At 46.0% G+C, this 72,089-nt stretch overlaps 2 protein-coding genes and 2 long non-coding RNA genes across 12 annotated transcripts; 2 read left to right on the top strand and 2 right to left on the bottom strand.

Moving 5' to 3' along the window:
* Positions 1–16,626: 16,626 nt before the first annotated feature.
* On the bottom strand, positions 16,627–34,339 carry LOC127314723 (uncharacterized). Of its 6 annotated transcripts, none has more exons than XR_007859829.2 (18): positions 33,843–34,339; positions 32,938–33,281; positions 31,920–31,992; positions 31,768–31,843; positions 31,354–31,575; positions 30,562–30,668; positions 29,798–30,021; positions 29,023–29,124; positions 28,732–28,941; positions 26,050–26,358; positions 25,642–25,814; positions 25,057–25,140; positions 23,746–24,011; positions 20,058–20,156; positions 19,598–19,849; positions 18,958–19,052; positions 18,094–18,366; positions 16,627–17,272 (listed from the first exon to the last, which is right to left on the bottom strand). It is a non-coding gene; the product is annotated as an uncharacterized lncRNA (long non-coding RNA). The 6 variants fall into 6 exon arrangements; XR_011745409.1 differs by having other exon boundaries at positions 19,615–19,849; XR_011745407.1 differs by having other exon boundaries at positions 18,958–19,849; positions 31,354–31,578.
* A 619-nt stretch (positions 34,340–34,958) lies between these two features.
* On the top strand, positions 34,959–38,189 carry LOC139833402 (endochitinase-like). Its single transcript, XM_071823680.1, has 3 exons — positions 34,959–35,105; positions 35,513–35,599; positions 37,131–38,189. The coding sequence occupies exons 1-3, from the start codon at positions 34,959–34,961 to the stop codon at positions 37,992–37,994; spliced, it is 1,098 nt and encodes a 365-aa protein (XP_071679781.1). The 3' UTR covers positions 37,995–38,189.
* A 526-nt stretch (positions 38,190–38,715) lies between these two features.
* Positions 38,716–54,060, bottom strand: LOC139831079 (uncharacterized). Of its 4 annotated transcripts, none has more exons than XR_011745414.1 (15): positions 53,564–54,060; positions 52,659–53,002; positions 51,642–51,714; positions 51,491–51,566; positions 51,077–51,301; positions 50,285–50,391; positions 49,521–49,744; positions 48,746–48,847; positions 48,455–48,664; positions 45,772–46,080; positions 45,365–45,537; positions 44,780–44,863; positions 43,470–43,735; positions 39,783–39,881; positions 38,717–39,574 (listed from the first exon to the last, which is right to left on the bottom strand). It is a non-coding gene; the product is annotated as an uncharacterized lncRNA (long non-coding RNA). The 4 variants fall into 4 exon arrangements; XR_011745412.1 differs by having other exon boundaries at positions 51,077–51,298; XR_011745416.1 differs by lacking the exon at positions 48,455–48,664 and having other exon boundaries at positions 38,716–39,574; positions 51,077–51,298.
* Positions 54,061–54,532: 472 nt separating this feature from the next.
* On the top strand, positions 54,533–57,924 carry LOC139833400 (endochitinase-like). Its single transcript, XM_071823679.1, has 3 exons — positions 54,533–54,871; positions 55,248–55,334; positions 56,866–57,924. The coding sequence occupies exons 1-3, from the start codon at positions 54,533–54,535 to the stop codon at positions 57,727–57,729; spliced, it is 1,290 nt and encodes a 429-aa protein (XP_071679780.1). The 3' UTR covers positions 57,730–57,924.
* The last annotated feature ends 14,165 nt before the right edge of the window (positions 57,925–72,089 follow it).

The raw sequence follows: 72,089 nt of genomic DNA, 5'->3' as shown, positions 1-72,089 counted from the left end.
GAAACCCTTCTTCCATAGCTAGGCGAGCTGATTTGCTGGGCTCACCAGCCTCGGCATCAAGACCGGCTTCTACATCGATGTGCTGGGTTTTGCTGCAGATCAATGGTGATCTTGGACGGAATGAGCGTGATACGTTGGGCGAGAGGCGAGGTAGTAGTGCAAGGATTGTGCTCTGGGGTCTCACGAGTCACGAATCCTTAAAAAAGACATTGGTGGTAAAAACTCGCCGTTTTCTGCATGTTGGACTGAATTGGCTGTTGGTCCTAGGCTCACAAGTCGTTTTCTACTGTCAAGTTCAGGAGTGGGACACTACCTGTTTGCTCGGGACCAGCTAACCATTCTATTGTGAAATGTTAGATACAGAATTAATACCAACATTTTGCAGTCGATACGTTTAGTGGTCCTGCACTCTTGGACCAATGATAGCCCGATTTCCACCAGGATCATATGCCGCTCGGTTCATCTAGCCATTTTCCGTACCTGTAGTACTTTTCCTGTCATCGATATCACCAGTGTGATATGCATCGCTGTAGCCGATCAGGTGTGCACCTTCTGGCGCAGAGTAAAACGAACAGCTGGTGTTGATCGTCCCCGCAATGTAGCGGAGCAGGTGCTTCACGGCACTCAGGTGCTCCGTGGTGGGCGCTTCCATGAAGCGGCTCACCATGCCAACGGCGAAGCTGATGTCCGGCCTCGTGTGCACGAGGTAACGCAGACTGCCGACAATGCTGCGGTACAGCGTGACGTCGACCGGAGGATTCGTGCTCCTCTTCGAGAGCTTCAGCCTTGGCTCCATCGGCACATGAGCTGTGTTGCAGTCAGCCATGCCCGCCTTTTCGAGCACCTTCGCCGCGAAGGCGCTCTGCTTCAGCGTGATGTGGCCAGGAGCCTGACATACCTCGATGCCCAGGTACAGAGTGAGCAAGCCCAGGTCGCTCATCTTGAACTGGCTGCACATCTGCTGCTTGAAGCTTGAGATTGCAGTGGTGCTCCCTCCTGTGACGACAAGATCGTCAACGTAGACGCCGAGCAGGAGCTGTGAGTCACCCTCTCCACGAGTGTACACGGCATGCTCCGAAGCACTCCGCACGAAACCGAGTGACACCAACACGGCATGGAGCCTGGTGTTCCATGCGCGTGGGGCCTGACGGAGACCGTAGAGTGCCTTGTGGAGGCGCATCACCTTGCTCGAGTTGTTGCCGTCGACGAATCCTGGCAGCTGAGTCACATACACTTCCTCCCCCAAATCACCGTTGAGGAATGTTGTCTTCACGTCCATGTGGTGGACCTCCCACTTGAATTGGGCAGCGACGGCGATCAAGAGCCTAACAGAGTCCAGTCGCGCAACGGGGGCAAAGACTTCATCGAAGTCAATCCCTGGCTGCTGGACGTATCCCTTCGCGACGAGCCTGGCCTTGTGCTTGAGGATGTGACCGTCGGCGTCGCGCTTGAACTTGAAGATCCACTTCAATCCGATGGGCTTGTGACCCGGCGGCAGATCAGCAAGCGACCATGTCTGGTTCTCCTCGATTGACTGCAGCTCATCGACCATGGCGAACCGCCAATCTTCGTCTCCTTCGGCCTCGGCGAGCGTTGCTGGCTCGCCTGTGGGAGTGAGGAGGAGGCGCTCCGCTCGCCCTGGATTCTCCTCATCTGGATTGAGGAAGTCTCGAATGTTGCGGTAGTGAGCGAGGCTTGGGTCAACGCCGGCATCCAGATTCTCGATGCCTCCACCTGCTGGTGGAGAGACGAAACGCACGGGCTGGCTCGATGGCGCAGAGATGGGCCAACCCACCAATGGCGGCCCAGTCGGAGCCGATGTTGCCTGTGGTGACGGCGAAGGAGAGCTTGATGCAGGTGCTGCTTCAGCTGGTTTCTCCGGCGGTGCTGCCGTTGGTTGCGACATCGTCCAACTCTCCACAGCGAGAGTGGTGGCGTCGTCATTGTGCTCGCCCCAATCCCAGCTCGCAGCCTCATCGAAGATGACGTCGCGGGAGACATGAAGGTACTTCTTCTCCGGGTCATACAGGCGATACGCCTTGCTTCCTTCCTCATACCCAAGCATCACCATCGGGCGGTTGCGGTCATCGAGCTTCTTCAAGCCTGGTTTCATCTCCTTCGCGTATGCCTTGCAGCCGAACACACGAAGAAAGTGAACGCTAGGTTTTCTGCCATACCAGGCTTCAAATGGTGTCTTCCCTTCCAGGCTCCGTGTCAAGGATCTGTTCAGGACGAACACCGTTGTTGCCGCCGCTTCTCCCCATAACTTAGCTGGGATGGATTTTGCCTTGAGCATGCTCCGGATGGCGCCGACGATCGTCTGGTTCCGCCGTTCCACTACCCCATTTTGTTGTGGAGAATAGGGGCAGTGAGGTGACGCTGGACGCCATGCTCAGCGCACCAATCGGCGAACTCGCCGCCCCGATCAGTGCGGAGCACGCACAGAGGACGCTGCGTCTCCTTTTCCGTCTTGGCCTGGAAACACCGAATTTCCGTAGCTGCCTCATCCTTTGACCTGAGCAGGTACAACCACATGTACCGGCTGCTATCGTCAACGAGCAAGAGGAAGTACTTCTTCCCTCCCGGTGTCGCTGGCGAGATTGGACCGCAGAGGTCACCGTGCACGAGCTCAAGTGGCTTCGTGGCGCGGTACTTGGTTGCTGCGGGAAATGTGGAGCGCCGGTGCTTCCCCGCGATGCAGGCTTCGCAAAGTTGTTCGGCGTGGCTGATGGTGGGGAGACCGCGCACCACTCCCTTCCTCGACATCTTCTCGAGGCAATCAAAGCTCTGACGGACGAAGCGTGAGTGCCAGCGCCACGCGTCGTCATTAGCGTGCGCCGCCAGACACACTGGCTGCACGATTTGGAGTTGCGCCACGTAGAGTCTGTTCGTCGTCCTTGGCACCTTGGCGATCAGGACCTGATAACCCACAAGTATAGGGGATCGCGGCAGTCTTCGAGGGAAGTAAAACCCAAATTTATTGATTCGACACAAGGGGAGGTAAAGAATACTTATAAGCCTTAACAACTGAGTTGTCAATTCAGCTGCACCTGGAAAAGCACTAGTAACAGGGGTGATGTGAAAGCAGCAGTAATATGAGAGCAATAGTAACAGTAACACAGCAGCAGTAGCACAGGAACAATGACACCGGAAAATAGTTGATACTACTTCCAATGACATATAGAACGAGTATATGATGATGAGAGATGGACCGGGGTTCCCAGCGATCTACACTAGTGGTAACTCTCCAATAAGTGACAAGTGTTGGGTGAACAAATTACAGTTGGGCAATTGATAGGATTGATAAAGCATTAAGACAGAACATCAATTCATTAATTATGTAGGCATGTTTTCCATATATAGTCATACGTGCTCGCAATGAGAAACTTGTACAACATCTTTTGTCCTACCAGCCGGTGGCAGCCGGGCCTCAAGGGAATCTACTGGATATTAAGGTACTCCTTTTAATAGAGTACCGGAGCAAAGCATTAACACTCCGTGAAAACATGTGATCCTCACATCACCGCCATCCCCTCCGGTTGTCCCGATTTCTGTCACTTCGGGGCCTTTGGTTCCGGACAGCGACATGTGCATACAACTTGTAGATACAATCTAAGCAATAATTATAGAGCTTAAATCTAAGATCATGCCACTCGGGCCCTAGTGACAAGCATTAAGCATAACAAGATTGCAGCAACAATAACTTCACAAACTTTATAGATAGACTAATCATAATGTATCATCCATCGGATCCCAACAAACACAACACCGATTACATCAGATGGATCTCAATCATGTAAGGCAGCTCATGAGATCATTGTATTGAAGTACATGGGATAGAGAGTACCAACTAGCTACTGCTAGAACCCGTAGTCCATGGGGGAACTACTCACGGAGCATGATGGAGGCGGTGGCATCGATGGAGATGGCTTCCGGGGGCACTTCCCCATCCCGGCAGGGTGCCGGAACAGAGACTTCTGTCCCCTGAATTGGAGTTTCGCGATGGCGGCGGCGCCCCTGGAGTCTTTCTGGAGTTTCGTCAATTGGTATCGAGGTTTTAGGTCGCGAGGGGTTAAATAGGCGAAGAGGCGGCGCAAGGGGGCGCCTGGGCCCCCCTCACACTAGGCCGGCGCGGCCAGGCCTGGGGCCGCGCCGCCATGTTGTGTGGTGGCCCCCTGGCCCCTCTCCGACTCTCCTTCGGTGTTCTGGATGCTTCCGGGAAAAATAAGATGTTTGGAGTTGATTTCGTCCAATTCCGAGAATATTGCCCGAACAGCCTTTCTGGAACCAAAAACAGCAGAAAACAGGAACTGGCACTGTGGCATCTTGTTAATAGGTTAGTTCCAGAAAATGCATGAAATCATCATAAAGTGCGAGCAAAACATGTAAGTATTATCATAAAACAAACATGGAACATCAGAAATTATGGATACGTTGGAGACGTATCAGCATCCCCAAGCTTAGTTCCTACTCGTCCTCGAGTAGGTAAACGATAAAAAGAATAATTTTTGTAGTGACATGCTACTTACATAACCTTGATCATACTATTATAAAGCATATGAGATGAATGAAGTGACTCAAGGCAATGATTTATAGTTGCTAGCAAATAGATAACATATAGCAAAACTTTTCATGAAGAGTACTTTCAAGACAAGCATCAAAAGTCTTGCATAAGAGTTAACTCATAAAGCAATAAATTCAAAGTAAAGGCATCGAAGCAACACAAAGGAAGATATAAGTTTCAGCGGTTGCTTTCAACTTTCAACATGTATATCTCATGAATAATTGTCAACATAAAGTAATATGATGAATGCAAATAAGCAAGTATGTAAGAATCAATGCACAGTTGACACAGGTGTTTGCTTCTAAGATGGAAGGAAGTAGGTAAACTGACTCAACATAAAGTAAAAGAAAGGCCCTTCGCAGAGGGAAGCATTGATTGCTATATTTGTGCTAGAGCTTTGGTTTTGAAAACATAAAGAGAGCATAAAAGTAAAGTTTTGAGATGTGTTTGTGGTTGTCAACGAATGGTAGTGGGCACTCTAACCCCCTTGCCAGACAAACCTTCAAAGAGTGGCTCCCATTTTATTTTATTTTTGGGTGGCACTCCTTCCAACCTTTCTTTCACAAACCATGGCTAACCGAATCCTCGGGTGCCTGCCAACAATCTCATACCATGAAGGAGTGCCCTTTTATTTTAGTTTTATTATGATGACACTCCTCCCCACCTTTGCTTTCTCAAGCCATGGCTAACCGAATCCTTCGGGTGCCGTCCAACAGTCACATACCATGGAGGAGTGTCTATTTTGGTTAATTAATTTGGGACTGGGAATCCCATTGCCAGCTCTTTTTGCAAAATTATTGGATAAGAGGATGAAGCCACTAGTCCATTGGTGAAAGTTGCCCAACAAGATTGAAAGATAAACACCACATACTTCCTCATGAGCTATAAAACATTGACACAAATCAGAGGTAATAAATTTTGAATTGTTTAAAGGTAGCACTCAAGCAATTTACTTTGGAATGGCGGAGAAATACCATGTAGTAGGTAGGTATGGTGGACACAAATGGCATAGTGGTTGGCTCAAGGATTTTGGATGCATGAGAAGTATTCCCTCTCGATACAAGGCTTAGGCTAGCAAGGCTATTTGAAGCAAACACAAGTACGAACCGGTACAGCAAAACTTACATAAGAACATATTGCAAGCATTATAATACTCTACACTGTCTTCCTTGTTGCTCAAACACTTTTACCAGAAAATGTCTAGACCTTAAGAGAGACCAATCATGCAAACCAATTTCAACAAGCTCTACGGTAGTTCTCCACTAATAGGTTTAAACTACATGGTGCAAGAACTTAATCATGATCTACTTGAGAGCTCAAAACAATTGCCACGTGTCAAATTATCCAAGACAATATGAGGCATTTTCTGTTTCCAACCAAATAACCATAAGTATTGTAGCTTCCAACTTTTATCATTGAACATTAAAAGTAAAACGAAGAACAAGTGTTCATATGAAAAAGCGGAGCGTGTCTCTCTCCCAAACAAGGATTGCTAGGATCCGATCTTATTCAAACACAAACAAAAATAAAACATACAGACGCTCCAAGTAAAGCACATATGATCTGACCGAATAAAAATATAGTTTCAATAGAAGAAACCTGATAAGTTGATGAAGAAGGGGATGCCTTGGGCATCCCCAAGCTTAGACGCTTGAGTCTTCTTGAAATATGCAGGGATGAACCACGGGGGCATCCCCAAGCTTAGACTTTTCACTCTTCTTGATCATATATCATCCTCCTCTCTTGACCCTTGAAAACTTCCTTCACACCAAACTTCTCATAAACTTCATTAGAGGGGTTAGTACTCAAAAAATTTGAATCCACCTTTAGTCCTGTAGTGACACATTGCAAGAACTCAATAAAACATTAGCTACAGCTCTCCACGTCTAGAAAGCCTCACTTAAAGTCCGCAAGAGACAATGCAAAAAACAGAGACAGAATCTGCCAAAACAGAACAGCCAGTAAAGACGAATTTTAAAGAGGTACTTCCGTTACTCAAATCAGAAAACTCAAAACTAATGAAAGTTGCGTACATATCTGAGGAACACGCACGTAAATTGGCAGATTTTTCTGAGTTACCTACAGAGAAAACAGCCCAGATTCGTGACAGATAGAAATCTGTTTCTGCGCAGAAATCCAAATCTAGTATCAACCTTCGATTAGTGGCTTCACTTGGCACGACAATGCAATAAAATAAAGATAAGGAGAGGTTGATACAGTAGTAACAACTTCCAAGACACAACAAAATAGTAGCAAAATAAACACATGGGTTATCTCCCAAGAAGTTCTTTCTTTATAGCCATTAAGATGGGCTCAGCAGTTTTAATGATGCACTCGCAAGAAATAAGAGTTGAAGCAAAAGAGAGCATCAAAAAGCAAATTCAAAACACATTTAAGTCTAACCCACTCCCTATGCATAGGAATCTTGTACACAAATAAATTCATGAAGAACAAAGTGACAAGCATAAGAAGGTAAAACAAGAGTAATCTCAAAATTTTCAGCGTATAGATATGTGTTTTAGTACCATGCAAATTTCTACAACCATATTTTCCTCTCTCATAATAATTTTCAGTAGCTTCATGAACAAACTCAACAATATAACTATCACATAAAGCATGTTTCTCATGATCCATAAACACATAATTTTTATCAAGCTCAAAAATAGTGGGATCCAAACTTTCAAACCCACTTTTATCAACAATATAACATAATGATTGATCAATCTCAAAAGATATGGGACTCATAGATAAAGTCAAGAATTCTCCAATCCCATTTTCATTAGTAGTACAATTAATATTATCAAGTAACATAGGACCATCATCTAGAGATTTATCATAAACATTTGCTAAACAAAACTCTTTAGTACCATGCATTTCGACATCAGGCACAAACAAAGCATTATCATAAGATTTATCAAAGTAGCATGGATTATCATAGATAACAGTAGCATAATTATTCTCACAAGTATTACTCATAGGTACTATTTCAAGAGAATCCACAAGAACATAACATTCAACCTCTTTCGGTAAGCATGGAGGACAATCAAATAGTGTAAGAGATAAAGAGTTACTCTCATTAGAAGGTTGGCATGGGTAGCTAATCCATTCTTCCTCCTTTTGTTCATCGCTCTCCTCTTCTTTTTCATCCAATGAGCTTTCAGGTTCATCAATTTCCTCCTCTTTTTCATCCAATGAGCTTTCAGATTCATCAATTTCTTCTTCCACAGGTTCCTGCAAATTGTGAGTGCATTCTTGTGCATTAATGAGTCTCTCTTTATAATAAATGATATAAGGATTATCAGTGTAACTTTCATTGCAAAAATTAAGGATATAAGAGACATAATCTTTAAGGTCCTTACAAACAACACAAGTTTCATAATTTTTAGACATGAAGGATTCTATCTCAGAGGCTCCCATAAATATGACAAATTGTTCTACCTCTTCGAACCCAAGATGAATATAGTTATTCCAATTATAGTTCTTAATTAAAACTTCCTCACTAAAGCCACATTGAAATTTTAGATGTTTAGTGTCCTCTTTAGAGCAACAATTTATATCATGGCGTTTAAGCAAAATTTTAGCAATTGTATTCAATTTTTCTATCATAGCACTCATTACTTTACCAGTTCTTGATTCTCTATAATTATTATAATATTCTATAAGCTCCAAGTAGGTTATGGGTTCTCCCATAACAGCAGTTTTTAATTTTTAGGTTTTTCAAATTTTTATGGATTTTTGGGTATATAAGAAAAGTAAAACAAGACAAAAAGAAACTAAGCAAAGTAATACTAGACAGAAATAAACTAAGCACAAATAAACTAGACAAAAGTAAACTAAGCAAAACAAAAAAAAAAACAGAGAGAGAGGTAGAGTGTACTCCCCAGGTGAACTTATGAGTAGAGCTATGCCTCCCCGGCAACGGCGCCAGAAAACAGTCTTGATAACCCACAAGTATAGGGGATCGAGGCAGTCTTCGAGGGAAGTAAAACCCAAATTTATTGATTCGACACAAGGGGAGGTAAAGAATACTTATAAGCCTTAACAACTGAGTTGTCAATTCAGCTACACCTGGAAAAGCACTAGTAACAGGGGTGATGTGAAAGCAGCAGTAATATGAGAGCAATAGTAACAGTAACACAGCAGCAGTAGCACAGGAACAATGGCACCGGAAAATAGTTGATACTACTTCCAATGACATATAGAACGAGTATATGATGATGAGAGATGGACCGGGGTTCCCAGCGATCTACACTAGTGGTAACTCTCCAATAAGTGACAAGTGTTGGGTGAACAAATTACAGTTGGGCAATTGATAGGATTGATAAAGCATTAAGACAGAACATCAATTCATTAATTATGTAGGCATGTTTTCCATATATAGTCATACGTGCTCGCAATGAGAAACTTGTACAACATCTTTTGTCCTACCAGCCGGTGGCAGCCGGGCCTCAAGGCAATCTACTGGATATTAAGGTACTCCTTTTAATAGAGTGCCGGAGCAAAGCATTAACACTACGTGAAAACATGTGATCCTCACATCACCGCCATCCCCTCCGGTTGTCCCGATTTCTGTCACTTCGGGGCCTTTTGTTCCGGACAGCGAAATGTGCATACAACTTGTAGATACAATCTAAGCAATAATTATAGAGCTTAAATCTAAGATCATGCCACTCGGGCCCTAGTGACAAGCATTAAGCATAACAAGATTGCAGCAACAATAACTTCACAAACTTTATAGATAGACTAATCATAATGTATCATCCATCGGATCCCAACAAACACAACACCGATTACATCAGATGGATCTCAATCATGTAAGGCAGCTCATGAGATCATTGTATTGAAGTACATGGGATAGAGAGTACCAACTAGCTACTGCTAGAACCCGTAGTCCATGGGGGAACTACTCACGGAGCATGATGGAGGCGGTGGCGTCGATGGAGATGGCTTCCGGGGGCACTTCCCCGTCCCGGCAGGGTGCCGGAACAGAGACTTCTGTCCCCCGAATTGGAGTTTCACGATGGCGGCGGCGCCCCTGGAGTCTTTCTGGAGTTTCATCAATTGGTATCGAGGTTTTAGGTCGCGAGGGGTTAAATAGGCGAAGAGGCGGCGCAAGGGGGCGCCTGGGCCCCCCTCACACTAGGCCGGCGCGGCCAGGCCTGGGGCCGCGCCGCCATGTTGTGTGGTGGCCCCCTGGCGCCTCTGCGACTCTCCTTCGGTGTTCTGGATGCTTCCGGGAAAAATAAGATGTTTGGCGTTGATTTCGTCCAATTCCGAGAATATTGCCCGAACAGCCTTTCTGGAACCAAAAACAACAGAAAACAGGAACTGGCACTGTGGCATCTTGTTAATAGGTTAGTTCCGGAAAATGCATGAAATCATCATAAAGTGCGAGCAAAACATGTAAGTATTGTCATAAAACAAGCATGGAACATCAGAAATTATGGATACGTTGGAGACGTATCAGGACCTTGGCACGATCGCGAACCGCCATGTAGCCGTTCTCGATGTGGGTGGGGTACCCGAGCTCGTCTAGCTGCCCAATGCTGACGATGTTCGACTTGAGCCGTGGGATCCAGTACACACTGGCCAGCTCGTGATGTCGCTCGTCATTGATGATGAAGAGGACGGTTCCGCGGCCGCAGATGTCGACGACCGATCCATCGCCGAAGCGCACCTTGCCGGAGACGGTCCTGTCCATCTCGGCGAAGACACTGTCGTCGCCGGTCATGTGGTTCGACGCTCCCGTGTCAAGGTACCATGCTGCGTCAGTGTCGTGCGCCGTGCGCCTGAACACGACGCAGGCGCGCTCCTCGTTGAGATACACCTGCTCCCCCGTAGGCAGTGCAGGTGGATCAGTCGATGTCGAGGAGGCCTGCACCAGCGGTGCAGGAGATGCGAGCTCGACGACGGTGGCCATGTGCAGCTCCGGGGCTGCTTTTCCGCCATTCTCGTCCTGGATCAGGTGCGCCGCTGCAGCAGCTTCGTCACGCTGCTTCTTGCGGCAGTCGCGCTTCTAGTGCCCCTTCTTGCCACAATAGTGGCAGTTTACGCGGTCAGCGTTGCCACTGGAGCCTTGCGATAGCGAGGACTTGGGTGGTGGCTTGCCACCCTTTTGTCCACCGCCATCATTCCCGCCAGAGTCGCCGCCCCGCTGCTTCCTCCTTCTGTCCTCCCACTGCTTCTCTGTTAGCAGCAGGTTGCCACCGGAGGCAGTGGTGCCCTGCTCAGGGTTCAGGCGATCCTCGATGACCCGAAGGTGTCAGACAACCTCCTCCACGGTGAGTGTGGCCGGGTTCATCATCGTCTCCACCGAGAAAGTGATCTGCACAAACTGATTTGGGACGACGGAGAGGAATTTCCTTACTATCCTCTCATCAGCGCACGTATCCCCGAGGGAGCGCATGGTGGCGGCGAGGTTCATGATGCGCAACCCAAACTCGTCGATGCGCTCGCCATTCTTGAAGGCGATCGTCTCGAATTCTGTCCGGAGCCGCCGCACGCGTGAATCGCGCACACGATCGTTGCCCTGGTGCTGCACCTTGATCACCTCCCACGCCGCCTTGGCGCTCCCCTTCCCGATCAGCATCGGATGCATCTCGGGTGGAGTGGATCGGAGCAGTGCCGCCAAGGCCTGCTTGCCCTCTCGCCGAGAGACAGCGGCGTCCTCGGTCGTGTCCCAGAGCGATGCCGCCTGCAGGTTCACCTCTATCACCATGACCCAGTTGGTGTAGTCTCCGCGCTTGAGCATCGGGAAGACGAGGCTCGTACCGCCGCCTCCGCCGCTAGTCATCTCGCGGATCACCTTCCGCTGTACCACGACCTCGCCCCCGCCGTGTCGCACCCTGCTCCGTCCCCGACTTGGCGATCGTCGTCGCTCGTTTGCCGGAGGAGGGGTTGTGGACGCACGCCGCTGCTGGAGAGGTGGTGGTGCTGACATCTCCCAGGTTGCTCTGATACCAAATGACAGCTCTACTACTTAGAGTTGTTGATACTCACACATATAGTGGACACACACAGACTCAAATAGAACTGAATGACACAAGCAGTTTTGGTGCAGCAAAAGAAGCTGCGTTTTCTTCACTTACTTGGTTACTGCTTGGTGTGGAACTGATACAATGTGGGGGGATATTTATACTACTAGTGAGCTACACAAACCAGCTCACGTACTACAGTTCTGGTGTGAACACTTGACTAGTGGAAGCTGAGAATTTCAGGCCAACTTATCCCTGCAGTTTTCAGGTTTATCTTCTGCAGCTTATCACCTTGCAGCCTGGTCAGGTCATCTCCTGCAACTCTGATTTGCCTCTTGCCCACTTGCCCTATGATACGTCTCCAACGTATCGATAATTTCTTATGTTCCATGCTACTTTATTGATGATATACACATGATTTATACACACTTTATGTCATATTTATGCATTTTCCGGCACTAACCTATTAACAAGATGCCGAAGAGCCGATTCTTTGTTTTCTGCTGTTTTTGGTTTCAGAAATCCTAGTAAGGAAATATTCTCGGAATTGGACGAAATCAACGCCCAGGGTCTTATTTTTCCACGAAGCTTCCAGAAGACCGAAAGGGAAACGAAGTGGGGCGACGAGGCGACGCCACAGCAGGGTGGCGCGGCACAGGCCCTAGCCGCGCGGCCCTGGCGTGTGGGCCCCTCGCGTCGCCCCTAAACCTACCCTTCCGCCTATAAGAAGCCTTCGTCGATAATAACTCCAGTACCGAGAGCCACGATACGGAAAACCTTCCAGAGACGCCGCCGCCAATCTCATCTCGGGGGATTCAGGAGATCGCCTCCGGCACCCTGCCGGAGAGGAGAATCATTTTCCGGAGGACTCTTCACCGCCATGGTCGCCTCCGGAGTGATGTGTGAGTATTTTACCCCTGTACTATGGGTCCATTGCAGTAGCTAGATGGTTGTCTTCTCCTCATGTGCTATCATTGTTGGATCTTGTGAGCTGCCTAACATGATCAAGATCATCTATTTGTAATGCTACATGTTGCGTTTGTTGGGATCCGATGAATATGGAATACTATGTTATGTTGATTATCAATCTATCATCTATGTGTTGTTTATGATCTTGCATGCTCTCCGTTATTAGTAGAGGCTCTGGCCAAGTCGTTACTTGTAACTCCAAGAGGGAGTATTTATGCTCGATAGTGGGTTCATGCCTCCATTAAATGCAGGACGATGTGAGAAAGTTCTAAGGTTGTGGATGTGCTGTTGCCACTAGGGATAAAACATCAATGCTTTGTCTAAGGATATTTGTGTTGATTACATTACGCACCATACTTAATGCAATTGTCTGTTGTTTGCAACTTAATACTGGAAGGGGTGCGGACGCTAACCCGAAGGTGGACTTTTTTGGCATAGATGCATGCTGGATAGCGGTCTATGTACTTTGTCGTAATGCCCAATTGAATTTCACACTACTCATCATAATATGTATGTGCATTGTCATGCCATCTTTATTTCTCAATTGCCCAACTGTAATTTGTTCACCCAACATGCTATTTCTTATGGGAGAGACACCACTAGTGAATTGTGGATCCCGGTCCATTCTTTACATCGAATACAATCTACTGCAAATACTCGTTCTTACCATTTTCTGCAAACATCATCATCCACACTATACATCTAATCCTTTGTTACAGCAAGCCGGTGAGATTGACAACCTCACTGTCACGTTGGGGCAAAGTAATTTGGTTGTGTTGTGCAGGTTCCGTGTTGGCGCCGGAATCCCTGGTGTTGCGCCGTACTACACTCCGCCACCATCAACCTTCAACGTGCTTCTTGGCTCCTACTGGTTCGATAAACCTTGGTTTCTTACTGAGGGAAACTTACTGCTGTACGCATCACACCTTCCACTTGGCGTTCCCAACGGTCGCGTGCTGTACGCGTGTCAAGCTAAATTTCTGGCGCCGTTGCCGGGGACGTGAAGGAAAATTACACCACAGAGATTTCTAACTCCCACGTCAACTGCACGCCAGCAAATAAATTTCTGGCGCCGTTGCCGGGGAGATCAAGACACGCTGCAAGGGGAGTCTCCACTTCCAATCTCTTTACTTTGTTTTTGTCTTGCTTTACTTTACTTTATTTACTTCTTTGTTTGCTGCATTATATTAAAATACAAAAAAAATTAGTTACTTGTTTTACTTTATTTACTATCTTGTTTGCGTTCTCCATATTAAAAACACAAAAAAATTAGTTACTTGCATCTACTTTACTTATTTCATCATGTTTCCTCCTAAGTTTACTCTAAAAGATATACCGGTAGGACAAGGGTCTATCATTGGAAGAGATAATATAGAAGAATTTTTCACCCATGTTAGCATGGATGAAGATTTTGAAGTTATACCATTGGCAAAAGCTGTCCCTACTTATGAAAGTGCCTATGCCTGTTTGGTGCACATGTTGGAAACTAGATTTGTTGATCTCAATCCCATAATACAACATATGTTTCTTACACTTTCTGATATGGAGATGGGAGAAAAGAGAGATTTTGTTTTAAAAGTCCTTGTTAGAGAATTTGAAGATGTAGCTAAAGAAGCTAGAAAAGTTTTTATTAAGCATAAGAGACTTGGTTTGTTCACTGATTTTAAAAGAACACTTGAAAAGATGGACATGGATAGAATAAGGTACACTAATAATGTTAATGATGGTGGGAAGATTAAAGCACCGATACCTAGTAAGCTCCTAGGAATGCATGAAGCTCTAGAAAATAACTATGCTTGGCTTGTCCCTGAAAATTTGTTTGATGAGAATAGCAAGCCTAAGACTAATGAAAAGGGAGCCTCTGAAACTTACATATACAAGATACAATGCATAGTTGAGAAAACTCCAAACCCCGCTGTTGACACATCATCTCTTGATAATACTTGATACACACTTTCTGCGCCTAGCTGAAAGGCGTTAAAGAAAAGCGCTTATGGGAGACAACCCATGATTTTAGTACAACACTTTTGTTTTATATTTGAGTTTTGGAAGTTGTTACTACTGTAGCAACCTCTCCTTATCTTTATTTTATTGCATTGTTGTGCCAAGTAAAGTCTTTGATAGTAAGGTTCATACTAGATTTGGATTATGCGTGACGCATTTCTTGTCATCACGAATTTGAGAAGTATTCTCTGTAGGTAACTCAGAAAAATCTGCCAATTAACGTGAGTAATCCTCAGATATGTACGCAACTTTCATTCAATTTGAGCATTTTCAAATTGCCTGTTTTGCTATGCTTGATGGATTTCTTTATTCCATTAACTTTCAGTAGCCTTGGGCAATGTCCAGAAGTGTTAAGAATGATTATGTCACCTCTGAACATGTGAATTTTTATTATGCACTAACCCTCTAATGAGTTGTTTTGAGTTTGGTGTGGAGGAAGTTTTCAAGGATCAAGAGAGGAGGATGATACAATATGATCAAGGAAAGTGAAAGATCTAAGATTGGGGATGCCCCGGTGGTTCATCCCTGCATATATCAAGAAGACTCAAGCATCTAAGCTTGGGGATGCCCAAGGCATCCCCTTCTTCATCGACAACATTATCAGGTTCCTCTAGTGAAACTATATTTTTATTCCGTCACATCTTATGTGCTTTACTTGGAGCGTCTGTATGCTTTTATTTTGTTTTGTTTGAATAAAATTGGATCCTAGCATTCATTGTGTGGGAGAGATACACGCTCCGTGATGTCTACGTTCCCCCTCCTTTCCTGTAGACAGTGTTGGGCCTCCAAGAGCAGAGGTTTGTAGAACAGCAGCAAGTTTTCCCTTAAGTGGATACCCAAGGTTTATCGAACTCAGGGAGGAAGAGGTCAAAGATATCCCTCTCATGCAACCCTGCAACCACAAAGCAAGAAGTCTCTTGTGTCCCCAACACACCTAATAGGTGCACTAGTTCGGCGAAGAGATAGTGAAATACAGGTGGTATGAATATATATGAGCAAAGAGCAACGGTGCGTAAAAGTGCTTGGCGCGTAGTTGATGGTGGTGGTATTGCAGCAGTAGTAACACAGTAAAACAGTAAACAAGCAGTAGTAACTCAGCAGTATTTAGGAACAAGGCCTAGGGATTACACTTTCACTAGTGGACACTCTCAATATTGATCACATAACAGAATAGATAAATGCATACTCTACACTTTTGTTGGATGATGAACACATTGCGTAGGATTACACGAACCCTCAATGCCGGAGTTAACAAGCTCCACAATAATGCTCATATTTAAGTAACCTTTAGTGTAAGATAGATCAACAGACTAAACCGAGTACTAGCATAGCATGCACACTGTCACCTTCATGCATATGTAGGAGGAATAGATCACATCAATAATATCATAGCAATAGTTAACTCCATAATCTACAAGAGATCATGATCATAGCATAAACCAAGTACTAACACGGTGCACACACTGTCACCTTTACACACGTGCAGGAGGAATAGAACTACTTTAATAACACATCACTAGAGTAGCACATAGATAGTAGTGATACAAAACTCAGATGAATCTCAATCATGTAAAGCAGCTCATGAGATCATTGTATTGAGGTACATAGGAGAGAGATTAACCACATAGCTACCGGTACAGCCCCGAGCCTCGATGGAGAACTACTCCCTCCTCATGGGAGCAGCAGCGGTGATGAAGATGGCGGTAGAGATGGCAGCGGTGTCGATGGAGAAGCCTTCCGGGGGCACTTCCCCGCTCCGGCAGGGTGCCGGAACAGAGATCCTGTCCCCCAGATCTTGGCTTCGCGATGGCGGCGGCTCTGAAAGGTTTTCGTGGGTTTCGTCAATTGGTGTAGGGTTTTCGATCCGGGGGCTTCTTATAGGCGAAGAGGCGGCGCAGAAGGTCGAAGGGGGCCCACACCCTAGGGGGCGCGCCCCTAGGCCGCGCCGGGGTGTGGTGTGGTGGCCCCGCCTCCCTTCTCTGCGGTTCTCGTATGTTCTGGATGCTTCCGGTAAAATAGGAACACAGGCGTTGATTTCGTCCGATTCCGAGAATATTTCGTTACTAGGATTTCTGAAACCAAAAAAGCAGAAACAAGAATCGGCACTTCGGCATCTTGTTAATAGGTTAGTTCCAGAAAATGCACGAATATGACATAAAGTGTGCATAAAACATGTAGATAACATCAATAATGTGGCATGGAACATAAGAAATTATCGATACGTCGGAGACGTATCACTCCGCTGTTGCATATGAACATATATGTTCTTAGCTTTATTCTTAATGTTCATGGCGAAGGTTGAAACTGCTTCGTTAATTGTTATATGGTTGGAAACAGAAATTCTACATGTGGTAATTGGTATAATGTCTTGAATAATTTGATACTTGGCAATTGTTGTGCTCATATAGATCATGTTTAAGCTCTTGCATCATATACTTTGCACCTATTAATGAAAAACTACATAGAGCTTGTTAAAATTTGGTTTGCATGATTGGTCTCTCTAAGGTCTAGATATTTTCTAGTAAGGGTTTGAACAACAAGGAAGACATTGTAGAGTCTTATAATGCTTGCAATATGTACAATATCATGAACTAATATGAGAGAGGAGGCACGTAGAACTCACCAGGAAGGAGGTGAATCCAGCGCCACCACAGTTGCGGCATGGCCAGCACGGGTGCCATGGCACCAACCAAAGGAAGAAAAGGAGGCCGAGAGGGCTAACCATGGCCTACGACTGCACTACAGGAGGCCCTGGTCGACCCTGCAGTCACCCATCTTTGCCACCATCAGGATCAGGATGCATGACAATTAATCACATAAAGTTCAAAGAGTAATTGTTTCAAAAACAAATATATACTTGCAGAACAAGAAGGAACTGTTGAGCCCAAGAACACAGTGACTTGAATATAAGAAACTATAAATTTAGCACAAAGACATTTCCAGGCAGTTGAAAAAGAAGAGTATCACTAGGACTAGCATGAATCAAATAACAATAGTACTAAATAGCACTACGTGCCCAGCTTGTAAACCTTAAATAGCACTAAATCACGCGTATGGTCATAAGAGATGGCCAATATACTGGTAAGAATTGCAGAAAAGTGTCGCTTACGGATTCACGAAAGAAAATGGAGGCAGTCTTCTAAAAGAGCAACAAAGTTTCAACCATGAGCAACAGGCCAGTACCTAGGACCAATAGGCTACATTTTTCATAAACATGCAGATGAGTTAAGACCTGCTGTAAATTTTGATGGTTATTTTTACCAACAAAAAATGCCAAGATCAGCACCTTGTATGGGCACAATTTATATCCATTGCTCCCACCAGCCATCGAATGATATAGATCAAACAAAGATCAATACAACACAATACCGACACAGTAGTTGAGGTTGATGGTATTGGCAACATAATAACAGCAACTTCATGCCATCAACACAAAATCTTCAATTGCCAGAAATACTACAGCAGGGCCTCTAATAACCAGGCCCAGATGTCAAGTTCTTAAATAATAAACTAGGTGACCAGAACATAAGTACAGACGTGGTATCACAGACCAAATGGGAGCCCGAGGTCGAAGGGGTATACCAGTAACTCACTGGAGATGTTGTAGCCGAGTACGAGCGTTCCGGTTACGCCATGGTGAACTCTCCGAGGAGGTAGTCAAAGCCGGGGCCCAGCCAAGCCAACAACCTCGCATGAGGCGCAGGCGGCCATAGCCAGCCCAGCAGCAGCACAAGCATGCATATACACATCAGGAGCAGCATCATTCTCGTCCCAAAATGGAAGTGTCAGAGCATGGGAAGAAGCTCTCACACATGCTCTTTGGGTTTGGGAGGGTCACTTATGCCACCACAATAGCTGTCACAAGACAAATAAGCAAGAATGAGTTAGTAGTCACATGGATGAGCATATTCTTTGTACACACTGGATCAATAGACAAAAAAGGAGCTATAACACCCAGGGAAAATGCCGTTACAGGTAACAGAAGGAATTCCATGAGAACATGAATAACTAGACAGCATGTAATAGAGGCTATCAAGGGGCGATTTATGCAGCTACCAAGCATTAGACCCCACATGAGTAATTATCTATCATAAGAAGTACAAGTATATGATCAACTGAAGTTACTAAATCTCGATACAGATGCTACCGAACATTCATAACTCCACATGGACTGTGCATCATCATCTTCATGACTCGTAACAGAAACAGAGTGAGCGTCCATTTAGTAATAGAATTTAGACCGTGCAAGTGGTGAGTTATGTGATGCAACAACAGCAACATGCACACGTATGGGGTCTATGGGAGTGCTGAAGTTTAGACATTTGCAGTCTTAATTTATGTGATGCAACCGAAAATAATGCAAGTGATCAAGATATATAATGCAATCACAGAAATAATTAAGATGTAGCAGAAGCAAGCTCAATTCACTAGCTTGAGTTGTCACACCTTGCAAAGCTTCCACAGAGGACAACATATCTTCCAATAGCTAATGTGGGTGGGTATCTTGAGAGCAAACCGATGATGCCATCAACCATGCAAACCTGCCAATAAACATATATCTGGTCACTTAGTTTGTTCAAGTATGTCATCCTGTAAAAAAGATCACATCATGAACCGCATGTACACATACACCTTGTGTATGCCTTGAGCAATCGTACAAGACATGCAAAGTACAATAGCTATGAGAATTAAATTGACGGGACATTGATTTTTATGTATCCACATAGAGAATTGACTAGAATATTTCAAAGATATCTCAAACTATCCCAACTTCAGAAACTACAGAACTCGATGCAAGCAATGTAAGACAAACCCCACTGAATTATAGACACAATATTTCATTGAATTTCAGAAGGAATTCAGCCATAAACCATCTTTTTTTTACCTATTCACATCAGTTTCACAAATATATAAACACTAAAAACAAATCAAGACCAGATCTAGGACATTTTCATTTCCAGAAAAACAACATGTCTGTATCGAAATACAAAAAACTTATCAGTGCCAAGAAGAAAAAAAATAGGTACTCAGCAAGAATGGTCTGCTGCCTTGCACTCAATTAATTTGCGTTCAAGAAGGGGAGAACCAGAAACTCGTGTAAACCATGGCGTCGACGAAGAAGCAACCGCTTCAACGGTTGCACGGCGGTGAACTTGCCGTCATCGCACGGTAGCGAGGCGGAAGTAGTCCAAGTTGCGGGCTGACCAGCGGATATGGCCAGCTCCAGGTGGACGCCAGCAGCAGCAGCCCAGGCATGCAACCACCAGCAGGAGCTCGGGTAGACCCACACTGTGCAGCTGGGCGACAACCACCGGTGGTGTAGTCCTTGTTCGACTTCCTGTACCCGAATCAACCCAAATCATTGCACTTTCATGACATCTTTTGAATCATGATAAAAAAACGCACAACCAAATCCTAGCCATATTACCAACACAAAATCAAACCAGTAAGTAATAGGCTCAATGGCAGGAGCACAGAAAAACCATTGCTTGGTGGCCGTTGTATCAAAGAGCAAGTAGAGGAAAAAGAATAAATCAATAATTTACCTAATCTGAGAGTCCACCAAAAATGGAAGTATGAGAGCATGGGAAGGTCTCAACAAAGTACAGGCATGCTCGCTACTGTGCTTGCAAAGATTTGTTCATCTACAAGAAGAAATGGCATCAGTATCAAGTACTTGCAATGTTCAAGCAGAATTCAAACCACAGAAGGATAGATATATAGAAGCAAATCCTAAAATATATCCAGCAGCATATTTCTATAAGCAGGAGGTACATATGATACAAAGAAATGAAAATTTTGAAATAACAAGCTAACATGTATACTGCCATACTGGAGATATATATGATACAAAGAAGAAATGAAAATTCATTAAATCATGTTATTGGTGCCTTTTTTCGCAAACTTTTTCTTGTGTTTAACAATCTCTGTTGTGCATGCTTGGCGTTAACTACATCAGCGAGTATTGAGATGAGTTGGTTCTATCCAAAGAAGAAAGCAAAAGATACATGAGGTCTAAGAAAGAGCTCACAACAATTAAGGACAGCTCTGTTTAAGAGTGAACAAGATGTAGAGAGCATTGGCATATTAAACAATCAGAACTCGGAAGGTGCCTAACAACAAGTATATCACAAGATTTTCCCTTTCCTATTTGTGTATACCATAAGTAGAAGTGCATTTTAACTTGCACATATGTGATACAAATAAAACCCAAAATGGACCCTGCAAATATGCAGCTACCATGTTTTGAAACCTGACAAGTAACAAGAGAAAAAAGACTCAGCCATTCAGGTTAGTGAGCAGGCCATGATTTAATCGACGCCGGCAGCAGGTACGACACGTGCATGCACAGGCTACTTTCTGCGTCGATAAAAAAAGAACAGAGGTAGTAGTATTGAGTAACACTAAAAACTAGGGTAATAAAGTGGCACGCCCTTAAGTGAAATAGTTTTTCATTGGGCACATCGATCGATAGGCTGCACTCGCTGGACTTGGATTTCCTGGGCGCTCACCCGGAGGATCTATCCGAGCTAGAGAGAGCATTCACTGAGGACGAGGTCTGGGAGGTGGTGCGGCGACTGCCAGCTGGCAAGGCGCCAGGACCGGACGGCTTCACGGCTGAGTTCCTGCAGAAATGCTGGAGCGTAGTCAAGGGGGATTTCATGGCTGCCTTCGATAAGTTGTACACGATGTGTGGGCGCGGGTTCCAAGGTCTTAACCAGGCCCTCCTAACCCTGCTGCCTAAGCGCCCTGATGCGGCAGCTTTGGGTGATTACCGGCCGATCAGCCTTATCCACATCTTCGCCAAGTTGGTGGCGAAAACGTTGGCTACCCGCCTTGCCCCCCGGATGGAATCTCTTGTGGATCGCAACCAGTGCGCGTTCATTCGCAGACGTTGCATTCATGACAACTTTATGTTGGTGCAGCAGACCGCTAGATTCCTCCATCGGGGAAAGCAGCCGAGAGTGATGCTCAAGCTGGATATAGCTCACGCCTTCGACTCTGTCTCGTGGGGTTTCCTTTTGGAGATCCTGCGCAAACTCGGGTTCGGCCCTAGGTTTCGCGAAATCGTGTCCATCCTGCTCTCCACGGCGAGTACTAGGGTGTTGCTCAATGGCGAGCCAGGTCCCCCTATCTGGCATCGGAGGGGCCTGAGACAGGGAGATCCCCTGTCGCCATCGCTGTTTGTTCTGGTGATGAACTCGCTCAACAGGCTTTTGGCGAAGGCTATTGAGCTGGGGGTCCTGAGGCGTCTGGCAAGACGAGACTTGATGACTTCGGTCTCCTTCTACGCGGACGATGTGGTGATCTTCTGCCACCCAGATGAGACGGAGCTACGAGCTGTTCGTGGTATCCTAGAGCTCTTTGGGACGGCCTCTGGGTTGCATACCAACTTCGCCAAATGTTCGGTATCCCCGATCGGGTGCTCGGATGAGGAGGCTGTTGGCGCTGCTGAGCGCATGGGTTGCCAACTAGCGTCGTTTCCGGTGAAGTACCTCGGCATACCATTGTCTATCAGGAGGTTGACGGCTGCCTCTTTCCAACCTCTGGTAGACCGGCTTGCTGACAAACTCCCCACTTGGAGGGCGGCTATGATGCCGAGGGCGGGGCGCCTGACGCTTGTTCGTTCGGTCCTCGCTGCGATCCCGCTGCACCAGCTCATGGTGTTGGGGGTCAACAAAACCGCCCTGAAGCAGGTCAACAAAACCTTGAGGGGCTTCCTCACGGGCCGGCAGAGCCGATGCCAATGACGGGCATTGCCATGTCAATTGGGCACGGGTCTGTCGACCTCTGAGGCTTGGGGGCCTCGGGATTCCGGACCTGGCTCGCACTGCTACCAGCCTTAGGGTTAGGTGGATCTGGAGGATGCATACTGATCCCCTGCGACCCTGGCGCGGGCTGGACATGAACTTCTCGAAGGCGGAGTTGGATGCCTTCGCGGTCTCCACCACCATGGTGACCGGGAACGGGGAATCCGCCCTCTTCTGGGAGGACAGATGGTTGGACGGCAAAGCCATGAAGGAGTTGGAGCCTGAGGTATATGCGCTGGTACCAAAGCGCCGGAGAAAGGCGACCGCGCCTGGATCGCCGACATTGTGGGGGCACCAAGCGCCCTGGCACTATGGCGGTATGTGCGAGTGTGGTGCCGACTCGGGGATACCCAGCTCTCGGCGGATCCGGATAGGATGGTTTGGCGATGGACGCCGGATGGCCGATACTCCTCCAGTTCTTGCTATGCCGCCCTCTTCCAAGGGGCGATAACCGCAGCTTCGGAAGCTGAACCGGAAATCCCGGGCGCCGCCAAGGGTGAAATTCTTCTTGTGGTTGGCTTGCCTTGACGGATGTTGGACGGGGAGAGGTCGCTGGCGGGGGTTACCGCATACCCCCAACTGCCCGCTCTGGTCGCAGACCATGCGCCATCTTCTCACAGGCTGCTCGTTCTCCAGGATGGTTTGGTTCGAGGTGTTGTCGTGGATCCGATCCACTTCAAGCCCTCCCTTGGCTGAGGGCGACTTCGCGGAGTGGTGGTCCCTGGCAGTGCGGACCGCCCCTCGCCAGCTTCGCAAAGGCACGTCGTCGGTTATCATGCTTACGGCATGGTGGATATGGAAGCATCGAAACGCGGTGGTCTTCGACAACGCGCGGCCTTCGGTGACGTCCCTATTCAACGACATCGTGGCGGAGGCGCGGCTATGGGCGGACGCGGGAGCCCGGGGTGTGCGCCTTCTGCTCCCCTAGACTAGGTTTATCTTTCCTTTTCTTGGGTCGAGTTGTACGGCGTGGTGTTCGTCCGGCTTCGGGCTTGTACATATGACTTTCTTTTCTATCAATGCATCGAAACGCAAGTCTTTTGCGTTTTCGCGAAAAAAAAGTGAAATAGTTTTTCATTGTTTTACTTCGCGTATATGCTTAAAATAGTAGATTCTATAACATCACAAATAGCAGGATGATTTCTCAACATTTTGCCTAATCATAATTCAGTCCATCTTGGTAACTGGATATCTGAAGGACTACAAGACTTCTTGAACGAAAATATTCCTTAAAGTCATTGATTAATTTAAAAAAATATTTTTCAGTCCCATCAGGTATTTGCTTACATGGACAGAACATTGTGTGAAATCATCAAGCGCTCACAGTAATGAGCTGGTGATTTACTCAACAGTAACATTCAATCATAGAGGTGGTGAAAATATCAAGCACTATCCATAGTATGGTTGGAGGTCTGTGACTAACCAGTAACCAAAATAGCGGTGAAGATTGTCTAATGATGCAACATAGACATCATGACACAGAGCATTAAGTATTGCACAAATTTGACATGGCAGGTAGATAAGGGCAAAGAATAAACCAAAAGCACTGGGAGCTATTCACTGCCTTGCATCGTCATGTCTAAGATGTATTATGCTGTGCCATAACTGACACGAGGATGCTCCTCAGCTAATGTTTGAAGCTGCTTCATAGTGGCATTACAAAAATTCAAAGGCACCAAGCTGGAACCCCTGCAGCCAAAGAGGTACTATTAATAAAGACGAGTATTTGGTGAAATCTTCATGTACTTCTAGAACGCATGGAATGAACAAAGAATCCACTTGCATAAAAAAAGGAAATGCTAGGCCAGAACAAGCAAAGATCAACAAGCCAGTGACAACTACAGAACCAGCAAATCAACAAAGAATCCACTTACATAAAAAAAAGGAAATGCTAGGCCAGAACCAGCAAAGATCAACAAGCCAGTGGCAACTACATAACTTCATGCCTTAGACATGTGTTTTCCTTAAAAATGCAACGAGAAGGAAAAAAAGAATCACTGAGTATGAATAACATGACAAAATCTTTCCTGTGAACATGATGCAAAGAAGCATTGGCACATCAGACAATAAAAAAGAGGTCCCTCCAAATAGGTTTCTCTTCTTATTATCATTAAGGAAAACACAAGGAGTAAAAGAAACAGATTTAAATTGCAAATTTACGCCTTAAGTAAAACTTATAATGGAGCCTGCACGTCTGCATCCATCAGACTTCGAAACCCGGCAAGTAATAGTGAAAATAATTTTTGCGAGACCCTCATATATGTGTTCTGGAATGCACGAGAGAAGACCCACCTTATTTTCCAGGACAAGACCATGGATTAGCTATTGGGGATGATACATCAAGGTAGCACAGGTAATAACCTTGTGAACCTTCTGTGGACCATTAGGAAACTAATGCCACCAGTTTCTGCCAAGTGTTGTATATAAAACATACTAACTCACTGTCCATAGTACATATATGGTTGAACAAATATATAAGACTTACAATGCATAGCCTCGGATGCAACTTCACCCAGATTACCTTATTAATCATTATGTATCTAAAATCTTGCGTCAATTCACAATGATTGCATGAAGCTACTCAAGTCTATGGACAGAGCAAACACTGGAGTGTTGGTCAAAGAAGCCCGCCCGATTCAACTACCGATTCATGCAACGAAAAAAACCTTAATAGACCAGCATTGCTCAGGAACATTTATCAGGCATTAAAAGGACAAACTGGGTTCTAACTTACCTCCGATAAATCAAAGATCTTAACATGATCAACAGTTTTAGTTGTCCCGTGTTCGACACATCCAGTCACAACAGTACCACGGCCCTGCAAATTGAAACAATCAATCAATGTAAGAATGAGTTTCCAATTAATAAGATCAGGTACAATTAATGTCTTATTTTGGTCAATCGTGGTCTTTTTTATGGAACAGGTACTCACTCCTTAAGGATACTGACAGTCATGCTTATACCCAAAAGATTACACCTAAATAAGGACTGGGAAAGGGTGATCTTAGAGTTCAGAAACCAAGTAAACATAAATAGTGAGCACAAAGTGCTCAACAGGGTGAACAGGGCCTATAGCATCGTAAAGTTAAAGACTTGTGATTCAGTGTTTTAGAGTACAGTATTATTAGCCGTTACACATAGTCCGTGGCAACCCCGGAGCCAGGACAACCTTCAGGGAAGTCATGAAGATAATAAATGATTAAATGTTGAAGTGCAAATACACACAGCAAGAGTAAGTTGATAGCATCATCCAGCAGCAACATCAGTGGCTACTAATACTGGAACGTTACCAGTCCAAAACTAGTTGAGAATATGATACCTGTGATTTATCACCGTGAAAGCTTGCAGAACCAAGATAACGAAAATGCCACGAGAAGGCTGGTCGCACATTTTCTCTGTTGAGCAAAATATGATGATCTTTGCCCCTTTCTTCAGCTCTAAAATCTGCTCCAAAGGGCGTTGCTTATCCATTGATGGAACTATCTCTACATACTGCATCCATACACAACAGTAAAACTTAGAAATGGACCATCCAGAAGAAACAGCAAAATGATGTGATATATCAAATGCAATATACGACAGTTGGGTGCTCTAGACTTCCTTTTTCCAAAGAACTAAACATCATTACAATATTGAGCACCAATTGGTAGTAGCCACTATAAGAGGTAATGCAACAATGAAAACATCCAGTATGGCAAACAAATAAGAATACACCCATAAGGATTACCTGTGTGATGGATTGTTGGCAGCAAGTTCATCGATGTTTCCAATATTTATCTGGATATGATCTCTTGATAAATCACCAAATATTTTGTAATCTCTTTTGGCCAAATGGCAATGTACATCAGAGTCTGTCTGCTATGAGGAATCTCGTCCACAATCTTCCGTGTTTTTGGCTTAAAACCAATGGCAAGCATGCATTCAGCTTCATCATCTCCAGAATATCATCAAGTCGTCCAGGTGCAACAACCACAATATGTGATCTACGCTCAAGTTCTCTAAGCTGAGAGCCCTTTGGAGCACCACCATACAGGCGCTGCAAAGATAAATAAAAAATGAAAATACATTAAGATTGTGATACATCATCTAGCAGCAGAACTCGGGACATATAGCACATTGTCTACAAGGCAAAAAAGAGGCACAACGGTTCATGGAAGGTCATTCCAAGATAAAGACTTGTTTTGATATTGACAGCACCTTTTGTCAAGAATCAGATTAGTCTAAGATGTCTTTTAACAATTATATGTCTATTCTTACAAGGCAACACTTCTAAATATAATCACATGGTTACGATCAGTTGGCATCCAGTGTCTATTAGCGCTCCTAAGATGCCTTTCCCATCAATGTTTCCTCACTTCATTGGTCACTAATTTCTGTACTCATCTCATAGAACCAATAGGTATGATGGCAAATTTATGACAAAACAAGCTACCTGGAACTTATTTATTCCAAGACAGCTATGGGTTGGAAGAAACATATAACCACTATTTACTCACGAACATGACAAGATAAATACCTAGTTCTAACTTGCACCTGCTAGTAAACCTGAGAATGGTTCTATAACTGATTAACTGCAACATACCTCAACCGTACCCGAAAGAATAAGGCATGGAACCACAACCGGAACTAAACCCATTTAATAATTCAATCCCCCCAACTAAAACCAAAACTATTCCATATTTTCACCCAAACTGAACTAAAAAGATTGCCAAACTATGGGTCAAAACCGTCTGTTGCAATTGGTTGAGAATCGTTCGCTCAAATGAGTTGAGTCCTATATAATGCTAGTCTGCGATCTATCAGCAAGCTCTCATGGGCTACGATCTGAGCAAAGACACAGAAATTCACGTAGTGAAGCAACAGGCAAGCAAGATGCAAAGGACAGATTGAGCGCTGCTGGACACAGCCATGCGCGAGCGCGCTGTTCCAGCCGGCCACTTCTTCGTCGTACGAGCCCATGCGGTGCTCAGGCCAGCTCGGCGGCGAGATCCTTCACCACGCCTACCACGGGCCAGAAACCTGCACCTTTTGGTATTACTACGGCAACTACGGCACGGGGCTCACGTTGTTTCCAGAGGCGGTGCTGATAAAGGTGGTGCAGCCCTTCCGCAGGTAGCTGAGGCTGCCATTTTCGAACAGCAGCAGCCTCGACGACGGCGTGTGCTGGCAAGGGTGCGGATGGACAGAAGCGCGTCGGCGGGACCGTTGCCGAGGATGTTGCTCCACTTCGAGGGCGCGGACGTTGACCTTCTGCGCCAGAACTACATCCTAGACGACCAGAGGGAGAAGCCCAGATCCCTTCCGGCTACAGGCATGCTCCATGCCGTCGCTGTCCTGGCACCCACCACCATCGGAATCCCCACTGTCGGTCCCGCCGATACATGCTCTAGCTGCAGAAGCTTGGCGGCAAGGTCACCACCAGTGCCAACATGGTCTTTCTAGCGCCATTGGCCAGGCGATTGAGCGCGTTCTTTCAGTTGTGCCAAGGCCGCCGACGTCACTATTGACTCACACGCTCGGTCTCCACAAACCAATCCAGCAACCAGGCCTCGACCATAATTACGCAGCTGTTAGGAATCCAATAGTTTAGGCCCCAACCCAACCACACCCAACTGTTTTCTCTCTGAAGTCTGAGCCCAAACCAAACCAAGCCGTTTACACTTTAGACCCATAACAACATGAACTAGTCGAGCCCACAATAAGAAATTGAACCAAACCAAGCCGGTTAATCAAGAACCGTTTTCAGGTTTACCTGCTAGTACCAGAGACTAAAGAAGAAAATAGAATCCACAACTACCATTAGCACAACTTAGAACATTCATACTTGATCCCTAGTTTGCCAAACACACTAGATGGCAATATTGCAAAGTGCAAACCAAACCAGGAGCTATGCATCCCCGTACTAGCTTCAGGCCAATACCAACCTAGAAACATGAAAATAAACTGATTTGCAACCAAACATGACAAACAGTTGCATTTCTTCTCCCAAAAACATTTTCCGCGGCTAGAGAATTCGTCTCACATGCATCGTCCTAACACTGCATCTCGTGGACAGCGGTGACCACCAACAGTATGAATAGTTTAATATCCACGAGCTCAGGCTTTAGCATCAAGCGAACAATACTTGGCAAACATACAAATGTTTGTATTCGGGAACTCAAACAGAAACAAATCTTTCAAATCGGAATAAATGGCAACCAACATGAGATAAAGGGCAAGACCAAAACACTAATGAATGAGCCATAAGAATGATTCACATGGTGTCAGGTTTTAAACAATTTTGACTAACAATTTTAGATCACCAATTTCCCAATAAGTAATATGAACCAAAAGAATGAATGAATATGTTGTTTGATCACATCCCATTCATCGAAACAGACACAATGATAAATGATTACACAAGTGCTACCTTTCTTGAAGACAAAGCCAGTCAGCACGGCGACCATCGTCCACAGATGGGCCACCAGGGTGTAACACTTTAACTTAATGAGAACAGCGGACTCAAGTGGAAATACACAAAGAGCTTTAGTGAGAGACAAGGTGTGCTCATAGAAGAGACCATTGCCCTTTCTTTTGAACTTCAGGTGTTTCTTCTACTAGATGGCGAATTACAGTTACGCTGAAAACAAACCAGACTGTAAATTTTTTAAAATGAAAGCGCTACAAGTAGTACACACTACGATTGATTGAACAAGCATACCGCTTCATCATCTTCTCCACGGAAGGTGACCTTCAGGTTATGTTGTATGTCTCAGCATGAACATCCAGGTCCTTCTCCTGAAGAACCTTGATATAGTGCAACCTAAACAAAAGTTAGACAATATGATATATATTCAACAAATGATCTACATGATATATATTCAGCAAATGATCTACATGATACATACTCAACAAATGATCATGTAAACTGAGAACATGGTAAGCCCTAAATGATATATACATTCAGCAAATGATCATGTTAATTCAAAACTTGGTAATCTAACAGCACATGCATCAATAAGGAAGCAAACAGAGTTCATCTTACTGAAAACAACAGGAAAAGATAAAGGTACAAAGATAGTTGCAAGCAGTTGCTGCTAGTACAAACGCATTACTACAATCCAAGTAGTCGACACGAGTGACAGAAGCACAGAGTTCATAGTGCCATTTACAGGTGCTTAACCTCTCTATAGCATTTAAAGCTTAATTGGTTTGCTGACACCAAACAAAACAAAGACCAAGAATTGTTCTTTACAAAGTGTGACAAAGCGTAGTTTGAGTTCAGTACAACACTACATATTGCATATAAGGACAATTACCAACTTTATAAAGCATCGCAGCTTCAATAATTCAAAAGCATTAGATTTGCCCAAACATCACATCAAGGTAGTAAACAAAATCGAATATTTCAGTGAAGGAGCCTCATTCGCACTCAACACATACATACATCGAGCAGCCCAAGGTAAATATGGAGTAACCGAGTGAGAAAGCAAGACCTTCTGTGGCACGCCGATGGGGGACGCAGTGTTGTAGGAGACGTCCTAGTCAATGAAGGCATGGGCAGCATGTCATAGTGGATGCCGGTAGCACCAGCTCAAGCTCCACTGGGCAGGTACAAATATTCTCAGCTACATTGTTATGCAACTTCGTTGCCAGTTGGAGCTTGCAAGACACATGAAGCATTCCTCTGCAACTTCACCTCAGCATCATTCTTCAGAACCTGCTTTTGCAATAATATGTCAGGAACTATGACAAACTACCATATGTGGATGTTATTTCACACCATATATGCTTACATGCCTCTTCAACTTTATAAGCTAATAATAGTAGTTCCAAACTAAAATCGATTGGCTAGCTACATTCTGGAAGGAAAAGCAAAGAAATATTATACATTTTACTTGCATCACAATTTTCAAGATATATGGAACCAGTCAACCAGCTACTAAGAAAAATTTCAGTGGAATAACTACTTTCTGAAAAAAGAAAAGTTATGAGATATTATTATTCTTTTCACTTGCAGTTGCAATCTTTTAGATGGAGAACAAGCCACTCAGCCAAGAACTATAATTATTGATGTTCCACTGATTCACACATTTAGCGGAGTAACTACACAAAGTAAATACAAAACTTAAACAAGAGGGATTAGTTGACCCCATAATTAAAGGAAGAAAAGGTGTCCATTTATATCTGAAATTAAACCTGCAGCTAGAGAAACATGAGACTAGAATCCACAAAAGAGGAATAGAAACAGGAACAGGACCTTGATGATGACGGAGGTGACGGAGCAGGAGAAGGTGATGCTGGACCAGCAGGTGTACTGCTCCGAGAACTTGCCCACCTATCTTTCTGACCCATCCACTCATCTGGCTGCTTAACAAAGAGTCAACAGCAAATAGTATCACCGAACTTTGTAACATAATGAAATTAACTAGGTACTGAAGCTAGCTTCCATAAGTGAAAGATATATGTACTAATCATCTAGAAAGACAAACTGTGTTATTACTTCCCATTTAAAATATGAAGGCACCACATTCAGCGAATGATCACATATATGTACGAATTAACAAACGTAATCATTGTATACATCAAGTAGTGAACAACTAAAGCTAGCTCTTGCCATGCTAAATCTAGAACAGTATGGGTGATAGCACAAAACTATCCTCCTTTCTAAAACAAAAAGTTGATCATTTCAGTCTAGTTAACTAGCTAGGTGCATAAAGGAGAGATCCCACAGACATCAAAAACTGCATGAGTAATATAAAAAATCAGAAGCATAAATATAAATATAAAGATCACCTACTGGGTTTTATGAATAAAGAAATCCTTATATCATAAGAGATGTTGAGCACTTATTTAATATCATATGACAAGTGGACGCTGAACAAGGATTTAATATCGCAGTGGTGAAAACATGCTAAACAAAGATTTATTATAGCAATGCTCAGAACAAGCTACGAAGTAAACAATATGGTAACTACATTATCCGGTACGTGCTTTGCACAAACAACACTTGAATACCACAAAAACAATAGATGAAACGATGGATTTATACCTCCAAATGGCAGAAGTGCGTCGATGAACTCATACAACCAATAACGACAGCCTTCCGTTGTCTTGCAGATAGGCCGGAGCAGGAGGGTGCACGATGTGGTGACGTTGCTGGTCGTCGTCACCGGCAAGAGAGCACCACTGCACATGGTCAACACCAGCCGTCAATCCATGCAACTGCTGCCGCCCAACCTCTCCGCCTCTTCACATCAGCTCGCCCGTGCACCTGCTGCAACCAGATGGACAGATGCTTAAAATATCTTTTCAGCGAGCATCTGAACTGAGAACTTCCAGAAATTATACTATCATGTGCTCAAATTTGATAGGTATGTTAGGAAACATGCTATAATGACAACATCGCAGGCTTCACCAATTTACTTCTACAAAGTTTTAATTCATTTGGATCAAACAAACAAACCTTTGAACATGCGTCCAATAAATTACCAAATTTGTGCGCCATTGTTCTTTTATCTGTAGCAACTCTGCGGCTGCTTCTGTGTGTGTAGGGAAAACCTCAGTTATGGATGTATATAAGCATCTGAACAGAGAACTTTCAGAAAATATACTTACCTTTAATTTTAGAAGTTCCAGACTATGTTCATTAGTAAAGCACTCATAGTTTCTTCTCTAGAATACGAGAGGCCTGACAATAAAAACCCCAGAAAAGTCAGAACGTGCAGAAGCTTGGCATATCTTTTCACTACGTAGAGAAGCAAGTTTAGTTACAAGTGGCTAATTTACCAAGATAAACTTGCAAATATAAAATGTTTATAAGATTCGAACTAAAAGAAATGCAATTTCCAGTTAAAATGTTACAAATATGCAGATGCAGACAATAACACAACAAAATGCAGCATAACCTGGACAAGGAGTGCAAAGTTGAAATATAGTGCAGTATAGGTGTTAACACATGTTGCAGACATTCAGCTTGAGTAATTACTCATTCAGAGCTAAAAAGGAACATTTTTTGCTTGTTTGTTCTTCCACACAACGAAATGGACAGATTCCAATATATAAAAATTATATTTATGTGATCATAATATGTATATACAGGCACTGTAGCGGACAGAGATTTGGTGCACATGGGCACCAGTGATCTCGTTTTTAAAATAAATTAAAAATCATATTTTTTAGTTTCAAAAAATTCTGAAAAAAATATATGCATATAGCCAATAATGTATCCAACAAACGTGTAAAAAATCAATTTCAAATACTTTATATTTTAAGCTACACAAAAAAGACAAAAGTGCAGATCTGAGTAGTCATTTTCAAATCTACAAAAATATGTCAGATTTTGTTATTTTTGTCTAGCTCAAATTAAAAAGAATTTTGGGTCGAGATTTTCCATGATTGTGAGATGTATCACTAACAATCTACAGAATTATTTTTCAGATTTTTTGATAACTAATAAATATTTTTAATTTTTTTTTAGAATGGCGAGAGCACTGGAGCTCGGGAGCCAAATATACTTTTCGCACTGTAGCCCAAATATTTAACAGATGCTAGAACCCGCTAAAAGCATTAACTCCTCTAAACAGAAGCTTGCATTTTATTAGGTCTAAACTTGGATAGGAGAACGGATTGTGACCTTAGCATCGCAGGTGAGCTTGACTGGGGCATATCGAGGACATGGAGGAGGTCCTGCATCTCCAGCACCAGCTTCAGCCTCTGCCACTGCTGCTGCTAGGGCGCCCTGCCGTCGCCATCATGGCCGCCATGGTCTGCAGCCAGCCAACAATGTCCCGATGCAGCAGTTGCTTCCAGGCAAGGAGAGACTTTGAAACCCCCATTCGATGGGGCTTCGTTCCACCTCAGAAGCCCTCTCCATTTCGTAAATATCGAAACACATTGAAATGGTACCAGCCGTACTTAATAATAGAAGGAATTGGCAGAAATATGCATCATGCCATGTTGTAGATAGTTGACGAACACCTAATAAAACAGAAAAGCATAAACATAGTTTAGTTTCATGAATTCTTAAGCATGCATAAACAATTAGACATGCATTTAATAGATGAATTACTAATAGAACAAGTAGTGAATCAATCAGAAAGTAATATGCAGTTAACTAGAACAAGCATGGGATTCTTAAGCATATAGAAAGCTACTACTAGAATGAGCTCATTTTATCATAAGTCAGTGAGCACGATTTCACAAAGATTATGGATAGTTCAGTTTGTCTGGGATGAATGGATAGAAACATGTGATTAAGCTATTTATTAGTCATGGTTATAGTGCTGGCCGGCTCCAACAAACACTAAGAGGAACGACTAGAACGACAAAAGAAAGAACATTTCCCTCAGATTTGTGCACTAATGGAAGCAATCATCGTGCCATACATTTTTTGACGGGCCCATCGTGTGACATCACGGCCTAGAGCGCGGATTCACAAAGAGGAAGGCATGTTTTCTCCACTGCTAGCACACTCAACGTGATAAAAAGAAACCAAAAAAAAAAAATATAGAAGGACAACATGGAGGAGAGGGGGCTCACGGGGCTGCAGCAGGTCAGGGGAGGTGACCGGCATGAGGATGACGGAGTCGTGGGCGACAGCAGATCCACCGCGCCTCCATTCCTGCGCCGCCGCGAGCTCCAGCGCCACTCCTGTCGTCCGCTGTCGCGGAAAGACGCCGCCCCGGTCGTACCCGCAGGCCACCGACACGCGTGGAGCTCGCAGGCCAGCGGACTCTGCCGGCCACAGGGTCGATCGATGTGGATCGCTCCGGGGAGGAGGCGGGCCGGGGCGCCTCCCTTGATGTGGGTGCTCCGGGAAGGGAGATGGCGGCGGCTTTCGCTCTGCTCTGGCGCACTGGTGGCGGAGAGAGGGGGTGGCGGATGGGAGGAGGGACACGCCCGAGGTGTGGGAGACGAGGCACCGGCGAGGGGAGGAGCTGCGGCGCCGGCGCCGGCGGCTAGGACTAGGATTTGTGGCGAGCGGTGGGTTTAGGGTTGGATGGACTTAATCTGTTTTAAGGTCACGTGTTTGATTCGGTGCGTTGGATGGACGATTCAGTCGATCATGCGTTTAGTTAGGTCTTAACCAAAATTTCGCCTCGCGCCATGCGTTAATTTGAGCCCAAATTCTTCGCTCATGTTGGAATATTTATGGCGTACCCCATGCGGTAAATAAGCATGAAACCATGTCTAGGACTGCCACAAATTGTTTGAGCAGGGGTTAGTACCCAAAATCTGCGACAAGTTGTATGTTACGGGCGTAAATCCCGCTGAATCGAACTTTTCGGTCGGATTCTGAGTTGACCAAACGCCCGCATGAAGCAGACCGAATACATGGGCCGGCCCAAATACGGAGTTCGCACGGCCCCTATTAAAAGGGTTCGCGGAGGGGAGTTCGGTTCGTAAACCCTAGTCCCCTCCGCCGCTCCTCTCCCGCCGCCGCCGCCTGCCTCCGCTCCGACGCCGCTCCGCCTCTTCGGCCAGCACCCCTCCGTCCGGAATGGCGCGTGCAAGACGCATGGGTAGGAGAGGTGGCCGATCCGGCGGCGGAAGATCAACTCGGCGTTCGCGGGGTGTACGGGCATCGCCGGAGCTCGACGAGCGGAGGCTCTCGGCCGGCGCGTGGAAGCGAGCCGGCGGAAGTGGCCGAGGATGATGGCGTACTGCAAGTGCGCGCGGAGGAGGTTGTGGAAGGAGAAGCGGAGCGCCCCCACTGCCCGGCGCGTGCGGCCGTGCCCCCCTCCCACACAGCGCAACGACGATGATGACGCGCCGCCGGCCGCCTCTAGCCGGCGGGAGCACGTACGAGGTGGCGGCCATCGAGGTGGCGGTGGTCTTCGTCGCCTAGGAAGAGCCGACGACCAAAAACCCTCCGCCGACGACACTAAGCGCCCCGGTGACAGTATAGTAACTTCGGGGACTAAATCATGTCTAAATTAGGCCCGTAGTATCCAATGTAGGTCCAAGACGCATGTATTTTGCCCCTAGTATTGTAAATTATGAACGAATTCAGCTTGATCCGATGAAATCGAGTGCAATCGCGAGTTTTGATTTCCCGCGACGTTTAATTTCAGTGAGTTCGGTTGACATTTTCAGTTTGTCTACACTGTCGCTAAATCCGCTAGCAATTTGTTTTTTCGGGAGACTGAACTCACTTTATTCGGTTCCGATAAATAGGGGCTCTGCTAGAGATGCTCTTACACTACTAGGCTATCGTCGGCGCCTTCGCGTTCACCGGTGATCACCTCGCCGGTGGTAAGGGGTTATCCCTGGCGCATAAGAGCAATTCGCTTGAGGTATGTCATTTAGGATTTCTTTTTTAAAAAAGAGCAATTGACCGGCCGCTAGGCAAGCAACAACCCGTCGTGGTCGGAGACGAAGCAGCAGGTCGGCCGCCGGCGTCGAGGCCTCTGTGGTCCATGCCATCTGCAGAACGCGCGGTCGGGACGCGAGCTGCATATCGCAGCCGCCGGCATCTAGGTCGTCGCGTGGCTAGGATGCGACCTTGAGGCGCGTCCGCATTTGATTCAAGTCGAGCTCCTTGTTGCGGAACTCCTTGATGAAGTCCTCGGGCCGCTTGATGGTGACCTTGGTGTCGTTGTGGCGGCGCTGCCTCTTGGCCGCCTTGCTCTATGCTTGGCGGCAGCCGTGCAATGACGGCGGACTCCCGGCGCGGCCTCGTGCTTGGCGGCGCTCGTGCTCGTCAGCGGCGACCTCCCGCGGGGCAGCGTGCTCGTCGTCGAACTCCGTCGCGGCCTCGTGCTGGGCAGCGGTCATGATGCGGCAGTGGCCTCGTGGTGGGAGTCGGACTCCGTCGCGGCCTCGTGCTGGGCAGCGGTCATGATGCGGCAGTGGCCTCGTGGTGGGAGTCGGACTCCGTCGCGGCCTCATGCTCGTCGGCGGCACGGGGTTCTCTCGGTGGTGTGGGAGGCGGTGGATGTGAGGCGAGGAGCGGCGGCGGTCAAGGAGAGGAGGGTTTGGGAGAGAAGAATCAAGAGGATCCATTGGTGGGTCGGGATAATGCGAAACCGACCTGAGAAGTGATGATGAATGAGCGGAGGAGAGGAGAGGAGAGACACACGCCGCGCCTTGTTCCGGGACGTCGCCGTGCGTGCAGGTACGGTATCCAAACCCTGAACACAATACTTTTGCTCCTTTTTGCAGGTACATTTAGAAAGTAGGGATGAACATGTCCGGCTTTAGTTTATTACGTGTAATCAGCTCCTTTTTAATTCTGCACTTGATAGCGATAAAAAAAAAAAGAGTATTGTCTTGTAAAGTCTTGTACGTGTGTTTGTATGTTGAGCATTCGATTCGGCTGTCATGCCATCCAGACGCGCTAAACAATACTAGTTTTGGATGCCAAGTCATTGGGATTGAGGGGATGGATTAATTGGGCGAGCAAAGATCAAGTGCAGTTAACGGACGGAGCGGAGACGTATTATTTGGTTAGCGATGGATGGATGGATGCATGTTTGCGCACATGAATCCATCGAACAATTACGTAATTATTACTTATTAAGGAGCGAGCGAGCGAGATGGAAAAGGCGTCGCGCATAAATAAAGGGAAGGAAGAATCGAGCTGGAGACCCAGGCAAGGGAGAGGGGTGCGTTTCGGCAAGCAGCAGCAGCCGGAGCCAGAGCGATAGCGACAGCGACAGCCACGTTTCCTCGCGCGCGCTCGCATCCTCCCGGTCCCGGTCCACCACCTGCGCCAGGCGCGACGAGCAGGGACGCGGCTCCGTTCCGTACCTGTCAGGACCAGTTCACGCCGCGCGCCTCGATTAACATTTTTTTCTTTTCTTTCCGAAATCGGCATTTGGACAGCACCCAAAACAAAGGCCCAAAATCTCGATCACCGACACGCGCGCGGAAGCGCGAGGTGGCCGCGTTCCTGGGCCCAGCGGCGAGGGCGTGGCGTCCATCTTGTCCATGCAGCAGCTCTTTGAGCAGATGCTCCTCCACCGCAACGACGCTGCGTGCACGGCCAGAGGGTTCTACACCTACGAGGCGTTCCTCGCGGCCGCCGCCACGTTCCCGGCCTTCGGCAGCACGGCGGAGGGGCTGAGCGTCGAGACGCGGAAGCGGGAGGTGGCCGCGTTCCTGGGCCAGACCTCCCACGAGACCACCGGCGGGTGGCCGACAGCGCCCGACGGCCCCTTGACGTGGGGCTACTGCTTCAAGCAGGAGCGCGAGCCCAAGTCGATCTACTGCGACACCACCAAGCCGGAGTGGCCGTGCGCGCCCAATAAGGAGTACATCGGCCGCGGCCCCATCCAGCTCACCTGGAACTACAACTACGGCCTCGCGGGGCGCGCGCTCAGCTTGGACCTGCTCAACAACCCGGACCTGGTGGCGGCGGACGCGGTGGTGTCCTTCAGGACGGCGCTCTGGTTCTGGATGACCCCGCAGGCCAACAAGCCGTCGTCGCACGCCGTCATCACGGGGCGGTGGACGCCCACGGCCGCCGACAACGCGGCCGGCCGCGTTCCCGGGTACGGAGTGATCACCAACATCATCAACGGCGGGCTCGAGTGCGGCATCGGCCCGGACCCCCGTGTGGCCGACCGGATCGGCTTCTACCAGCGGTACTGCGGCATCCTCGGCGTCGACACCGGGAGTAACCTCGACTGCTACAGCCAGAGGTCTTTCAACTTAGGTGTGCCATCGACCGGGCTCGCCGCGCAGTGAATACGGCCGCTCGCCGGCGTCTACTGTAAAATAAGCTTTCCCGCCTCAGCAACAAGTTAATAAATGCACGAAATGTCCTCCCGTTCATGCATTTCTGTCACGACTTTCGGAAGGAGTCATTGTTGTATGATAGACTTTGTGATCGATAAGCTGGCAAGCGATATATAAGTATAACTACCGGAAATGCAATTTTAATCCAGGGAAAATGCCGTTACAGGTAACAGAAGGAATTCCATGAGAACATGAATAACTAGACAGCATGTAATAGAGGCTATCAAGGGGCGATTTATGCAGCTACCAAGCATTAGACCCCACATGAGTAATTATCTATCATAAGAAGTACAAGTATATGATCAACTGAAGTTACTAAATCTCGATACAGATGCTACCGAACATTCATAACTCCACATGGACTGTGCATCATCATCTTCATGACTCGTAACAGAAACAGAGTGAGCGTCCATTTAGTAATAGAATTTAGACCGTGCAAGTGGTGAGTTATGTGATGCAACAACAGCAACATGCACACGTATGGGGTCTATGGGAGTGCTGAAGTTTAGACATTTGCAGTCTTAATTTATGTGATGCAACCGAAAATAATGCAAGTGATCAAGATATATAATGCAATCACAGAAATAATTAAGATGTAGCAGAAGCAAGCTCAATTCACTAGCTTGAGTTGTCACACCTTGCAAAGCTTCCACAGAGGACAACATATCTTCCAATAGCTAATGTGGGTGGGTATCTTGAGAGCAAACCGATGATGCCATCAACCATGCAAACCTGCCAATAAACATATATCTGGTCACTTAGTTTGTTCAAGTATGTCATCCTGTAAAAAAGATCACATCATGAACCGCATGTACACATACACCTTGTGTATGCCTTGAGCAATCGTACAAGACATGCAAAGTACAATAGCTATGAGAATTAAATTGACGGGACATTGATTTTTATGTATCCACATAGAGAATTGACTAGAATATTTCAAAGATATCTCAAACTATCCCAACTTCAGAAACTACAGAACTCGATGCAAGCAATGTAAGACAAACCCCACTGAATTATAGACACAATATTTCATTGAATTTCAGAAGGAATTCAGCCATAAACCATCTTTTTTTTACCTATTCACATCAGTTTCACAAATATATAAACACTAAAAACAAATCAAGACCAGATCTAGGACATTTTCATTTCCAGAAAAACAACATGTCTGTATCGAAATACAAAAAACTTATCAGTGCCAAGAAGAAAAAAAATAGGTACTCAGCAAGAATGGTCTGCTGCCTTGCACTCAATTAATTTGCGTTCAAGAAGGGGAGAACCAGAAACTCGTGTAAACCATGGCGTCGACGAAGAAGCAACCGCTTCAACGGTTGCACGGCGGTGAACTTGCCGTCATCGCACGGTAGCGAGGCGGAAGTAGTCCAAGTTGCGGGCTGACCAGCGGATATGGCCAGCTCCAGGTGGACGCCAGCAGCAGCAGCCCAGGCATGCAACCACCAGCAGGAGCTCGGGTAGACCCACACTGTGCAGCTGGGCGACAACCACCGGTGGTGTAGTCCTTGTTCGACTTCCTGTACCCGAATCAACCCAAATCATTGCACTTTCATGACATCTTTTGAATCATGATAAAAAAACGCACAACCAAATCCTAGCCATATTACCAACACAAAATCAAACCAGTAAGTAATAGGCTCAATGGCAGGAGCACAGAAAAACCATTGCTTGGTGGCCGTTGTATCAAAGAGCAAGTAGAGGAAAAAGAATAAATCAATAATTTACCTAATCTGAGAGTCCACCAAAAATGGAAGTATGAGAGCATGGGAAGGTCTCAACAAAGTACAGGCATGCTCGCTACTGTGCTTGCAAAGATTTGTTCATCTACAAGAAGAAATGGCATCAGTATCAAGTACTTGCAATGTTCAAGCAGAATTCAAACCACAGAAGGATAGATATATAGAAGCAAATCCTAAAATATATCCAGCAGCATATTTCTATAAGCAGGAGGTACATATGATACAAAGAAATGAAAATTTTGAAATAACAAGCTAACATGTATACTGCCATACTGGAGATATATATGATACAAAGAAGAAATGAAAATTCATTAAATCATGTTATTGGTGCCTTTTTTCGCAAACTTTTTCTTGTGTTTAACAATCTCTGTTGTGCACGCGTTAACTACATCAGCGAGTATTGAGATGAGTTGGTTCTATCCAAAGAAGAAAGCAAAAGATACATGAGGTCTAAGAAAGAGCTCACAACAATTAAGGACAGCTCTGTTTAAGAGTGAACAAGATGTAGAGAGCATTGGCATATTAAACAATCAGAACTCGGAAGGTGCCTAACAACAAGTATATCACAAGATTTTCCCTTTCCTATTTGTGTATACCATAAGTAGAAGTGCATTTTAACTTGCACATATGTGATACAAATAAAACCCAAAATGGACCCTGCAAATATGCAGCTACCATGTTTTGAAACCTGACAAGTAACAAGAGAAAAAAGACTCAGCCATTCAGGTTAGTGAGCAGGCCATGATTTAATCGACGCCGGCAGCAGGTACGACACGTGCATGCACAGGCTACTTTCTGCGTCGATAAAAAAAGAACAGAGGTAGTAGTATTGAGTAACACTAAAAACTAGGGTAATAAAGTGGCACGCCCTTAAGTGAAATAGTTTTTCATTGGGCACATCGATCGATAGGCTGCACTCGCTGGACTTGGATTTCCTGGGCGCTCACCCGGAGGATCTATCCGAGCTAGAGAGAGCATTCACTGAGGACGAGGTCTGGGAGGTGGTGCGGCGACTGCCAGCTGGCAAGGCGCCAGGACCGGACGGCTTCACGGCTGAGTTCCTGCAGAAATGCTGGAGCGTAGTCAAGGGGGATTTCATGGCTGCCTTCGATAAGTTGTACACGATGTGTGGGCGCGGGTTCCAAGGTCTTAACCAGGCCCTCCTAACCCTGCTGCCTAAGCGCCCTGATGCGGCAGCTTTGGGTGATTACCGGCCGATCAGCCTTATCCACATCTTCGCCAAGTTGGTGGCGAAAACGTTGGCTACCCGCCTTGCCCCCCGGATGGAATCTCTTGTGGATCGCAACCAGTGCGCGTTCATTCGCAGACGTTGCATTCATGACAACTTTATGTTGGTGCAGCAGACCGCTAGATTCCTCCATCGGGGAAAGCAGCCGAGAGTGATGCTCAAGCTGGATATAGCTCACGCCTTCGACTCTGTCTCGTGGGGTTTCCTTTTGGAGATCCTGCGCAAACTCGGGTTCGGCCCTAGGTTTCGCGAAATCGTGTCCATCCTGCTCTCCACGGCGAGTACTAGGGTGTTGCTCAATGGCGAGCCAGGTCCCCCTATCTGGCATCGGAGGGGCCTGAGACAGGGAGATCCCCTGTCGCCATCGCTGTTTGTTCTGGTGATGAACTCGCTCAACGGGCTTTTGGCGAAGGCTATTGAGCTGGGGGTCCTGAGGCGTCTGGCAAGACGAGACTTGATGACTTCGGTCTCCTTCTACGCGGACGATGTGGTGATCTTCTGCCACCCAGATGAGACGGAGCTACGAGCTGTTCGTGGTATCCTAGAGCTCTTTGGGACGGCCTCTGGGTTGCATACCAACTTCGCCAAATGTTCGGTATCCCCGATCGGGTGCTCGGATGAGGAGGCTGTTGGCGCTGCTGAGCGCATGGGTTGCCAACTAGCGTCGTTTCCGGTGAAGTACCTCGGCATACCATTGTCTATCAGGAGGTTGACGGCTGCCTCTTTCCAACCTCTGGTAGACCGGCTTGCTGACAAACTCCCCACTTGGAGGGCGGCTATGATGCCGAGGGCGGGGCGCCTGACGCTTGTTCGTTCGGTCCTCGCTGCGATCCCGCTGCACCAGCTCATGGTGTTGGGGGTCAACAAAACCGCCCTGAAGCAGGTCAACAAAACCTTGAGGGGCTTCCTCTGGGCCGGCAGAGCTGATGCCAATGACGGGCATTGCCATGTCAATTGGGCACGGGTCTGTCGACCTCTGAGGCTTGGGGGCCTCGGGATTCCGGACCTGGCTCGCACTGCTACCAGCCTTAGGGTTAGGTGGATCTGGAGGATGCATACTGATCCCCTGCGACCCTGGCGCGGGCTGGACATGAACTTCTCGAAGGCGGAGTTGGATGCCTTCGCGGTCTCCACCACCATGGTGACCGGGAACGGGGAATCCGCCCTCTTCTGGGAGGACAGATGGTTGGACGGCAAAGCCATGAAGGAGTTGGAGCCTGAGGTATATGCGCTGGTACCAAAGCGCCGGAGAAAGGCGACCGCGCCTGGATCGCCGACATTGTGGGGGCACCAAGCGCCCTGGCACTATGGCAGTATGTGCAGCTGTGGTGCCGACTCAGGGATACCCAGCTCTCGGCGGATCCGGATAGGATGGTTTGGCGATGGACGCCGGATGGCCAGTACTCCTCCAGTTCTTGCTATGACGCCCTCTTCCAAGGGGCGATAACTGCAGGCTTCTGGAAGCTGAACTGGAAATCCTGGGCGCCGCCAAGGGTGAAATTCTTCTTGTGGTTGGCTTGCCTTGACAGATGTTGGACGGGGGAGAGGCTGGCTAGGCGGGGGTTACCGCATACCCCCAACTGCCCGCTCTGGTCGCAGACCATGCGCCATCTTCTCACAGGCTGCTCGTTCTCCAGGATGGTTTGGTTCGAGGTGTTGTCGTGGATCCGATCCACTTCAAGCCCTCCCTTGGCTGAGGGCGACTTCGCGGAGTGGTGGTCCCTGGCAGTGCGGACCGCCCCTCGCCAGCTTCGCAAAGGCACGTCGTCGGTTATCATGCTTACGGCATGGTGGATATGGAAGCATCGAAACGCGGTGGTCTTCGACAACGCGCGGCCTTCGGTGACGTCCCTATTCAACGACATCGTGGCGGAGGCGCGGCTATGGGCGGACGCGGGAGCCCGGGGTGTGCGCCTTCTGCTCCCCTAGACTAGGTTTATCTTTCCTTTTCTTGGGTCGAGTTGTACGGCGTGGTGTTCGTCCGGCTTCGGGCTTGTACATATGACTTTCTTTTCTATCAATGCATCGAAACGCAAGTCTTTTTTTGCGTTTTTGAAAAAAAGTGAAATAGTTTTTCATTGTTTTACTTCGCGTATATGCTTAAAATAGTAGATTCTATAACATCACAAATAGCAGGATGATTTCTCAACATTTTGCCTAATCATAATTCAGTCCATCTTGGTAACTGGATATCTGAAGGACTACAAGACTTCTTGAACGAAAATATTCCTTAAAGTCATTGATTAATTTAAAAAAATATTTTTCAGTCCCATCAGGTATTTGCTTACATGGACAGAACATTGTGTGAAATCATCAAGCGCTCACAGTAATGAGCTGGTGATTTACTCAACAGTAACATTCAATCATAGAGGTGGTGAAAATATCAAGCACTATCCATAGTATGGTTGGAGGTCTGTGACTAACCAGTAACCAAAATAGCGGTGAAGATTGTCTAATGATGCAACATAGACATCATGACACAGAGCATTAAGTATTGCACAAATTTGACATGGCAGGTAGATAAGGGCAAAGAATAAACCAAAAGCACTGGGAGCTATTCACTGCCTTGCATCGTCATGTCTAAGATGTATTATGCTGTGCCATAACTGACACGAGGATGCTCCTCAGCTAATGTTTGAAGCTGCTTCATAGTGGCATTACAAAAATTCAAAGGCACCAAGCTGGAACCCCTGCAGCCAAAGAGGTACTATTAATAAAGACGAGTATTTGGTGAAATCTTCATGTACTTCTAGAACGCATGGAATGAACAAAGAATCCACTTGCATAAAAAAAGGAAATGCTAGGCCAGAACAAGCAAAGATCAACAAGCCAGTGACAACTACAGAACCAGCAAATCAACAAAGAATCCACTTACATAAAAAAAAGGAAATGCTAGGCCAGAACCAGCAAAGATCAACAAGCCAGTGGCAACTACATAACTTCATGCCTTAGACATGTGTTTTCCTTAAAAATGCAACGAGAAGGAAAAAAAGAATCACTGAGTATGAATAACATGACAAAATCTTTCCTGTGAACATGATGCAAAGAAGCATTGGCACATCAGACAATAAAAAAGAGGTCCCTCCAAATAGGTTTCTCTTCTTATTATCATTAAGGAAAACACAAGGAGTAAAAGAAACAGATTTAAATTGCAAATTTACGCCTTAAGTAAAACTTATAATGGAGCCTGCACGTCTGCATCCATCAGACTTCAAACCCGGCAAGTAATAGTGAAAATAATTTTTGCGAGACCCTCATATATGTGTTCTGGAATGCACGAGAGAAGACCCACCTTATTTTCCAGGACAAGACCATGGATTAGCTATTGGGGATGATACATCAAGGTAGCACAGGTAATAACCTTGTGAACCTTCTGTGGACCATTAGGAAACTAATGCCACCAGTTTCTGCCAAGTGTTGTATATAAAACATACTAACTCACTGTCCATAGTACATATATGGTTGAACAAATATATAAGACTTACAATGCATAGCCTCGGATGCAACTTCACCCAGATTACCTTATTAATCATTATGTATCTAAAATCTTGCGTCAATTCACAATGATTGCATGAAGCTACTCAAGTCTATGGACAGAGCAAACACTGGAGTGTTGGTCAAAGAAGCCCGCCCGATTCAACTACCGATTCATGCAACGAAAAAAACCTTAATAGACCAGCATTGCTCAGGAACATTTATCAGGCATTAAAAGGACAAACTGGGTTCTAACTTACCTCCGATAAATCAAAGATCTTAACATGATCAACAGTTTTAGTTGTCCCGTGTTCGACACATCCAGTCACAACAGTACCACGGCCCTGCAAATTGAAACAATCAATCAATGTAAGAATGAGTTTCCAATTAATAAGATCAGGTACAATTAATGTCTTATTTTGGTCAATCGTGGTCTTTTTTATGGAACAGGTACTCACTCCTTAAGGATACTGACAGTCATGCTTATACCCAAAAGATTACACCTAAATAAGGACTGGGAAAGGGTGATCTTAGAGTTCAGAAACCAAGTAAACATAAATAGTGAGCACAAAGTGCTCAACAGGGTGAACAGGGCCTATAGCATCGTAAAGTTAAAGACTTGTGATTCAGTGTTTTAGAGTACAGTATTATTAGCCGTTACACATAGTCCGTGGCAACCCCGGAGCCAGGACAACCTTCAGGGAAGTCATGAAGATAATAAATGATTAAATGTTGAAGTGCAAATACACACAGCAAGAGTAAGTTGATAGCATCATCCAGCAGCAACATCAGTGGCTACTAATACTGGAACGTTACCAGTCCAAAACTAGTTGAGAATATGATACCTGTGATTTATCACCGTGAAAGCTTGCAGAACCAAGATAACGAAAATGCCACGAGAAGGCTGGTCGCACATTTTCTCTGTTGAGCAAAATATGATGATCTTTGCCCCTTTCTTCAGCTCTAAAATCTGCTCCAAAGGGCGTTGCTTATCCATTGATGGAACTATCTCTACATACTGCATCCATACACAACAGTAAAACTTAGAAATGGACCATCCAGAAGAAACAGCAAAATGATGTGATATATCAAATGCAATATACGACAGTTGGGTGCTCTAGACTTCCTTTTCCAAAGAACTAAACATCATTACAATATTGAGCACCAATTGGTAGTAGCCACTATAAGAGGTAATGCAACAATGAAAACATCCAGTATGGCAAACAAATAAGAATACACCCATAAGGATTACCTGTGTGATGGATTGTTGGCAGCAAGTTCATCGATGTTTCCAATATTTATCTGGATATGATCTCTTGATAAATCACCAAATATTTTGTAATCTCTTTTGGCCAAATGGCAATGTACATCAGAGTCTGTCTGCTATGAGGAATCTCGTCCACAATCTTCCGTGTTTTTGGCTTAAAACCAATGGCAAGCATGCATTCAGCTTCATCATCTCCAGAATATCATCAAGTCGTCCAGGTGCAACAACCACAATATGTGATCTACGCTCAAGTTCTCTAAGCTGAGAGCCCTTTGGAGCACCACCATACAGGCGCTGCAAAGATAAATAAAAAATGAAAATACATTAAGATTGTGATACATCATCTAGCAGCAGAACTCGGGACATATAGCACATTGTCTACAAGGCAAAAAAGAGGCACAACGGTTCATGGAAGGTCATTCCAAGATAAAGACTTGTTTTGATATTGACAGCACCTTTTGTCAAGAATCAGATTAGTCTAAGATGTCTTTTAACAATTATATGTCTATTCTTACAAGGCAACACTTCTAAATATAATCACATGGTTACGATCAGTTGGCATCCAGTGTCTATTAGCGCTCCTAAGATGCCTTTCCCATCAATGTTTCCTCACTTCATTGGTCACTAATTTCTGTACTCATCTCATAGAACCAATAGGTATGATGGCAAATTTATGACAAAACAAGCTACCTGGAACTTATTTATTCCAAGACAGCTATGGGTTGGAAGAAACATATAACCACTATTTACTCACGAACATGACAAGATAAATACCTAGTTCTAACTTGCACCTGCTAGTAAACCTGAGAATGGTTCTATAACTGATTAACTGCAACATACCTCAACCGTACCCGAAAGAATAAGGCATGGAACCACAACCGGAACTAAACCCATTTAATAATTCAATCCCCCCAACTAAAACCAAAACTATTCCATATTTTCACCCAAACTGAACTAAAAAGATTGCCAAACTATGGGTCAAAACCGTCTGTTGCAATTGGTTGAGAATCGTTCGCTCAAATGAGTTGAGTCCTATATAATGCTAGTCTGCGATCTATCAGCAAGCTCTCATGGGCTACGATCTGAGCAAAGACACAGAAATTCACGTAGTGAAGCAACAGGCAAGCAAGATGCAAAGGACAGATTGAGCGCTGCTGGACACAGCCATGCGCGAGCGCGCTGTTCCAGCCGGCCACTTCTTCGTCGTACGAGCCCATGCGGTGCTCAGGCCAGCTCGGCGGCGAGATCCTTCACCACGCCTACCACGGGCCAGAAACCTGCACCTTTTGGTATTACTACGGCAACTACGGCACGGGGCTCACGTTGTTTCCAGAGGCGGTGCTGATAAAGGTGGTGCAGCCCTTCCGCAGGTAGCTGAGGCTGCCATTTTCGAACAGCAGCAGCCTCGACGACGGCGTGTGCTGGCAAGGGTGCGGATGGACAGAAGCGCGTCGGCGGGACCGTTGCCGAGGATGTTGCTCCACTTCGAGGGCGCGGACGTTGACCTTCTGCGCCAGAACTACATCCTAGACGACCAGAGGGAGAAGCCCAGATCCCTTCCGGCTACAGGCATGCTCCATGCCGTCGCTGTCCTGGCACCCACCACCATCGGAATCCCCACTGTCGGTCCCGCCGATACATGCTCTAGCTGCAGAAGCTTGGCGGCAAGGTCACCACCAGTGCCAACATGGTCTTTCTAGCGCCATTGGCCAGGCGATTGAGCGCGTTCTTTCAGTTGTGCCAAGGCCGCCGACGTCACTATTGACTCACACGCTCGGTCTCCACAAACCAATCCAGCAACCAGGCCTCGACCATAATTACGCAGCTGTTAGGAATCCAATAGTTTAGGCCCCAACCCAACCACACCCAACTGTTTTCTCTCTGAAGTCTGAGCCCAAACCAAACCAAGCCGTTTACACTTTAGACCCATAACAACATGAACTAGTCGAGCCCACAATAAGAAATTGAACCAAACCAAGCCGGTTAATCAAGAACCGTTTTCAGGTTTACCTGCTAGTACCAGAGACTAAAGAAGAAAATAGAATCCACAACTACCATTAGCACAACTTAGAACATTCATACTTGATCCCCTAGTTTGCCAAACACACTAGATGGCAATATTGCAAAGTGCAAACCAAACCAGGAGCTATGCATCCCCGTACTAGCTTCAGGCCAATACCAACCTAGAAACATGAAAATAAACTGATTTGCAACCAAACATGACAAACAGTTGCATTTCTTCTCCCAAAAACATTTTCCGCGGCTAGAGAATTCGTCTCACATGCATCGTCCTAACACTGCATCTCGTGGACAGCGGTGACCACCAACAGTATGAATAGTTTAATATCCACGAGCTCAGGCTTTAGCATCAAGCGAACAATACTTGGCAAACATACAAATGTTTGTATTCGGGAACTCAAACAGAAACAAATCTTTCAAATCGGAATAAATGGCAACCAACATGAGATAAAGGGCAAGACCAAAACACTAATGAATGAGCCATAAGAATGATTCACATGGTGTCAGGTTTTAAACAATTTTGACTAACAATTTTAGATCACCAATTTCCCAATAAGTAATATGAACCAAAAGAATGAATGAATATGTTGTTTGATCACATCCCATTCATCGAAACAGACACAATGATAAATGATTACACAAGTGCTACCTTTCTTGAAGACAAAGCCAGTCAGCACGGCGACCATCGTCCACAGATGGGCCACCAGGGTGTAACACTTTAACTTAATGAGAACAGCGGACTCAAGTGGAAATACACAAAGAGCTTTAGTGAGAGACAAGGTGTGCTCATAGAAGAGACCATTGCCCTTTCTTTTGAACTTCAGGTGTTTCTTCTACTAGATGGCGAATTACAGTTACGCTGAAAACAAACCAGACTGTAAATTTTTTAAAATGAAAGCGCTACAAGTAGTACACACTACGATTGATTGAACAAGCATACCGCTTCATCATCTTCTCCACGGAAGGTGACCTTCAGGTTATGTTGTATGTCTCAGCATGAACATCCAGGTCCTTCTCCTGAAGAACCTTGATATAGTGCAACCTAAACAAAAGTTAGACAATATGATATATATTCAACAAATGATCTACATGATATATATTCAGCAAATGATCTACATGATACATACTCAACAAATGATCATGTAAACTGAGAACATGGTAAGCCCTAAATGATATATACATTCAGCAAATGATCATGTTAATTCAAAACTTGGTAATCTAACAGCACATGCATCAATAAGGAAGCAAACAGAGTTCATCTTACTGAAAACAACAGGAAAAGATAAAGGTACAAAGATAGTTGCAAGCAGTTGCTGCTAGTACAAACGCATTACTACAATCCAAGTAGTCGACACGAGTGACAGAAGCACAGAGTTCATAGTGCCATTTACAGGTGCTTAACCTCTCTATAGCATTTAAAGCTTAATTGGTTTGCTGACACCAAACAAAACAAAGACCAAGAATTGTTCTTTACAAAGTGTGACAAAGCGTAGTTTGAGTTCAGTACAACACTACATATTGCATATAAGGACAATTACCAACTTTATAAAGCATCGCAGCTTCAATAATTCAAAAGCATTAGATTTGCCCAAACATCACATCAAGGTAGTAAACAAAATCGAATATTTCAGTGAAGGAGCCTCATTCGCACTCAACACATACATACATCGAGCAGCCCAAGGTAAATATGGAGTAACCGAGTGAGAAAGCAAGACCTTCTGTGGCACGCCGATGGGGGACGCAGTGTTGTAGGAGACGTCCTAGTCAATGAAGGCATGGGCAGCATGTCATAGTGGATGCCGGTAGCACCAGCTCAAGCTCCACTGGGCAGGTACAAATATTCTCAGCTACATTGTTATGCAACTTCGTTGCCAGTTGGAGCTTGCAAGACACATGAAGCATTCCTCTGCAACTTCACCTCAGCATCATTCTTCAGAACCTGCTTTTGCAATAATATGTCAGGAACTATGACAAACTACCATATGTGGATGTTATTTCACACCATATATGCTTACATGCCTCTTCAACTTTATAAGCTAATAATAGTAGTTCCAAACTAAAATCGATTGGCTAGCTACATTCTGGAAGGAAAAGCAAAGAAATATTATACATTTTACTTGCATCACAATTTTCAAGATATATGGAACCAGTCAACCAGCTACTAAGAAAAATTTCAGTGGAATAACTACTTTCTGAAAAAAGAAAAGTTATGAGATATTATTATTCTTTTCACTTGCAGTTGCAATCTTTTAGATGGAGAACAAGCCACTCAGCCAAGAACTATAATTATTGATGTTCCACTGATTCACACATTTAGCGGAGTAACTACACAAAGTAAATACAAAACTTAAACAAGAGGGATTAGTTGACCCCATAATTAAAGGAAGAAAAGGTGTCCATTTATATCTGAAATTAAACCTGCAGCTAGAGAAACATGAGACTAGAATCCACAAAAGAGGAATAGAAACAGGAACAGGACCTTGATGATGACGGAGGTGACGGAGCAGGAGAAGGTGATGCTGGACCAGCAGGTGTACTGCTCCGAGAACTTGCCCACCTATCTTTCTGACCCATCCACTCATCTGGCTGCTTAACAAAGAGTCAACAGCAAATAGTATCACCGAACTTTGTAACATAATGAAATTAACTAGGTACTGAAGCTAGCTTCCATAAGTGAAAGATATATGTACTAATCATCTAGAAAGACAAACTGTGTTATTACTTCCCATTTAAAATATGAAGGCACCACATTCAGCGAATGATCACATATATGTACGAATTAACAAACGTAATCATTGTATACATCAAGTAGTGAACAACTAAAGCTAGCTCTTGCCATGCTAAATCTAGAACAGTATGGGTGATAGCACAAAACTATCCTCCTTTCTAAAACAAAAAGTTGATCATTTCAGTCTAGTTAACTAGCTAGGTGCATAAAGGAGAGATCCCACAGACATCAAAAACTGCATGAGTAATATAAAAAATCAGAAGCATAAATATAAATATAAAGATCACCTACTGGGTTTTATGAATAAAGAAATCCTTATATCATAAGAGATGTTGAGCACTTATTTAATATCATATGACAAGTGGACGCTGAACAAGGATTTAATATCGCAGTGGTGAAAACATGCTAAACAAAGATTTATTATAGCAATGCTCAGAACAAGCTACGAAGTAAACAATATGGTAACTACATTATCCGGTACGTGCTTTGCACAAACAACACTTGAATACCACAAAAACAATAGATGAAACGATGGATTTATACCTCCAAATGGCAGAAGTGCGTCGATGAACTCATACAACCAATAACGACAGCCTTCCGTTGTCTTGCAGATAGGCCGGAGCAGGAGGGTGCACGATGTGGTGACGTTGCTGGTCGTCGTCACCGGCAAGAGAGCACCACTGCACATGGTCAACACCAGCCGTCAATCCATGCAACTGCTGCCGCCCAACCTCTCCGCCTCTTCACATCAGCTCGCCCGTGCACCTGCTGCAACCAGATGGACAGATGCTTAAAATATCTTTTCAGCGAGCATCTGAACTGAGAACTTCCAGAAATTATACTATCATGTGCTCAAATTTGATAGGTATGTTAGGAAACATGCTATAATGACAACATCGCAGGCTTCACCAATTTACTTCTACAAAGTTTTAATTCATTTGGATCAAACAAACAAACCTTTGAACATGCGTCCAATAAATTACCAAATTTGTGCGCCATTGTTCTTTTATCTGTAGCAACTCTGCGGCTGCTTCTGTGTGTGTAGGAAAACCTCAGTTATGGATGTATATAAGCATCTGAACAGAGAACTTTCAGAAAATATACTTACCTTTAATTTTAGAAGTTCCAGACTATGTTCATTAGTAAAGCACTCATAGTTTCTTCTCTAGAATACGAGAGGCCTGACAATAAAAACCCCAGAAAAGTCAGAACGTGCAGAAGCTTGGCATATCTTTTCACTACGTGAGAAGCAAGTTTAGTTACAAGTGGCTAATTTACCAAGATAAACTTGCAAATATAAAATGTTTATAAGATTCGAACTAAAAGAAATGCAATTTCCAGTTAAAATGTTACAAATATGCAGATGCAGACAATAACACAACAAAATGCAGCATAACCTGGACAAGGAGTGCAAAGTTGAAATATAGTGCAGTATAGGTGTTAACACATGTTGCAGACATTCAGCTTGAGTAATTACTCATTCAGAGCTAAAAAGGAACATTTTTTGCTTGTTTGTTCTTCCACACAACGAAATGGACAGATTCCAATATATAAAAATTATATTTATGTGATCATAATATGTATATACAGGCACTGTAGCGGACAGAGATTTGGTGCACATGGGCACCAGTGATCTCGTTTTTAAAATAAATTAAAAATCATATTTTTTAGTTTCAAAAAATTCTGAAAAAAATATATGCATATAGCCAATAATGTATCCAACAAACGTGTAAAAAATCAATTTCAAATACTTTATATTTTAAGCTACACAAAAAAGACAAAAGTGCAGATCTGAGTAGTCATTTTCAAATCTACAAAAATATGTCAGATTTTGTTATTTTTGTCTAGCTCAAATTAAAAAGAATTTTGGGTCGAGATTTTCCATGATTGTGAGATGTATCACTAACAATCTACAGAATTATTTTTCAGATTTTTTGATAACTAATAAATATTTTTAATTTTTTTTTAGAATGGCGAGAGCACTGGAGCTCGGGAGCCAAATATACTTTTCGCACTGTAGCCCAAATATTTAACAGATGCTAGAACCCGCTAAAAGCATTAACTCCTCTAAACAGAAGCTTGCATTTTATTAGGTCTAAACTTGGATAGGAGAACGGATTGTGACCTTAGCATCGCAGGTGAGCTTGACTGGGGCATATCGAGGACATGGAGGAGGTCCTGCATCTCCAGCACCAGCTTCAGCCTCTGCCACTGCTGCTGCTAGGGCGCCCTGCCGTCGCCATCATGGCCGCCATGGTCTGCAGCCAGCCAACAATGTCCCGATGCAGCAGTTGCTTCCAGGCAAGGAGAGACTTTGAAACCCCCATTCGATGGGGCTTCGTTCCACCTCAGAAGCCCTCTCCATTTCGTAAATATCGAAACACATTGAAATGGTACCAGCCGTACTTAATAATAGAAGGAATTGGCAGAAATATGCATCATGCCATGTTGTAGATAGTTGACGAACACCTAATAAAACAGAAAAGCATAAACATAGTTTAGTTTCATGAATTCTTAAGCATGCATAAACAATTAGACATGCATTTAATAGATGAATTACTAATAGAACAAGTAGTGAATCAATCAGAAAGTAATATGCAGTTAACTAGAACAAGCATGGGATTCTTAAGCATATAGAAAGCTACTACTAGAATGAGCTCATTTTATCATAAGTCAGTGAGCACGATTTCACAAAGATTATGGATAGTTCAGTTTGTCTGGGATGAATGGATAGAAACATGTGATTAAGCTATTTATTAGTCATGGTTATAGTGCTGGCCGGCTCCAACAAACACTAAGAGGAACGACTAGAACGACAAAAGAAAGAACATTTCCCTCAGATTTGTGCACTAATGGAAGCAATCATCGTGCCATACATTTTTTGACGGGCCCATCGTGTGACATCACGGCCTAGAGCGCGGATTCACAAAGAGGAAGGCATGTTTTCTCCACTGCTAGCACACTCAACGTGATAAAAAGAAACCAAAAAAAAAAAATATAGAAGGACAACATGGAGGAGAGGGGGCTCACGGGGCTGCAGCAGGTCAGGGGAGGTGACCGGCATGAGGATGACGGAGTCGTGGGCGACAGCAGATCCACCGCGCCTCCATTCCTGCGCCGCCGCGAGCTCCAGCGCCACTCCTGTCGTCCGCTGTCGCGGAAAGACGCCGCCCCGGTCGTACCCGCAGGCCACCGACACGCGTGGAGCTCGCAGGCCAGCGGACTCTGCCGGCCACAGGGTCGATCGATGTGGATCGCTCCGGGGAGGAGGCGGGCCGGGGCGCCTCCCTTGATGTGGGTGCTCCGGGAAGGGAGATGGCGGCGGCTTTCGCTCTGCTCTGGCGCACTGGTGGCGGAGAGAGGGGGTGGCGGATGGGAGGAGGGACACGCCCGAGGTGTGGGAGACGAGGCACCGGCGAGGGGAGGAGCTGCGGCGCCGGCGCCGGCGGCTAGGACTAGGATTTGTGGCGAGCGGTGGGTTTAGGGTTGGATGGACTTAATCTGTTTTAAGGTCACGTGTTTGATTCGGTGCGTTGGATGGACGATTCAGTCGATCATGCGTTTAGTTAGGTCTTAACCAAAATTTCGCCTCGCGCCATGCGTTAATTTGAGCCCAAATTCTTCGCTCATGTTGGAATATTTATGGCGTACCCCATGCGGTAAATAAGCATGAAACCATGTCTAGGACTGCCACAAATTGTTTGAGCAGGGGTTAGTACCCAAAATCTGCGACAAGTTGTATGTTACGGAGCCCGTAAATCCCGCCGGAACTGAACTTTTCGGTCGGATTTACGGGTTCGGACTGAAACGCCCGCAGAACAGAGACCGAATACATGGGCCGGCCCAAATACGGAGTTCGCACGGCCCCTATTAAAAGGGTTCGCGGAGGGGAGTTCGGTTCGTAAACCCTAGTCCCCTCCGCCGCTCCTCTCCCGCCGCCGCCGCCTGCCTCCGCTCCGACGCCGCTCCGCCTCTTCGGCCAGCACCCCTCCGTCCGGAATGGCGCGTGCAAGACGCATGGGTAGGAGAGGTGGCCGATCCGGCGGCGGAAGATCAACTCGGCGTTCGCGGGGTGTACGGGCATCGCCGGAGCTCAGCAGGCGGAGGCTCTCTGACCGGCGCGTGGAAGCAGGCCAGCCGGAAGTGGCCGAGGATGATGGCGTACCTGCAAGTGCGCGCGGAGGAGGTTGTGGAAGGAGAAGCGGAGGCGCCCCCACTGCCGCGCGCGTGCGGCCGCGCCCCCTCCCTCCCCCGCGCAACGACGATGATGACGCCGCCGCCGGGCCGCCTCTAGCCAGCGGGAGCACGTACGAGGTGGCGGCCATCGAGGTGGCGGTGGTCTTCGTCGCCTAGGAAGAGCCGACGACCAAAAACCCTCCGCCGACGACACTAAGCGCCCCGGTGACAGTATAGTAACTTCGGGGACTAAATCATGTCTAAATTAGGCCCGTAGTATCCAATGTAGGTCCAAGACGCATGTATTTTGCCCCTAGTATTGTAAATTATGAACGAATTCAGCTTGATCCGATGAAATCGAGTGCAATCGCGAGTTTTGATTTCCCGCGACGTTTAATTTCAGTGAGTTCGGTTGACATTTTCAGTTTGTCTACACTGTCGCTAAATCCGCTAGCAATTTGTTTTTTCGGGAGACTGAACTCACTTTATTCGGTTCCGATAAATAGGGGCTCTGCTAGAGATGCTCTTACACTACTAGGCTATCGTCGGCGCCTTCGCGTTCACCGGTGATCACCTCGCCGGTGGTAAGGGGTTATCCCTGGCGCATAAGAGCAATTCGCTTGAGGTATGTCATTTAGGATTTCTTTTTTAAAAAAGAGCAATTGACCGGCCGCTAGGCAAGCAACAACCCGTCGTGGTCGGAGACGAAGCAGCAGGTCGGCCGCCGGCGTCGAGGCCTCTGTGGTCCATGCCATCTGCAGAACGCGCGGTCGGGACGCGAGCTGCATATCGCAGCCGCCGGCATCTAGGTCGTCGCGTGGCTAGGATGCGACCTTGAGGCGCGTCCGCATTTGATTCAAGTCGAGCTCCTTGTTGCGGAACTCCTTGATGAAGTCCTCGGGCCGCTTGATGGTGACCTTGGTGTCGTTGTGGCGGCGCTGCCTCTTGGCCGCCTTGCTCTATGCTTGGCGGCAGCCGTGCAATGACGGCGGACTCCCGGCGCGGCCTCGTGCTTGGCGGCGCTCGTGCTCGTCAGCGGCGACCTCCCGCGGGGCAGCGTGCTCGTCGTCGAACTCCGTCGCGGCCTCGTGCTGGGCAGCGGTCATGATGCGGCAGTGGCCTCGTGGTGGGAGTCGGACTCCGTCGCGGCCTCGTGCTGGGCAGCGGTCATGATGCGGCAGTGGCCTCGTGGTGGGAGTCGGACTCCGTCGCGGCCTCATGCTCGTCGGCGGCACGGGGTTCTCTCGGTGGTGTGGGAGGCGGTGGATGTGAGGCGAGGAGCGGCGGCGGTCAAGGAGAGGAGGGTTTGGGAGAGAAGAATCAAGAGGATCCATTGGTGGGTCGGGATAATGCGAAACCGACACGAGAAGTGATGATGAATGAGCGGAGGAGAGGAGAGGAGAGACACACGCCGCGCCTTGTTCCGGGACGTCGCCGTGCGTGCAGGTACGGTATCCAAACCCTGAACACAATACTTTTGCTCCTTTTTGCAGGTACATTTAGAAAGTAGGGATGAACATGTCCGGCTTTAGTTTATTACGTGTAATCAGCTCCTTTTTAATTCTGCACTTGATAGCGATAAAAAAAAAAAGAGTATTGTCTTGTAAAGTCTTGTACGTGTGTTTGTATGTTGAGCATTCGATTCGGCTGTCATGCCATCCAGACGCGCTAAACAATACTAGTTTTGGATGCCAAGTCATTGGGATTGAGGGGATGGATTAATTGGGCGAGCAAAGATCAAGTGCAGTTAACGGACGGAGCGGAGACGTATTATTTGGTTAGCGATGGATGGATGGATGCATGTTTGCGCACATGAATCCATCGAACAATTACGTAATTATTACTTATTAAGGAGCGAGCGAGCGAGATGGAAAAGGCGTCGCGCATAAATAAAGGGAAGGAAGAATCGAGCTGGAGACCCAGGCAAGGGAGAGGGGTGCGTTTCGGCAAGCAGCAGCAGCCGGAGCCAGAGCGATAGCGACAGCGACAGCCACGTTTCCTCGCGCGCGCTCGCATCCTCCCGGTCCCGGTCCACCACCTGCGCCAGGCGCGACGAGCAGGGACGCGGCTCCGTTCCGTACCTGTCAGGACCAGTTCACGCCGCGCGCCTCGATTAACATTTGTTTCTTTTCTTTCCGAAATCGGCATTTGGACAGCACCCAAAACAAAGGCCCAAAATCTCGATCACCGACACGCGCGCGGAAGCGCGAGGTGGCCGCGTTCCTGGGCCCAGCGGCGAGGGCGTGGCGTCCATCTTGTCCATGCAGCAGCTCTTTGAGCAGATGCTCCTCCACCGCAACGACGCTGCGTGCACGGCCAGAGGGTTCTACACCTACGAGGCGTTCCTCGCGGCCGCCGCCACGTTCCCGGCCTTCGGCAGCACGGCGGAGGGGCTGAGCGTCGAGACGCGGAAGCGGGAGGTGGCCGCGTTCCTGGGCCAGACCTCCCACGAGACCACCGGCGGGTGGCCGACAGCGCCCGACGGCCCCTTGACGTGGGGCTACTGCTTCAAGCAGGAGCGCGAGCCCAAGTCGATCTACTGCGACACCACCAAGCCGGAGTGGCCGTGCGCGCCCAATAAGGAGTACATCGGCCGCGGCCCCATCCAGCTCACCTGGAACTACAACTACGGCCTCGCGGGGCGCGCGCTCAGCTTGGACCTGCTCAACAACCCGGACCTGGTGGCGGCGGACGCGGTGGTGTCCTTCAGGACGGCGCTCTGGTTCTGGATGACCCCGCAGGCCAACAAGCCGTCGTCGCACGCCGTCATCACGGGGCGGTGGACGCCCACGGCCGCCGACAACGCGGCCGGCCGCGTTCCCGGGTACGGAGTGATCACCAACATCATCAACGGCGGGCTCGAGTGCGGCATCGGCCCGGACCCCCGTGTGGCCGACCGGATCGGCTTCTACCAGCGGTACTGCGGCATCCTCGGCGTCGACACCGGGAGTAACCTCGACTGCTACAGCCAGAGGTCTTTCAACTTAGGTGTGCCATCGACCGGGCTCGCCGCGCAGTGAATACGGCCGCTCGCCGGCGTCTACTGTAAAATAAGCTTTCCCGCCTCAGCAACAAGTTAATAAATGCACGAAATGTCCTCCCGTTCATGCATTTCTGTCACGACTTTCGGAAGGAGTCATTGTTGTATGATAGACTTTGTGATCGATAAGCTGGCAAGCGATATATAAGTATAACTACCGGAAATGCAATTTTAATCCCATGTGCATATGTTCCTGCCACCAAAAAATATACTTTAAAGTGTTAAAAACATCCGAATACAAGTTTCGAGGAAAAATGACTTATTGTGTGTCCTGTGTAAAAAAGATTAAAAAAATGTCTCACGAAGAGTTTTTTTGCACCAAAATTTATCTACTTTACATATGACATAAAAGATATCAGTTTTTCGTGAAATGACTTTACGATGACTTTCTTGAGTGAATTTTTTATATTTGAAAATACATTTAAAATGCATTTAAAAAAATAGGAGCATATGCCCATGTCCTTTCAACAAAAATTCTCATAGGCACAGAATTTGAGCGTTTAAAGGTTATTCCAAAGTCCACAAACTTGCGAGATTCCACCTATCTAGATGAAGAGGAAGTGCATGCCACAATTGATGATAAGTTTCTATCTAGTCTAGTTTGTGCGGTGTCGGAAGTCGGTTTTGATGAGGTCCCTAAGTTCCTTATATGAGCTAAAGGCTTCCGGCCAAAAAATCTAAATCATCTTTTAACAAAAAGCTGCGGAAAGGGCTAAGGTCTCAAAAATTCCTATAGTTTCTGAATGAATGTCATGTTTTCGAATAGTAGAGGTCTTCGTGATTTGGCTAAATATTTATACATTAATGATTGTTGTAGAGGTCTTCGAGATCGGTGCATCAGTATGCTTTGTTCATGGTTATCTCTAATCGCGGCATGTTTACAGACGGTTTGTATACGGTTAGAGACCATGACAAGGGATACTTTTTTCCTGCATGAATGGTCCCAAAATCTCCTCCAAATTGAACCACCCTGGTCCATTGGTGTTCTCAATTGCTCGATGATGATATGCAATGTTCAAGAAATCATTAATCACTAACTCATCGATCAGCCTCAAAATGGAGATTATCTTTTATTGGCCGATTAATCGATTTTATCAGTTAGCCATTTATCGACTTATTTTTTTATAAATCCAAATTTTGGCACTAACTTTCTATAACTAGATGATACCCGCGTCGTTGCAGCGGAAAACCTTTGCAAAAGTAAGGTATGGCTGGTTTGACAGCTCTTAGAGTTGTTGATACTCACACATATAGTGGACACACACAGCGACCCGGCCGATTGGGACCTGGCAACGCGCGAGGCCAAAATCTGGGTCGTCTGTTGGTGCCGCGAGATTAGTAGCTAATATAGTGTCTGCTCAATACGCAATGGAATTTCATTTCCGCACAGCGCATACGCAGCTGTATACAAGGCTGACTCGTACGATACTGAACGAGCAGTTAACAACATTTACTGCCACGGTGCAGGATAGTTACGCGTATTCTGTACGGTGTTAATGTGCATGCATGTTTCTGACCCGCTTTCTCCATCGGTCATTAATATTTTATCCTGACTAATTATAACTTTGACCTGTCAAGCTATGACCTACTGAAAATGGAAGAAGTCTGATTTGTTTTCTGCTAATTTACAGATTAACTAAGGAACATTTTTTCATCAAGTAGGAAATGCACGATTTTTGTACAGGTATAACTTCAAAATTGCATACATAATCTGAAATCAAATGCCGTAAGCACCAGTGTCTTGAAAGTGCATTCACAAAATAGATCCATGGCTTTAGAAGATAGAAAAATACATTTTTTTACTTGTCATTTGTAGTAACCCAAATCAAAGAGAACAGAAGAGAATCTAATTTTACAGAGAAATAAAGAAAATCAAGAACATGCACGAGACATGGAGATGACAAAATAATTGGTTCTAAAACCATTACTAGTCTATCAGAAAATGAACTAAAAACATTGTGGTAGAATCCAACAATTAGAGCATAATACTCACTAATCCTTAATTTGAATCTAGTCCATCTGATAAATAAATAAAAATAAGTACCAAATCAGAATGAGGTGATGGAATATGTGTACAAAACCAACACGTGGGACTAAAGGAAACCAAATCAAAATAACATCTCAGTTCAGGAAAACATGACATATATTCCAGTCGTTTCTGAAATTCGGTCCATACCAAATAGGATTCATTGATTTCTCAGAGTTCATAAAGTGCCTGCTAAGCTGCTGCTAGCTAATCAGATGTAAGCAGTAAGCCACAAGCCCACTAATCCAAATACGAGAACATTACACGCCAACATCATCAGAAAGAAAAGGTATTGGAGAGAAAAGCCGGACATATCCTAACTGAAAGGGAGAACAGACTAAACAACTCACAAGGTTGCAGACAATCTCCGCGGTCTTTGAGCCACACCACGGTGGCAATGAGGCAGGACTTGCTGCGGACGACACGAAACCGCTCCTGAGATGAGGATGAAGCGGTCTTCGGCAAGGCGCTCGTGCTCGGCGACCTCCCTGACGCAGCCAACGTCGGAAGCGCCGCCGGCGCCCACGAAGATGACGCCAAAGCGGAGATCAGTCTTGAGCACGCTGTGCATCATGATGCGGTAGCGGAACTCGAAGATCTGCAACGCGTCCGGGAAGAGCACAAGCGGGAGAGGGAACAGAGAGAGCTCCCTGAGCCCACCGCCTCGCATGACCTCGAATGTCGCTCTGGCGCCCGTCCAACTCGGCTCAGGGGGCAGAGGACGGGTCGCAGGCGTACGGATGCGGCCGGGGCGGCGGGCCCGGACCTAGATGGCGGTGACGGTGGTCGTCTGGCTCATCCGCTCGGCGCGGTTGGGAGCGGTGCGGCGGTCGATCTGGGGTTGCCCAGATTTGAAATGGCGCGCGGCGACGGTTTCGGGGTCTTGGTCTCCAGCGGCGGCGGCCATCGTGGGCGGGATAGATGTGGAGCGGTGGAGCGAGACGGTGGGAGCGGTTCGTGGTGGGAGTGGGCACCGAGGTTGGGGAACTGTCTGGGGGGAGGACACGCGACGGGAGTTAATAGCGGATTTATTGTCGACTGCCTGTTGTCAGATACGGTGAAAATACAACTATATGCGCGCCGAAAATACAAATGTTGTCAGCTACGTGGTGTTTTTTGATTGGTCGGTTTTCATCCTCGCGCGGAGACGGGTTCCGTTCAGCATTTTCGACACACACAGACTCAAATAGAACTGAATGACACGAGCAGTTTTGGTGCAGCAAAAGAAGCTGCGTTTTCTTCACTCACTTGGTTACTGCTTGGTGTGGAACTGATACAATGTGGGGGGCTATTTATACTACTAGTGAGCTACACAAACCAGCTCACGTACTACAGTTTTGGTGTGAACACTTGACTAGTGGAAGCTGAGAATTTCAGGCCAACTTATCCCTGCAGGTTTCAGGTTTATTTTCTGCAGCTTATCACCTTGCCGCCTTGTCAGGTCATCTCCTGCAACTCTGATTTGCCTCTTGCCCACTTGCCCTACTTGCTGATCTGCAAGGATTCTGTTCACACAGAGCAAACTACTACTACTAGTAGATGCACGTACAGGTGCATGCCTTATTTGTGGCTAAGCAAACTTGCTACTACTACTCTACTAGCAACTGATTAAACAACAATTCTCCCCCTAATCTAGTTGCGGTAGAGGTTGATGACGCCAATTCTTTCCCGCAGATTCTGAAACTGAATGCGACCAAGTGCCTTGGTCAGAATATCTGCGAGTTGGTCTTCTGTGCCGATGTACTCGACCGTGACAGTTCCATCCTCAATGCAGTCCCTGATGTAGTGGTACCGCGAGTCGATGTGCTTGCTACGGTCATGGTACACTGGATTCTTGCACAGTTGGATCGCAGACTTATTGTCCACAAGCAGATCAGCGACGAGAGGATGAGATCCCAGCAAGTCGCCGAGCAAACGGCCGAACCAAACACCTTGACACGCCGTTGTCGCAGTTGCGATGTACTCAGATTCGCAGGACGACAATGCCACCACCCGTTGCTTCTGGCTCTGCCATGACACCGGGCAAATTCCAAAGAAGAAGAGTGTACCTGTAGTACTTTTCCTGTCATCGATATCACCAGTGTGATATGCATCGCTGTAGCCGATCAGGTGTGCACCTTCTGGCGCAGAGTAAAACGAACAGCCGGTGTTGATCGTTCCCGCAATGTAGCGGAGCAGGTGCTTCACGGCACTCAGGTGCTCCGTGGTGGGCGCTTCCATGAAGCGGCTCACCATGCCAACGGCGAAGCTGATGTCCGGCCTCGTGTGCACGAGGTAACGCAGACTGCCGACAATGCTGCGGTACAGCGTGACGTCGACCGGAGGATTCGTGCTCCTCTTCGAGAGCTTCAGCCTTGGCTCCATCGGCACATGACCTGTGTTGCAGTCAGCCATGCCCGCCTTTTCGAGCACCTTCGCCGCGAAGGCGCTCTGCTTCAGCGTGATGTGGCTCCCTCCTGTGACGACAAGATCGTCGACGTAGACGCCGAGCAGGAGCCGTGAGTCACCCTCTCCACGAGTGTACACGGCATGCTCCGAAGCACTCCGCACGAAACCGAGTGACACCAACACGGCATGGAGCCTGGTGTTCCATGCGCGTGGGGCCTGACGGAGACCGTAGAGTGCCTTGTGGAGGCGCATCACCTTGCTCGAGTTGTTGCCGTCGACGAATCCTGGCGGCTGAGTCACATACACTTCCTCCCCCAAATCACCGTTGAGGAATGTTGTCTTCACGTCCATGTGGTGGACCTCCCACTTGAATTGGGCAGCGACGGCGATCAAGAGCCTAACAGAGTCCAGTCGCGCAACGGGGGCAAAGACTTCATCGAAGTCAATCCCTGGCCGCTGGACGTATCCCTTCGCGACGAGCCTGGCCTTGTGCTTGAGGATGTGACCGTCGGCGTCGCGCTTGAACTTGAAGATCCACTTCAATCCGATGGGCTTGTGACCCGGCGGCAGATCAGCAAGCGACCATGTCTGGTTCTCCTCGATTGACTGCAGCTCATCGACCATGGCGAACCGCCAATCTTCGTCTCCTTCGGCCTCGGCGAGCGTTGCTGGCTCGCCTGTGGGAGTGAGGAGGAGGCGCTCCGCTCGCCCTGGATTCTCCTCATCTGGGTTGAGGAAGTCTCGAATGTTGCGGTAGCGAGCGAGGCTTGGGTCAACGCCGGCATCCAGATTCTCGATGCCTCCACCTGCTGGTGGAGAGAGGAAATGCACGGGCTGGCTCGATGGCGCGGAGATGGGCCAACCCACCAATGGCGGCCCAGTCGGAGCCGATGTTGCCTGTGGTGACGGCGAAGGAGAGCTTGATGCAGGTGCTGCTTCAGCTGGTTTCTCCGGCGGTGCTGCCGTTGGTTGCGACATCGTCCAACTCTCCACAGCGAGAGTGGCGGCGTCGTCATTGTGCTCGCCCCAATCCCAGCTCGTAGCCTCATCGAAGATGACGTCGCGGGAGACATGAAGGTACTTCTTCTCCGGGTCATACAGGCGATACGCCTTGCTTCCTTCCTCATACCCAAGCATCACCATCGGGCGGTTGCGGTCATCGAGCTTCTTCAAGCCTGGTTTCATCTCCTTCGCGTATGCCTTGCAGCCGAACACACGAAGAAAGTGAACGCTAGGTTTTCTGCCATACCAGGCTTCAAATGGTGTCTTCCCTTCCAGGCTCCGTGTCAAGGATCTGTTCAAGACGAACACCGTTGTTGCCGCCGCTTCTCCCCATAACTTAGTTGGGATGGATTTTGCCTTGAGCATGCTCCGGATGGCGCCGATGATCGTCTGGTTCCGCCGTTCCACTACCCCATTTTGTTGTGGAGAATAGGGGCAGTGAGGTGACGCTGGACGCCATGCTCAGCGCACCAATCGGCGAACTCGCCGCCCCGATCAGTGCGGAACACGCAGAGAGGACGCTGCGTCTCCTTTTCCGTCTCGGCCTGGAAACACCGAATTTCCGTAGCTGCCTCATCCTTTGACCTGAGCAGGTACAACCACATGTACCGGCTGCTATCGTCGACGAGCAAGAGGAAGTACTTCTTCCCTCCCGGTGTCGCTGGCGAGATTGGACCGCAGAGGTCACCGTGCACGAGCTCAAGTGGCTTCGTGGCGCGGTACTTGGTTGCTGCGGGAAATGTGGAGCGCCGGTGCTTCCCCGCGATGCAGGCTTCGCAAAGTTGTTCGGCGTGGCTGATGGTGGGGAGACCGCGCACCACTCCCTTCCTCGACATCTTCTCGAGGCAATCAAAGCTCTGATGGACGAAGCGTGAGTGCCAGCGCCACGCGTCGTCGTTAGCATGCGCCGCCAGACACACTGGCTGCACGATTTGGAGTTGCGCCACGTAGAGTCTGTTCATCGTCCTTGGCACCTTGGCGATCAGGACCTGATAACCCACAAGTATAGGGGATCGCGGCAGTCTTCGAGGGAAGTAAAACCCAAATTTATTGATTCGACACAAGGGGAGGTAAAGAATACTTTATAAGCCTTAACAACTGAGTTGTCAATTTAGCTGCACCTGGAAAAGCACTAGTAACAGGGGTGATGTGAAAGCAGCAGTAATATGAGAGCAATAGTGTGATAACACAAAGATAGCACAGAACAATGACACCGGAAAATAGTTGATACTACTTCCAATGACATATAGAACGAGTATATGATGATGAGAGATGGACCGGGGTTCCCAGCGATCTACACTAGTGGTAACTCTCCAATAAGTGACAAGTGTTGGGTGAACAAATTACAGTTGGGCAATTGATAGGATTGATAAAGCATTAAGACAGAACATCAATTCATTAATTATGTAGGCATGTTTTCCATATATAGTCATACGTGCTCGCAATGAGAAACTTGTACAACATCTTTTGTCCTACCAGCCGGTGGCAGCCGGTCCTCAAGGGAATCTACTGGATATTAAGGTACTCCTTTTAATAGAGTACCGGAGCAAAGCATTAACACTCCGTGAAAACATGTGATCCTCACATCACCGCCATCCCCTCCGGTTGTCCCGATTTCTGTCACTTCGGGGCCTTTGGTTCCGGACAGCGACATGTGCATACAACTTGTAGATACAATCTAAGCAATAATTATAGAGCTTAAATCTAAGATCATGCCACTCGGGCCCTAGTGACAAGCATTAAGCATAACAAGATTGCAGCAACAATAACTTCACAAACTTTATAGATAGACTAATCATAATGTATCATCCATCGGATCCCAACAAACACAACACCGATTACATCAGATGGATCTCAATCATGTAAGGCAGCTCATGAGATCATTGTATTGAAGTACATGGGATAGAGAGTACCAACTAGCTACTGCTAGAACCCGTAGTCCATGGGGGAACTACTCACGGAGCATGATGGAGGCGGTGGCATCGATGGAGATGGCTTCCGGGGGCACTTCCCCGTCCCGGCAGGGTGCCGGAACAGAGACTTCTGTCCCCCGAATTGGAGTTTCGCGATGGCGGCGGCGCCCCTGGAGTCTTTCTGGAGTTTCGTCAATTGGTATCGAGGTTTTAGGTCGCGAGGGGTTAAATAGGCGAAGAGGCGGCGCAAGGGGGCGCCTGGGCCCCCCTCACACTAGGCCGGCGCGGCCAGGCCTGGGGCCGCGCCGCCATGTTGTGTGGTGGCCCCCTGGCCCCTCTCCGACTCTCCTTCGGTGTTCTGGATGCTTCCGGGAAAAATAAGATGTTTGGAGTTGATTTCGTCCAATTCCGAGAATATTGCCCGAACAGCCTTTCTGGAACCAAAAACAGCAGAAAACAGGAACTGGCACTGTGGCATCTTGTTAATAGGTTAGTTCCAGAAAATGCATGAAATCATCATAAAGTGCGAGCAAAACATGTAAGTATTGTCATAAAACAAGCATGGAACATCAGAAATTATGGATACGTTGGAGACGTATCAGCATCCCCAAGCTTAGTTCCTACTCGTCCTCGAGTAGGTAAACTATAAAAAGAATAATTTATGTAGTGACATGCTACTTACATAACCTTGATCATACTATTATAAAGCATATGAGATGAATGAAGTGACTCAAGGCAATGATTTATAGTTGCTAGCAAATAGATAACATATAGCAAAACTTTTCATGAAGAGTACTTTCAAGACAAGCATCAAAAGTCTTGCATAAGAGTTAACTCATAAAGCAATAAATTCAAAGTAAAGGCATCGAAGCAACACAAAGGAAGATATAAGTTTCAGCGGTTGCTTTCAACTTTCAACATGCATATCTCATGAATAATTGTCAACATAAAGTAATATGATGAATGCAAATAAGCAAGTATGTAAGAATCAATGCACAGTTGACACAAGTGTTTGCTTCTAAGATGGAAGGAAGTAGGTAAACTGACTAAACATAAAGTAAAAGAAAGGCCCTTCGCAGAGGGAAGCATTGATTGCTATATTTGTGCTAGAGCTTTGGTTTTGAAAACATAAAGAGAGCATAAAAGTAAAGTTTTGAGATGTGTTTGTTGTTGTCAACGAATGGTAGTGGGCACTCTAACCCCCTTGCCAGACAAACCTTCAAAGAGTGGCTCCCATTTTATTTTATTTTTGGGTGGTACTCCTTCCAACCTTTCTTTCACAAACCATGGCTAACCGAATCCTCGGGTGCCTGCCAACAATCTCATACCATGAAGGAGTGCCCTTTTATTTTAGTTTTATTATGATGACACTCCTCCCCACCTTTGCTTTCTCAAGCCATGGCTAACCGAATCCTTCGGGTGCCGTCCAACAGTCACATACTATGGAGGAGTGTCTATTTTGGTTAATTAATTTGGGACTGGGAATCCCATTGCCAGCTCTTTTTGCAAAATTATTGGATAAGAGGATGAAGCCACTAGTCCATTGGTGAAAGTTGCCCAACAAGATTGAAAGATAAACACCACATACTTCCTCATGAGCTATAAAACATTGACACAAATCAGAGGTAATAAATTTTGAATTGTTTAAAGGTAGCACTCAAGCAATTTACTTTGGAATGGCGGAGAAATACCATGTAGTAGGTAGGTATGGTGGACACAAATGGCATAGTGGTTGGCTCAAGGATTTTGGATGCATGAGAAGTATTCCCTCTCGATACAAGGCTTAGGCTAGCAAGGCTATTTGAAGCAAACACAAGTACGAACCGGTACAGCAAAACTTACATAAGAACATATTGCAAGCATTATAATACTATACACTGTCTTCCTTGTTGCTCAAACACTTTTACCAGAAAATGTCTAGACCTTAAGAGAGACCAATCATGCAAACCAATTTCAACAAGCTCTACGGTAGTTCTCCACTAATAGGTTTAAACTACATGGTGCAAGAACTTAATCATGATCTACTTGAGAGCTCAAAACAATTGCCAAGTGTCAAATTATCCAAGACAATATGAGGCATTTTCTGTTTCCAACCAAATAACCATAAGTATTGTAGCTTCCAACTTTTATCATTGAACATTAAAAGTAAAATGAAGAACAAGTGTTCATATGAAAAAGCGGAGCGTGTCTCTCTCCCAAACAAGGATTGCTAGGATCCGATCTTATTCAAACACAAACAAAAATAAAATATACAGACGCTCCAAGTAAAGCACATATGATGTGACCGAATAAAAATATAGTTTCAATAGAAGAAACCTGATAAGTTGATGAAGAAGGGGATGACTTGGGCATCCCCAAGCTTAGACGCTTGAGTCTTCTTGAAATATGCAGGGATGAACCACGGGGGCATCCCCAAGCTTAGACTTTTCACTCTTCTTGATCATATATCGTCCTCCTCTCTTGACCCTTGAAAACTTCCTTCACACCAAACTTCTCATAAACTTCATTAGAGGGGTTAGTACTCAAAAAATTTGAATCCACCTTTATTCCTGTAGTGACACATTGCAAGAACTCAATAAAACATTAGCTACAGCTCTCCACGTCTAGAAAGCCTCACTTAAAGTCCGCAAGAGACAATGCAAAAAACAGAGACAGAATCTGCCAAAACAGAACAGCCAGTAAAGACGAATTTTAAAGAGGTACTTCCGTTACTCAAATCAGAAAACTCAAAACTAATGAAAGTTGCGTACATATCTGAGGAACACGCACGTAAATTGGAAGATTTTTCTGAATTACCTACAGAGAAAACAGCCCAGATTCGTGACAGATAGAAATCTGTTTCTGCGCAGAAATCCAAATCTAGTATCAACCTTCGATTAGTGGCTTCACTTGGCACGACAATGCAATAAAATAAAGATAAGGAGAGGTTGATACAGTAGTAACAACTTCCAAGACACAACAAAACAGTAGCAAAATAAACACATGGGTTATCTCCCAAGAAGTTCTTTCTTTATAGCCATTAAGATGGGCTCAGCAGTTTTAATGATGCACTCGCAAGAAATAAGAGTTGAAGCAAAAGAGAGCATCAAAAATCAAATTCAAAACACATTTAAGTCTAACCCACTTCCTATGCATAGGAATCTTGTACACAAATAAATTCATGAAGAACAAAGTGACAAGCATAAGAAGGTAAAACAAGAGTAATCTCAAAATTTTCAGCGTATAGAGATGTGTTTTAGTACCATGCAAATTTCTACAACCATATTTTCCTCTCTCATAATAATTTTCAGTAGCTTCATGAACAAACTCAACAATATAACTATCACATAAAGCATGTTTCTCATGATCCATAAACACATAATTTTTATCAAGCTCAAAAATAGTGGGATCCAAACTTTCAAACCCACTTTTATCAACAATATAACATGATGATTGATCAATCTCAAAAGATATGGGAATCATAGATAAAGTCAAGAATTCTCCAATCCCATTTTCATTAGTAGTACAATTAATATTATCAAGTAACATAGGACCATCATCTAGAGATTTATCATAAACATTTGCTAAACAAAACTCTTTAGTACCATGCATTTCGACATCAGGCACAAACAAAGCATTATCATAAGATTTATCAAAGTAGCATGGATTATCATAGATAACAGTAGCATAATTATTCTCACAAGTATTACTCATAGGTACTATTTCAAGAGAATCCACAGGAACATAACATTCAACCTCTTTCGGTAAGCATGGAAGACAATCAAATAGTGTAAGAGATAAAGAGTTACTCTCATTAGAAGGTTGGCATGGGTAGCTAATCCATTCTTCCTCCTTTTGTTCATCGCTCTCCTCTTCGTTTTCATCCAATGAGCTTTCAGGTTCATCAATTTCCTCCTCTTTTTCATCCAATGAGCTTTCAGATTCATCAATTTCTTTTTCCACAGGTTCCTGCAAATTGTGAGTGCATTCTTGTGCATTAATGAGTCTCTCTTTATAATCAATGATATAATGATTATCAGTGTAACTTTCATTGCAAAAATTAAGGATATAAGAGACATAATCTTTAAGGTCCTTACAAACAACACAAGTTTCATAATTTTTAGACATGAAGGATTCTATCTCAGAGGCTCCCATAAATATGACAAATTGTTCTACCTCTTCGAACCCAAGATGAATATAGTTATTCCAATTATAGTTCTTAATTAAAACTTCCTCACTAAAGCCACATTGAAATTTCAGATGTTTAGTGTCCTCTTTAGAGCAACAATTTATATCATGGCGTTTAAGCAAAATTTTAGCAATTGTATTCAATTTTTCTATCATAGCACTCATTACTTTACCAGTTCTTGATTCTCTATAATTATTATAATATTCTATAAGCTCCAAGTAGGTTATGGGTTCTCCCATAACAGCAGTTTTTAATTTTTAGGTTTTTCAAATTTTTATGGATTTTTGGGTATATAAGAAAAGTAAAACAAGACAAAAAGAAACTAAGCAAAGTAATACTAGACAAAAATAAACTAAGCACAAATAAACTAGACAAAAGTAAACTAAGCAAAACAAAACAAAATAAAATAAAAACAGAGAGAGAGGTAGAGTGTACTCCCCAGGTGAACTTATGAGTAGAGCTATGCCTCCCCGGCAACGGCGCCAGAAAACAGTCTTGATAACCCACAAGTATAGGGGATCGCGGCAGTCTTCGAGGGAAGTAAAACCCAAATTTATTGATTCGACACAAGGGGAGGTAAAGAATACTTATAAGCCTTAACAACTGAGTTGTCAATTCAGCCGCACTGAAAAGCACTAGTAACAGGGGAGATGTGAAAGCAGCAAGAATATGAGAGCAATAGTAACAAGAATACGAAAGAGTAGCACAGGAACAATGGCACCGGAAAATAGTTGATACTACTTCCAATGACATATAGAACGAGTATATGATGATGAGAGATGGACCGGGGTTCCCAGCGATCTACACTAGTGGTAACTCTCCAATAAGTGACAAGTGTTGGGTGAACAAATTACAGTTGGGCAATTGATAGGATTGATAAAGCATTAAGACAGAACATCAATTCATTAATTATGTAGGCATGTTTTCCATATATAGTCATACGTGCTCGCAATGAGAAACTTGTACAACATCTTTTGTCCTACCAGCCGGTGGCAGCCGGGCCTCAAGGCAATCTACTGGATATTAAGGTACTCCTTTTAATAGAGTACCGGAGCAAAGCATTAACACTCCGTGAAAACATGTGATCCTCACATCACTGCCATCCCCTCCGGTTGTCCCGATTTCTGTCACTTCGGGGCCTTTGGTTCCGGACAGCGACATGTGCATACAACTTGTAGATACAATCTAAGCAATAATTATAGAGCTTAAATCTAAGATCATGCCACTCGGGCCCTAGTGACAAGCATTAAGCATAACAAGATTGCAGCAACAATAACTTCACAAACTTTATAGATAGACTAATCATAATGTATCATCCATCGGATCCCAACAAACACAACACCGATTACATCAGATGGATCTCAATCATGTAAGGCAGCTCATGAGATCATTGTATTGAAGTACATGGGATAGAGAGTACCAACTAGCTACTGCTAGAACCCGTAGTCCATGGGGGAACTACTCACGGAGCATGATGGAGGCGGTGGCGTCGATGGAGATGGCTTCCGGGGGCACTTCCCCGTCCCGGCAGGGTGCCGGAACAGAGACTTCTGTCCCCCGAATTGGAGTTTCGCGATGGCGGCGGCGCCCCTGGAGTCTTTCTGGAGTTTCGTCAATTGGTATCGAGGTTTTAGGTCGCGAGGGGTTAAATAGGCGAAGAGGCGGCGCAAGGGGGCGCCTGGGCCCCCCTCACACTAGGCCGGCGCGGCCAGGCCTGGGGCCGCGCCGCCATGTTGTGTGGTGGCCCCCTGGCCCCTCTGCGACTCTCCTTCGGTGTTCTGGATGCTTCTGGGAAAAATAAGATGTTTGGCGTTGATTTCGTCCAATTCCGAGAATATTGCCCGAACAGCCTTTCTAGAACCAAAAACAGCAGAAAACAGGAACTGGCACTGTGGCATCTTGTTAATAGGTTAGTTCCGGAAAATGCATGAAATCATCATAAAGTGCGAGCAAAACATGTAAGTATTGTCATAAAACAAGCATGGAACATCAGAAATTATGGATACGTTGGAGACGTATCAGGACCTTGGCACGATCGCGAACCGCCATGTAGCCGTTCTCGATGTGGGTGGGGTACCCGAGCTCGTCTAGCTGCCCAATGCTGACGATGTTCAACTTGAGCCGTGGGATCCAGTACACGCTGGCCAGCTCGTGATGTCGCTCGTCGTTGATGATGAAGAGGACGGTTCCGCGGCCGCAGATGTCGACGACCGATCCATCGCCGAAGCGCACCTTGCCGGAGACGGTCCTGTCCATCTCGGCGAAGACACTGTCATCGCCGGTCATGTGGTTCGACGCTCCCGTGTCAAGGTACCACGCTGCGTCAGTGTCGTGCGCTGTGCGCCTGAACACGACGCAGGCGCGCTCCTCGTTGAGATTGTAATAACCCAGAACATAGGAACAACGAAGGGTAGATTTAGAAATGGGATGTGCATTTCATCGCAAAACGGGGGAAATTTTCGCGCCTTATTGCAACTAAACCTAAGAGGGATCGAGGTTCTCTCTCATTTTGCACTTAGGGTTAGGCAATGTGAGTTAGGGAAATTTCGACATGATCTCTTTTGTATCTTGTTGATTTGGGAATTGAATTCATTTGACAAGTGTTAATACATTTAACAATAAGCATTGAACAATATAAAATGGAATTCATAATTTAAACACAACTTATGAATTCAAACAACTTTGAATTTCAAAGTGAATCATAAATACAATGTTTATTCCAGAATATAAATATTACATAAATCAAAAGCTCATAAACAAAAACTTGGGCTTTATTGATATCACAACACAGATTACATTGTCTTTACAATATTCTTGATACAAGAATTGATGAATAATAAACA

The sequence above is a fragment of the Lolium perenne genome, chromosome 1, assembly GCF_019359855.2.
Source record: "Lolium perenne isolate Kyuss_39 chromosome 1, Kyuss_2.0, whole genome shotgun sequence".
NCBI lineage: Eukaryota > Viridiplantae > Streptophyta > Magnoliopsida > Poales > Poaceae > Lolium > Lolium perenne.
Note: the sequence above shows the minus strand (reverse complement) of the source record. Positions and strands in the feature narration are given on the sequence as shown.

Bases quoted from the DNA above. Each gene is read 5' to 3' on its own strand.
- LOC139833400 (XM_071823679.1), top strand. From the start codon at position 54,533: ATGGCGCGTGCAAGACGCATGGGTAGGAGAGGTGGCCGATCCGGCGGC. The intron at 54,872-55,247 runs GTCTTCGTCGCC...TTACACTACTAG, and splicing joins CGGCCATCGAGGTGGCGGTG to GCTATCGTCGGCGCCTTCGC. The intron at 55,335-56,865 runs GTATGTCATTTA...GCATTTGGACAG, and splicing joins ATAAGAGCAATTCGCTTGAG to CACCCAAAACAAAGGCCCAA.
- LOC139833402 (XM_071823680.1), top strand. From the start codon at position 34,959: ATGGCGTACTGCAAGTGCGCGCGGAGGAGGTTGTGGAAGGAGAAGCGG. The intron at 35,106-35,512 runs GTACGAGGTGGC...TTACACTACTAG, and splicing joins CCTCTAGCCGGCGGGAGCAC to GCTATCGTCGGCGCCTTCGC. The intron at 35,600-37,130 runs GTATGTCATTTA...GCATTTGGACAG, and splicing joins ATAAGAGCAATTCGCTTGAG to CACCCAAAACAAAGGCCCAA.